The sequence below is a fragment of the Neovison vison genome, chromosome 2 (assembly GCF_020171115.1).
Source record: "Neovison vison isolate M4711 chromosome 2, ASM_NN_V1, whole genome shotgun sequence".
Classification (NCBI taxonomy): Eukaryota; Metazoa; Chordata; class Mammalia; order Carnivora; family Mustelidae; genus Neogale; species Neogale vison.
This window is the reverse complement of record NC_058092.1, coordinates 36674623-36744195: the sequence shown is the minus strand read 5'-3', so window position 1 is coordinate 36744195 and position 69573 is coordinate 36674623. Positions and strand designations below refer to the sequence as shown.

General features: G+C 54.0%; 2 protein-coding genes across 2 annotated transcripts; both read right to left on the bottom strand.

Annotated features, from left to right (window-relative positions):
• Positions 1-25489: 25489 nt before the first annotated feature.
• LOC122899927 (vitamin D3 hydroxylase-associated protein-like) lies at positions 25490-45126 on the bottom strand. Its single transcript, XM_044238146.1, has 15 exons — positions 44850-45126; positions 37684-37797; positions 37330-37479; positions 36866-36999; positions 36113-36319; positions 34864-34904; positions 34323-34447; positions 33017-33142; positions 31984-32081; positions 31565-31664; positions 31184-31227; positions 30506-30545; positions 29960-30068; positions 28130-28275; positions 25490-25838 (listed from the first exon to the last, which is right to left on the bottom strand). Exons 1-15 carry the CDS (start codon positions 45015-45017, stop codon positions 25710-25712), a joined length of 1731 nt encoding a protein of 576 aa, XP_044094081.1. The 5' UTR covers positions 45018-45126; the 3' UTR covers positions 25490-25709.
• A 5721-nt stretch (positions 45127-50847) lies between these two features.
• On the bottom strand, positions 50848-68517 carry LOC122899926 (fatty-acid amide hydrolase 1). Its single transcript, XM_044238145.1, has 15 exons — positions 68323-68517; positions 61290-61403; positions 59306-59440; positions 58969-59102; positions 58686-58892; positions 58398-58438; positions 58038-58162; positions 56802-56927; positions 56159-56256; positions 54089-54188; positions 53757-53797; positions 52942-52981; positions 52315-52423; positions 51654-51799; positions 50848-51264 (listed from the first exon to the last, which is right to left on the bottom strand). The coding sequence occupies exons 1-15, from the start codon at positions 68515-68517 to the stop codon at positions 51136-51138; spliced, it is 1740 nt and encodes a 579-aa protein (XP_044094080.1). The 3' UTR covers positions 50848-51135.
• Between the last annotated feature and the right edge of the window lie 1056 nt (positions 68518-69573).

Here is a 69573-nt window from a genome sequence, read left to right as displayed (position 1 = left end):
CAGATGAGCCTAGTTGAGTCTGGAAGGGATGGATCTTACTGTCCATGGTACTGAGACAGTCTTGCTCTTCAGACAGCGGCAGGTTCCTTCTTGTCCTTTACAGGTAAGAAACAGTCTTCAATTTTTCCAAGGCCTTCACAACTTGCCACACCCATCACTATCTGCAAAGCACATTACCATTTGCAGAGCCTGTCCCTATTCACCAGGCCCATTATTGTTTGCAGACCCTAGCACTGTTGGCAGAGCCTGAAATTGTATGCCAAACTCATCAGCGTTTGCAGAGCGCATTACCACCCCTAATTTATGAGCCTATCACTGCTACAGATCATCGTAATTTTCAAAGTATCTTACTATTTTCAGAGACTTCACAAAGACCATCCTTTTAGGAAAAAAAAAAAAGATTTTATTTAGGAACGTCTAGGTTGCTCAGTGGGTTAAACCTCTGCCTTCGGCTCAGGTCATGATCTCGGGGTCCTGGGATCAAGCCCTACATTTGGTTATCTGCTCAGCAGGGAGCCTGCTTCCCCTTCTCTCTCTGTCTGCCTCTCTGCCTACTTGTGATCTCCGTCTGTCAAATAAAAAAAATATTTTTTAGAAGATTTTACTTATTTATTTGAATGAGAGAGAGACAGAACAAGCAGGGGTAGTGGGGGAGGGCAGACGGAGAGGAAGAAGCAGATTCCCCACCCAGCAGGGAACCCCATGTGGGGCTTGATCCCAGAACCCTGGGATCAGGACCTGAGCTGAAGGCAGATACTTAACAGATTGAGCCAGCCGGGCGCCCCTACACAAAGACCATCCTAATTTGCAGAGCCAAACTCTCTCCTAGAGACAGAGAAAGACAGAAGGAAAGAAAGGAGATGAACAATGAGAAAATCTGTACTCATTCAACAAGACTCCTACGGGCTGATGCTTCTGCTGGGCTCTGTAAACAAATGGGGAAATGCAATAAAAATGACTTCCAGTTCTTTAAGCCAGGCTCTGTCAAGTGCTCTAGTCATGATCTCATTTTGCCTTCACCACAATCAATCTGGAGACGTAGGCACTGACCTGTTCTTGTGCCCACTTCTGAGGAGAATGTCCTGGACTAGAAGAGATCAAATAACTTACCCATTCCCCTAGAGTTTATTCATAGCAGGTCCAGAATTTGAACATGGGGTTGGTTAGTTTGTTTGTTTTTACTCCAAAAGCCACCTCTCCCCCTTACCCTGTGGTAGAAACAGAGGAAAAGGGAAGCTGGAGGATAACAGAGAGATGGGCTACCTGTCTGAACAGAGACAAAGCCTTGCCCTTGAAACAGGCTAAAGCGGGAGGCAAAGCCTTTGAAAGAGTTCAGAGGGTCTCTGACCTGACTCAGACTAGGTACAAGTGCAAACTCTGAAGGACAAATCCTCCCAGAGGGCACACTGCCATCCAGGACACCCCATCTCCCAGCCTTGGGACCAGCCAGCTTGAACTCTTGAGTGGCAGCAACCTTCGAACCTGACCATACAGACCTCATCGAGCCAAACAGAGGCTTATCCAGCGTGAAAGACAAGCCTGGAGTCAGGGGTGAAGAGCTACAGACTGAGAAACACCAGGATTCAAACACAGGAAATCAGAGAGAAGGTGAGACAAGCAAGAGCCAGAGGGAGTCGCAGATACAGATAGAGATCCAGAGTCAGACAGAGACAGAGACACCAACTCACAGGGCCATGGAGAGATAGAGTCAAACATGGGCAGACACGGAGAGATGGAGATAGAGACCCAGAGAGACCCAGAGCTACAGAGTGGGGGTGACAGGGGTTGGGAGGGCAGAGGTGGAACAGGGCTCAGGGGCAGCAATTGGGAGGAACACCTGTTCAGGCCCAAATCAGGCTCTACGGCAGCTGGCGAAGGTGAGGGAGGTTCTTACTAAAGAGGTAAAAGAGTCCCTCCCAGGGTGCTCTGGATGTAGGCTGTTAAGAATCTGCTGGATACAGGGGCGCCTGGGTGGCTCAGTGGGTTAAAGCCTCTACCTTTAGCTCAGGTCATGATCCCAGGGTCGTGGGATTGAGCCCCGCATCGGGCTTTCTGCTCTGCAGGGAGCCTGCTTCCTCCTCTCTCTCTGCCTATTTGTGATCTCCATCTGTCAAATAAGTAAATAAATAAATAAAATCTTTAAAAAAAAAAAAAAACAAATCTGCTGGATACAACCCCAGTCCTGGGTAAGACTAGTCGCACAGCCCAAGCCCAGGGTTTAGGCTCACCTCTGTCCCCCTTGGGGGTGACTCAAGATATGGCCTCCTTCTGGGCCTGGAATTTGGTAGACAAATGCTTTCCCTGAGCTTGACCCCGGGGTAGTGCTTGGGGACTTAAGGGCTTTGGCTCTGTCCTTCATCACCAACAATGCCAATCAGCCCCAAACAAGCAGACAGTCTTCATAAAACTGCACGCTTGCTAGGCAATCCCAGCAGGCCAGGTCTCATGCCCCACCCCTTCTCTCCAGTCAGCCACCCCAGCAGCCCCCATAGGGAGATTCTCCCATTCCCACTGCCAGGTCTTGCCCCCCAGGCTAGACAATTGGATGACTTTCTTGAAAAGGCCCCTGCTGGTTTCCAGCTGTGTCAAAGGCACAAAGTAAACAGGAGCCGCTTGGGGGCCTAGCACACAGTAGGTGAGATCAGTTATGGAGGTGCTGTGGGCAGAGACCACTTTCCCTTTGCCAATCCCGCCCCCCATCCATGAGCAAACTGGAGAAGAGCAGGCTAGACTCTGCCTTTTCACCTGGTCAGAGAAAGGGAAGGGGGGAGGCACCAAGGCCTCAGGCGGCCCTGGAGCCTCATTCCAATCTGTACTCCACTCACTCCTGCCCCAAGCCTCAGATGGGCCATGGGCTTCTCTCTCCAGGAAGGTAATGGCTTCTGGCCTGAAACAACTGAGCCGCTGAGCCACTAAAGACTGGCTTCTCCTCTCCCCATCCACTCCTCAGACGTGGACTTGGGCTGGAAGGGGGTAGTTCAGGCTCCCTTCCCCTCAGGGCAGGCTGCTCAGACTGGCTCCCATCCCCTCTGTGTTTTCCTAGGTAATAAGCCTGAGTGGGGGAGGGAGGAATTGCAGTGGGGCCCAATGTCTCCCTTCTCCCCAGCCTCCCTCCTGTTTGCAGGGATGGAAGGGAACCGAGATACCATTGGCTTTTGTATCCCTTCTGCATTTGGCTCTTCCGAACGAATAATAATAATAATAGTAACACAGTGCTCACAGCTTGGGCACCTACAATCTGTCAGCCCCTCTGCTACAGGCTTTACATTTACATGGATCTCATGAGGAAGGGATTGTTTTATCCCCATTTTAAAGCTGAGCCCCTAAGGCCGACAAAGGTTAAGTACCTTACCCAAGGATACACAGCCACGAAGGGATGCAGCAGAATTTGGACCAGAACAGGCTGGCTAAGGACCCCTGAGATGCCACCTGAAGGTCTCCTGGGTGTTTGGAGGCGGGGAAGCTTTTTTCTATCCACCCCCCCCACCACCGCTAGTCCTATAGGCCTCCACCTGTGCACTGCTGTGGTGGGATTCTGCCCAGGAGGCTCCTCCCCACGGCCTTGTCGCTGATTATTTCTGACCAAGCCCTCCCTGCAGCCAAGGAGTCAGATCTGCCCCATTGGTGGCCAGAGGAATCCTTCTTGAGCATGAAATTGAGCCTGATGGCTGCACGAGGGGCCGGGCACCTCAATGGGGGTGAGGGGCCAGGCCTATTGGCAGGTGCTGTCCAGTGGGTCAGAGATGCCCTGGAGAATTTCTTCTTGAGGTTCTGACTCCCCCAGCTTCTCCTCCAGTGGATTCAGGACCAGAAGAGCTGGATCAGGAAAGGCCAGTGAGGGACTCGGGCCCAGACTGGGTTAGGGCTTGGCTGTGGTTACACAGGGAGGGGAATATACCCCCTACCATCTCCAGCAGTCTGAAATGCCAGAGCACATCTCCACCCTACCAAAAACCCTCTCTATCCCAACGGAGCAGGATCCAGGGGTCAGGCCAGGCTACCTCTAGGGGGATCCCAGATTCTGAGGATAACTTTCTCCTACCACACACACAAATGCTCCTCCCAATGACAATGGTGTGTGCGCTGGTCATGCAGTCACACGTCTGCGTACAGCACACAGTGAGGGACAGCAGCCCATGCTCTGTTCGCTGAAGACTCATTAACCTTGACCCCCACTGGCTGAGTCAACCCCAGGGTCACTCTATCACTGCCTAGGGTGTGGGGTGCAGTGCCCTCTGCGCAACCGTGATTGCCCTCTGCCACCCAGCCAGCAGCTGTGGGAACTGAGAAGATGACTCCGTTTAGTGTTCACTATCTATGTGTGCAAAGGATTGGCCTCTCTTAGAGGCTTGGTGTATGTGTGCGCGTGTGTGTTGAAGTATGTGCTCATGGTCATTTCATGTGTGCAGGACAAGTACCTGTCTGTGGACAGTGTGTGTCCACAGTTATTATATATGGCTGTGGTATTTGTTTGAAGGGTGTGAGGCTAGGGATGCACACAGCAGCGACCACAAACACACTCTGTCCAAAAGCACACACATGTTACCACGGACATACACAAGGACTGTGGACAGACACTGAGCATGAAAGTATGTAATCTTCTGTGGACACACGCTGATCACATACACTGAACATTTTCCAGATGAAAATAGACTGAGGCTTTCCTGAAATCCTGCCTTCATGGGTTGCTAGCTGGCTTCTGTGCCCTTTTCCCAGATGGGGAAGGGGAAGCTACCAACCTCTCTCCAACCACCTCCCTCCCTGACTGCACCTCAAAGAAGAAATAGGCCCAGAGGGCAAGGAAAGTCTTGGACTCCCAAGCCTGCAGAAAGAATCCCAGCACCTCCACCCCTCCCCAGCCAGAGTTATCCAGGGGAATCAGCCTGTTGCCCAGCTCATACTTCATTTGCTCCCTCCTCCCTGCCCTGAGAAGGCTCCGTTGCCAAAGCCCAAGAGTGAGCGAAGACTCCAGACATATGGGCTATCTGGCAGGCTCACACTCAAACACACATACATTCACAGACACCAGCACGCACTTCTCTTTAGGGTCTTTCGGAGGGAAAGAGTGGCGGAGGCCTGGAGAGAGCGCAAGTTGGGGGGGCTGTGCCCCTGGCCACATTTCTGAATGGGCTGTAGTGTAGCTGAAGTCAGGGTCCTGTGGCATGGAATTTCTATCCATTTATCCATTCTGCCATCTAGGATGGCAGGAGGCAGAGCATCTGGAGGATTGTGCGTCTGTGAGTGGTAGGGGGTCTGCCTGTGTCTGCGAGCGTGACAGGACCAGGAGCCAGGGTTGCACGCCTGTGTGAGCAGTGGTAGGCCTGGCTTCTAAGATGCGGAGCCTGGGTGCGTATGTGAGCACGCCTCCAGGTGTTCTCAACTGTTTTTGCCTCTTGGGAGGATAATGGTGGGGGTCTTGTGTGCTTAGGGTCTTGTGTGCTTGTGTGCTTGTGTGTAGGCCACGGTGTGTCACTCTTTGCGTGTGCGCGCGCGCGCGTGCGCGTGCCTAGAAAAGTATGGCTGTGGCTGTGGCCGCGTCTCCGTGGGCGCACGCCCCACCTCGGCTCCCCTCCCGGGCCTATCCGACCCGCCTCCTTGCACCCGGCTGGGAGCCGTGCGGCCGCCCGCCCGGGGGAGTCCCGCCCCCTCCGCCCGAGTAAACTTTTCCCAAATCCCCGAGCCGCTTAGGGCGAAGCCGCCCCCGCGGCCTAATCCGCGCCCCCCGCGGATCTGCATAATCGGGTTAGCGGCCGCGCTCCCTCCCGCTCCCGCCGCCGCCGCCGCCGCGCGCGATTCTCTCGCTGTCACTTAGGGAGGCTCAGCGCGATTTGCGGCCTAATCCCCCGGGATCGCTCGGCCGCCGCTCCCCGAGGGGCCGCCAGATTGTTCCCTTCATAATTGATTGACTCTATTTGCCGGATTGGGACTTCAAAGCGCCGGCGGCGCGGGGGCGCCTGGGAAGGAGCGGGGCCCGCGGCGGGTCGGCTGGCTGGGCCGGGAGAGGCCCCTGTCCCGGCGGGCGCCTGCCACCCCGCAGCCCTGTCCTCGGGCCCGGGAGGCCGGAGCACGAAATTCGCCCGCGATGGCGGTGGCGACGGCGACACGGACGGCGCGGGTGGCGTCGTCACAGCCGCTGCTGGCGAGGTCTGGGCTGGGCACGGTGCCCAGCGCTTCTGGGGCCCGCGCTTTAAGTCCCCCTGCCAAGCTGGGAGCCTGCAGGGTATTAATATCCCCATTTCACAGGTGAGGAAGCGGCTTCAGAGACGGCCCGCCCTTCCTTCTCGGCACACCTTCCGTGGGCAGCACTGTTTTCGGTTCCGGGATCCAGCTGGGGCCAGACTGACCCTGTCTGTGCCTCCAAAGGGAACTTTATTCTGGTGAAGGAAGCAGGTGGCCACACAGGAAACAAGAAATACAGGAAGGGAAAACCACGCCAAGGGCTGTGCAAGTGCCTAGGGAGGAAAATTCGACTGAGAGCTCAGGGAAAGCTGCTGCTTCTTAGTTTCCCCTGAAACCAAGCGGTGAGGAGCAGGAGGACTGGCCTGGAGCAGAGGAGAAGGCCCTGGGGGCAAGGCACGCCCTTAGCAGATAGTAAAGCCAAGGGGAACACTCAGGGCTGCCGGCCTCCAGATCGGAGAGGCTGAATCCCTTTTCCACCTGCCCAGCCTCTACTAAGCACCATCTTCTCCACAGGCTGAGCCCCTCACAGAAATGTCTGGCCCGCCAGGCCCAGGCACCTGTCCAGCTCCACACAGCCCACTGAGGGCTCCTCCTGTAAGTGAGGAGGATTGGCCTGTAAGTGCAGGAGCCCGTGGGCTTCCATATCCCATTGATCAAAGACCGCCTTGGTGGGCAACCCTACACCCAGAGCCTTTTGGAGCCTGCTGCTTCCTCCACTCCTAGGGAGACAGGGGCAGGGCAGGGGGTGGAGCTGGAGGGGCCCAGTACCCTGCCCAGCCATAGCCCAGCTCCCAGGAATCCCCAGCCCAGACTCGGGAATCCTCAGAAACGCTTAATTAATTCTTGATTACCCACTGTCTCTGCAGCTGCCATTAGCCACCTTCCCAGCCTGGGCCCAGTCAGGCCATGTAATTAAATTAGCGTAGGGAGAACTCTTCCAGGCAGGAGCAAGATACTCCTCCTCTGAGCCTCCTAGAAGTTGGGAGGGGGGGGGAGCTGCGTTGAGGAGGAAGACTCAGAAACACCAAGGGGACCATACAGGGTCACACAGTGGGGCTATAACTGGGGCTCCAATGGAACTCCTCAAAATTAGTTCTACCCCCCATCCCACCTCTCTTGAGACCTCTACTCTCAGCACATATTTTAAACCTTAAGTGTCTTTAAAATGACAAGAGATTTGCTGCTGTCCTTAATTAAATTTATGCCAATTCATGGAGCTTTTGGAGAGATGGATTTGGGACAGGGGAGGGGAGAGCCTGATTTCCATGGAGTAGGAAGCAGGAGACTGGGGGTTTGAAGCACGAAGGCATCTCCCACTTTCAGGTCAAAGGGGTGGGGCTGGAGGAGGTGGGAGCAGCAGGGTGGTAGCAGGGGAAGGAGGAGACGGGACATTAGAAAACTGAGGCTCTGGCCGCAGCAGGTCCTATAGGGGAAGGTGAGGCATCTTTCTTTTTTTTTCCTTCTTTTTTTTCCCCGCCCTGAGGGTGGAAATGGAAGCCGTAAACCAAGGCGGAAGGCTGGGGAATTGGGGCCTCTACGTAGTGAGGAGGACCTAGTCTTCTCTATGGCCACATCCCAGGAGCCAGGATTCCCTCCCTGCATCCTTCCCTCCCTCAATCCTGGGAGATGCTGGCTGACAGCCCTCCCTCCTCCCAAACCCAGCTCCTTGTCACTTCAGAAAATCAGAAATAAGCCTTAGTGATTAGAGGGAGACGCGCGAGTGAGATGGGGCTTAGAGGCCCAGGCTCAGGGAGGTGTTAAGAGGCGAGTGGGACTCAGAGTATTAGGGGGGGCAGAGCTAATAGCTTCTCTGGATGCCCCTCCCCCCAGGACTGTAGTACTCAGGGGAGGAGGGGGAAGGAGAGAGGGAAGGCGAGGGATGAGGAGATATGGGGAAGAGACTGGAAAGATGTGGAAGAAGAGAAGGAGACAGGGAAAGAGAAGAGCTGAAGGAGGGACAGGGGAAGGCGGCAGTGGAATGGAGAAGGAGGGAGTGAGACACGAAAGTCAAGGTGAAGAGAAAAAGTAGGTGAGGTGTGAAAAGTACAAATTTGATTGAGGAAAAAAAATAAATGTTATAAAGCTAATACCCAGTGTTGATAAGAGTAGGGACATGGACACTTGGGCACGCACCAGCACAACCTTGGAGGGTCTGGAGGTGGAGGGCATTTGGGCAATAATCATCAGAATTTTGAAGATTTTATTTATTTATTTATTTATTTATTTGACAGAGAGAGACACAGTGAGAGAGAGAACACAAGCAGAGGGAGAGGGAGAAGCAGGCTTCCCACCAAGCAGGGTGACCTGAAGGCAGATGCTCAAGGACTGAACCACCCAGGGACCCCAATCATCAGAATTTTAAATATGCATCCCCAGAGGCCAACCGATTGTACATCTGAGCATCTGTGCCACAGCCACCCTGGCCTGTGGGGGGTGGGGTGGCGCACAAGGACAGAGACAGTCACTGCCAGGATGTGGTGCACCGAGCAAGGACCAGCCACACACATCATGGCACAGCCTTCCCACAGAAAACTAGGTCCCTGGGAAGAAGGAGGAGCAAGATCTGAGACTGGGCTTGCATGCTGGTCAGCCAATAGACTAAGTCATTAAACAATAGGAATAGTAGGGTTCCAAATTTTTTTTTTTTAAGTACTTAAAACTATATGGGAGATATGTGTGTGTAAATATATGCAATCGAATATCTGGAAGAAAGGAGAGCCCTAATTACTGTCAGGGGCATATATGGGGTGGGCATGGGGGAGCATTTAGTTTTTCCACTTTGTATTCTTTTGCTTTATGTTTCTATAAGATTTTTATTATTATTATTATTATTATTATTTGAGAGGGTGAGAGAGAGAGCACAAGCCGGAGGAGCAGCAGGCAGAAGGAGAAGCAGGCTCCCCACTGAGCAAGGAGCCCCATGCCAGCCTCAATCATGAACCTGAGCGGAAGGCAGACGCTTAACCGACTGAGCCACCCAAGCAACCCTGCATTATGGTTTTAGAATGAGTTTTTTTTTTTTCCTCGAACCATGTATTAGTATGTACACGTAAGAATAATAATTTTCTAGGAGGGGTGAGGAAGGAAAGGCAGGCAGGAGGAAGGAAGGAGAGAAGATGGTCAGGGCCAGGGGTGGGGGGAGCAGGCTGGCCCCAGGCAGGAATAGTGATGCATGGTGGGGGGAGGGGTGTTTTGCTTCCAGAAAGGTGGGTACCTCCCAACCAGGTAGTGCCCCAAAGTGCCCAAACACATTCCTTACCCCTGTCCCCACCACAGAAAATCTGGCTGAGGCCTGAGTAATTGAAGGCTAATTGGGTTTTAGGCTTGTTAATGCTCCCGAGGATGTTTGCAAGAAGGAGAGCCAGTCGATCCGGATAAATGACTCCCTGTGGGACTTGGGTGTGGGAAGAAACACTGAGGAGAAAGGGAGCAGGAGGCAGAGTTTTTCAGCTCACTCCAGAGAGGGATGGGAGGGGGTACAGTGCCTGGTGAAAGCTGAGGAGCCCTTGGACTTCCTGGGGCAGGGGGAGTGGAGGGAGAAGCTGGTCCAGGGAAGTCAGGCCCTCCCTCATCCGGGCAGGATTCTGACACGCAGCAGTGAGGACTGACCATCCCAGCCAGAACCCTAGGCACTGCAGCAGGGGGGTTCCTGTCTCCAAAGGGAGGGAGAAGGTAAGTCGAGCTACCTGTGATAGACAAGGGGGAAACACTGGAAATTCTGCCCATCCCCAGGAGCGAATTATTTGTCTCACAAGGAGATGGGGGCCCTCTCAGAACTAGATCTTGGGCTGTGCTGAAGGGCATCCCATGACCCAGGCCTTTTATACCTTGTGAAGCTTCCTCTACCTCCAGGCCTACCTCACAGCTCTTTCTCCCATACTCCCCACCACTGCTTCCTGCTCCAGAACCTTCCAGCAAGGAGACAGCTTGCCTGCTGAGCTGGCTGGTCTCTGTGTCTCCCCATTCTCTGACCTGTGGACATCGTTGGCTTCTGACTTTGAGCCTTTTGGAGGCTCCTGACTCTAGCATAAACGTGTGGGTGGCAGGGAAGGACCAGAGGAAGGTGGCCTCTTTAGGTCTCCCTGAAGAGACCAGCTGAGGCCAGAGGAGCCCCCAGGAAGGGCAACCAGGCCCAGGCAGCTAAGGAACAGAGAGGGAGACTCTTAGAGAACGTGAAAAGGTTGTGTTTTGCAAAGTTACAGCTTGAGGGGAGCTCCGTGTACTATTTGGGAGCTGGAAATCCCGACTCTGGAGGAACCCACGGTGAGGCCCTCCCCCCACCATAATCCCCACCCTCCATAATCCCCTTCTCTTCTCCAGGGGTCAGAAATACAGGATGCGCTTTTAAAGGATCAGCTGCACATTTGTTTCCTCCTCCTCCTCCTCCTCCTTCTCCTTCGCCTCCTCCTCCCCAGGCCTGACTCGGGGACTCAGGCCCCTGTGACAAGGCAGGGAAACATTTAATGAGTTTGTACCCCCAAGAGTGCAATGACTGACAGTCGCCCCGGGGGTCACCACTCTTCTTGTCCTGGAAGAGGATGGAGCAGCTGCTGGGCTCTGCGTGTGCATGTGAGTACACGCCTGTGCTCACTGGGCATGCGCACCTGGGGCTCGGGCAGAGGGACTGGCCAGGACCACCCTTCCTGGGAACAGAAGCCTCTTTGAGGGTCTGGGGAAAAGGAAAGGACTTGGGGGACTTCTTGGGGTCCTTTCCAGGGTGCCTCTAGCCACAAACCTCCACCCTTGCCCTGGTCTCCTCAGGTTACCCTCCACACACTCCACTTAGCCAGGCTGGTGGGAGGGAAGCCTGAGGCTGCCCACAGTGGGGTTTGAAGGAATTGGGGGGCATGGTCGATGGGAAGGCCGGAGTCTGCATGGATAATGAGGCCAGGGACTGGCTTGTCAATAGCATTTAAGTACTTTTCTCCCATTTTCAGGCCAGACTGAATTATTTATTCGTTTCTGGTCAATCGCTGGTAATGTCATTAACATTTGTCCATCAGAGGTGGGGAACAGAGTGGGAGCGTTCCCCTGCCACTAACCCCCGCATCCCAAACTGACTCTCAGAGGTCAATCTGTCCAGTTCCAGTTCCCTGCCCCTGCTCTCAAGTTACCCTAGGACCAGAATTTCTCAGAGGCCGTGCATCCAGGATGGTCTCTATCTGCACATGTCACAGTGTCAAGCCTCATGGAGCTAGGGAGCTAGGGAGCCAGGTCGTGGGCATCCTTCCTATTCTTCTCACGTGTACTTGGGTCATTAACTTAGAAAGTCAGTCTTCTCACATTCAGGCATGACATGACCCCAGCTGGCTGGCCCCTTGGAAGGCAAGCCAGGCCTGGCAAAGGAAGCTGCGGAGGGACAGTGTGGCGGAAGGCCCCGAGAACAGGCCGTCTGGGTAGGGTCCTGCCTCTTCTCTTGGTCTACAGCCTTCTCCGCTTCCTCCAACTCAGCACCTCACATGTTGTTCTTCCTTCCTTCCCCCTCAGACCAGGCTCCCAAGTCCAGGTTCTATTTCTCCCCTCAGACTCACAGGCCCACAGGAAGTGACCTGCCTTCTCCCTCAGATTAAACGCTCAGGCCAAGGTTCCTTCTCTTTCCTCAGTCAGTTCTCCAGACAGGGGAGCCTGCCTCCTCTTTCAGGTCAAGCCCCCAGGCTGGTCTCCAAGGTAAAACCTGCCTCCCCGCTCAGTCCACAGGACTGCCTACACAGTGAAACCAGAGGCCTCTTCCCCCTACCAGGATTCATCCTCAGGGAAGGGACTGCCAGTCCGGCCTGGCTGAGCTGTGGGCCTCTAAATCAGAAACTCCTAAATTCAAGCCCTTCAGTGACCAACTGAATCTTCCATGCTCAACTTAGGACTTAAGAAAGCCAGCAAAGGGAAAGGGCAGAACCTGGGGTGAGGCAACTGAGGACCAGTCCCCACAGAGGAAGCTGACCCCGAGCCACGAGTGGCCAGTCCTTGGTAGCGGCTGGAGGAGGCAGGGGCAGGGGTCTCAGCGGGATGGCTCGGTCTGTGGAGATGCAGGTAGTTTTAAAAGTCGGGAAGGTGGCTACAGAAGGCACTTTGGATGGGCATGGCAGAGACAGGGCAGAGATGGTGCGGGGGAACAGCAGTGGACCCAAAGTTTGGAAGACAGTGGTGGTGAGGGGGTCTTCATGCTCCTCCTGCCCAGGCTGGGCCAGGGCTTGAGAGCCGGCCAGGTCCAGGCGGCCAGAGTGGAAGGAAGGCCCCTCCTCAGCACCGTAGGCTCCTCAGTCACTAAGCAGGATTAGCCTCCTCTTCCTCAGGAGGAGGGGCTCGGCTCCTGCCTCAGCTACCAGCTCTGGCCCTAATCCCCCTCGCTTTCTAATCCACCCACGACTTTCTTAGGCATTAGCGCTGGGTTCTCAGCTCCCTAAGCGCCACCCTGAAGATGGGAGCCGGGCTCTGAAGGGAATTAGGCCAGCCTCAGAGGATGGTGTTGCAGACAACTGGAGGGAGGCCGAGAACAGCCCCCCACCCCAGCCTCTCCCCCTCTGCAGCCCACCCCCTACCCCCGACCCCACCCCCAATCAGGGTCCAGAGCTTCCCAGGGGTCTCTGCCAGCTCACTGCAGGAGCTAGGCAAGGATGGGGGGTGGAGAAGGTCTGAAGAGAAAGTGAGCCAGAGGTAGAGTCAGACAAGGACATGAGGGTCACTCACAGCCTGGCAAGGGCAAAGAGATAGGAGAGTTCGGGACGCTAAGTGCCACGAGAGAGACCGAAAGGGTAAACCAAGGTCAAATTGTGTAGGGCCTTGGATGCCAGCTGAGGAACGTGAACTTTACCTTAGGGGGAGTAAGGAGCCATGGTGAGAACATGGTGGGATTCAGGGCCACTGGTTTGATGCCTGTGAAGGACTGGTTTGGGTGGGGGGACAGAGACTGAGCGTGAAGAGGCTGTGATGCCAACAACAGGCAATGAGACCCAGTGAGGACACCCAGCCAAGGTCCCCCAGCTTCAGCGCACAGTCCAGCTAGACAGCGCAGTGCTCCACGTGGTGGCAGGGACAGGTGCAGCCCCCGTCTGGCTCGGGGCCTCTGTGCGTATCTGGGGGGCAGTGACCTGGGGCTGCCGCAGAGGCTGGGTGGAGCAACAGCCCATGGGATGTTGGACGCCTCCTTGCAGGGCCTCTTACTAACCACTATTCCAATCACTGGAAACAGGTTGCTGTGGCTGGGCTACAGCACAGGCCCGGAGTGGCCTGCTGGGCAGGCCCTTCACCCGCCCCAGGACATCTCCCTTTAGGGCTAAGTTATCTGCAGATATTTTTGGGGCGGTGATGAGTATTCATTAAATCAACTACATCCTAAAATTCTCCTCATCCTACCCCTCAGGCTAGGCAGCTGTTGTTTGCCCATTTTTTGACAAGCGAGAAAAATGAGGCTCCAAGAAAGTCACTTTTCCTAGACCCGCACAGCTCGCGACAGTGCTGAAACCAGGAAAGCAGAGAGGGCAGGATGACCACGCACTGTCCCAGAAGGCAAAGCAGGGCAGTGGTTGCAGGTGTAACTAGTGATGTCTGATGTGTTGGGGTCACATCCACATCCCGAGTGCTAACTGGGCAGCCTTCTGGAGTTTCTCCTCGGTCAGTGGATTAATATTGCCAACTCCCAGGATGCCTACAGTGAAGGCGGGAGAGGGGGAGGCCAGGGGGCGGTGGATAAGAATACACACGTGCGCGGTTCCAGTGGGAACCCAGGCTGGGGTTGGGGGGCACATGGCTGCCGCCGTTGCTGCCCAAGGCCACAGACAGAGAGGCAGATGCTGATTGCCAGGTCTGTTGGCTTCTTGGATGCACCTTCCCAGAGGTAGGAGCAAGCAGCTGGTGTCCCCAGCTCATCGAGGGGGGGTGAGGCCACAGGCCACGCAAGTTGGGGTGTTGAGCAGGTGGGGGGATATTAAAAGGCTGGGAGGGTCATCAGGGCAGGTTGGGTAGGCCCTCCCAGCAGGCCCCTCTCATTGGGCCCTGCTAATGAGCTTCCACTGGATTATCCGCTCCCACCTCCGCTCCGTTTACTCTGTCAAATCGAGTTTGCATTTTAAATGGGAATTTGACAAGACGGGCAATTTGTCTGCTGACGAGGTTAATGGGTGTTAGCCCAGCAGACTGAGGAGGGAGAACCTGTGCCCCAGCACGGCCTGGCCTCGGCCCAGATCAATGACCTTGGCTGCCGCTCCTCCCTCCATTGTAGCCCCTCTGGGCCTCCTGGTGGCCAGAGGCTGTCCCTAGCTGTCTGGCTCACCACCTCCAGGCAGTCTTCCCAAAAGCACCGTGCCCTGGGCCACACTTCACTGCTCAGGCTGGTGACATCCCCCTCCTCCTAGAGGGAGACAGGGCTCTGAGACGCTGGGCCACCTCACCCACTCTGAGACTAAGAACCACCCCTCTCAGACTCAGGTGCCTAGGGCAGGGCCAGGTTTCCCCTCACAGCTGGGCTCCAGGGGGCTGGGCGGTGTCGCCTCCTTCCTGCTCCCACTCTCACCACCCAGGAGATGGAGCCAGGAGAGCTGGAATGGCCACATCCCGAGTCTCAGTGCTGGGATACGGACTGGTCAGCAAGGAAAGCTTTCAAAACCATCGCCTCCAAGCTTGGGACCCCATCTAGACCGAGCCCCAGTGCAGGGGGCTCACAGAGGCACTGAGGAACCCTGCTGAGACTTCCTGGTGGGGCCCAAGTTGACCTCCCAGACATGGGACCCTTCCTTGAGCCACGACCTTCAAGGGTGAGCCAGAGCCCTGGTCCCTGGGACCCCAGCCCCAGCCAAGAACAGCACCAGGCCAGGCAGGGTGGGCTGGGGCTGGGGAAGAAGATGCCCCCGCTTCCCCTCCTCCTGAGGGCCCAGCGCCCTTCCCCACCCCAGCTAATGTGCCACAATTACCTCCTAAGTGCCCAGACAAATGTGGCTGCTGGGGAAAGTGACACGGGCTCCAGGTGATGGATTCGTGCCATCGGGGAGCCGGGCGGAGTGGGCCCCGAGCGGGGGGGCAACACTAATATTGTATCAGCGTCGGTGCTGGCGCCACGAGCCGGTGATGAATATGTGTCACTTTACACGGCGCACACTCGGGGGCCTGGCTGCGCAGGCATGGAAAATAGAGTGTCTGGGATTAATGATATTGAAAATGATAGAGAGCAGATTGGAAATGGCTTCGCCCGCCCGACCCGCGGAGATGGAAACGTACCTCACAGCTATCCGCCTGGCCGGCCCCCACCTGCCCTCCCCGCCCTGCACCAAGGCCCACGCGCCGTAAGGACCCCACATCTTGTTCCCACCGGCAGCTCCTTGGGATGGCACATGGCGGGGGGTTGGGGGGGTGGGAGACACACCTGTGAGCAGACACAGGACATCGAGGAAATCAGAGCTTCTGACTGACCTTTGACCTGGATCCCTGGCAGAGCCTGACCCCAGTCACCCAGTGAAGCTTGACCTTGGCCACAGACCAAGTCCTGACCCCACTTCCAGCTGAGTCCTGCCTTTGGCCACAGACTGAGTCTGCTGGAGCCTGAGCCTCTCACCAGACCACAAGAGCTGGGGCAGTGGGGCCGGGGAGGCAAGGAATGAGGTGGGAATGCACGGGTCACTCAGCCTAGTGCCTCCCGGGCTACAGAGCAGCTCACAGCCCCGTCTGTTACCGAACGGTGTGGACTCCCAAGTCGTAAGCAAGGGAACAGGTGTCTTCCCTACTGATGTCATTTTAGTGCTTAATTATGTTAGTAATTACCCACGAATGCATACCACAGATATGGGTGTTTACAGTACCTCTGTTTACAAATACAGCTACAGGGTTGTGTCTAGTGTGTGCGGGAACGTGCGTGCCTTGATGTGTTCAGACATCTGGGGGAGATTCTGTGAGTATGGCTTGTCTTAGGCCACTCTGTACAGGGGTTTGAGGAGGACTGTGGCGTGTGTGTGTGTGTGTGTCTGTGTGTGTGTGTGTCTGTGAAGGTGTGTGTACGGTGACCCACAGATGGAGAGGTTCTGGTGTGTGGGCTCTAGTAGAGGGAGGCCCCTCAGGCCTGACCCTGTTTACAGGTGAAATTCCCACCATCAGGGCAAGATGCCTCTCCCTGTTGGAATGGAATCTAGTACACTGGGATTTCAGATCTGCCAGGCAGACAGCAAACCTAAGACCACCAGCCTGGCCTCAGCATCCATCCCGACATCCATCCTGACCCAAACCAAGGCGAGGAGGAGGCATCTACAGCAACATCATCCATTCGTTCACTCACTGGGCTCATCCTGTGATACTTACTGTCTTTGATGAAAAGGACAAACATGGTTGTGACTTCATGCCAGGTCCAGCCACCAGAGGAAATAGACACGAAATGAGTGAACAGACAAGTAAACAAATAGTGACATGATGTAAAAAGTGCCACAAAATAAATAATCAGAAGGCCACGATAGAGTTAATGGGCTGATCCACCATCAGATGGGGTGCTCAGGGTTGGCTCCCCCGAGCTGAGGGGTGAGCACGACAGTGAGTGTGCAGTCTGGACCCTGGCAGGAGGGCAGGAGGGCAGGAGGGCGAGGTCAGGGGAGCAGCGGGAGGGGACAGCCCCAGGACAGACTGAGCCTCTGAAACCAGGCTGAGGGAGGAGTCTAGGTTTTTCTGCCAGTGGGGTGTAGAGCCATCAGAGGGTTGGTCCAAGAGAGTGACATGGTCATGCCTGCATTTTTAAAAGAAATTAGAGGGATACCTCTGTGGCTCAGTTGGTTTAGGGTCTGCCTTCAGCTCAGGTCATGATTCCTCTCCTGCTCCTCTCTCTCTCAAATAAATAAATAATATTAAAAAAAAGAAAAAAAGAAAAGAAATTAGAGGTGTTAAGAGTCCAAGCAGGAAAACCTCCGGGGTGGGGGGTGTTCTGGTAGCAGCCCTGGGCCTGGGGTTCGCATCCCTCCACCACCAGCAGCTGCCACACAAACCATCATTACAAGAAGGAACAGCAGGAGCACCAACTAGTGCTTCACAGAGTCCCTCCTGGCAACGTCTGGGTCCCTTGTGTTCCCTGTCCACAGTCTCCCCAGTCCTGCCACACCAGCCCTACCTGGACCCTTTCTCTGCCTCACTCTCCAACCTGTGGGGTCTCCTGGACATGCCTGCTCCCCCAGACTGCCTGAGTCTGCCTAGGTTTATTCTCACCCCAAGAACCAGTCCTGAGATAGCTAAGAGCTCTTATGAAGCCACGAGTGGAAGAGGGGGCTTCACACCGGTGGCAAGAAGCCAGGTCCTAGAGACAGCCTCCCTCTCCCCCCAACCCGCACCCAGATTCTTGAGGGAGAGGCCCAGCTTACCCTGAGTTGTGGGAACTCTTAACACCGCCCCCCCTCCTGCTAATTGTCCTTTAAGGTCTAGTGCACTGTAAGGCAGGGGGCTCACCTCCCTGTCTGTCTGTCCCCTTGGCCGTGTGCCACTGAAGAAGGAATCCCAGATGTCTAGTTCACCACCAGCACAATGCTGGCACTCTGAGAGGCTTGTGGGGAGTGTGCGGAGGGGAAGGACTTGCAGTAAGTCCCACCAGGTGGTGGGCAGAGCTGGGTGACCCGACTCCACCCCCAGACTCAGCAACGGCCCCTCCTGTCCTGGCACCCTGGGCTCCTGGCACCCCGGGCTCCTGGCAGGCAGGCACCTCGTTGGCAGGGGCTTTTGTATTTGGAGGAAGTGGGAAGAGGGGGCTGCTACCCTCTTCCTCTCGGCTTCCATCTTCGGTGTTCCACTTGCTGCCTTCTCTCTCGGTCTCTCTCAATCTCTCTTCATGTCTCTTCCTGCTCCTTCCTCTCCCTCCTTCCCTGCCTCTCTCTCCCTGAGTCATTTGCGGAGCGGAGATGGCCTAGCCCATCTGGGAGCGAGCGCACGGCCCGGTGACGGAGGCGCAGGTAATAGCCGAGTGGAGGAGAGAGACGGGGAAATTTATGACATTGAAAATGACTGAGAGAGAGAGAGTGTGTGTGTGTGCGCGTGTGGCAGAAGGAGCAGGAGAGGGTGGAGAGGGAGAGGGAGGGAGCTCTGGCGCTGGCTGGCTCTCTCACACACTCACTCCCAGCCCTACCCGCCCCCACCCCCTCCTGCCAACCTTGTGGAGAGGAGAGGATGTGGGAGATTGGGCTGCCCACCCAGAGAAAGAAAGACCCACAGACAGACAGACAGTTGGTAGGATACAGAGGGCATATGGGAGGAGGGGAAGAAGAGCAGGTAGACAGATGAAGGCTGAGAACCACTGGGCGGGAGGTGAACCGAGTCTGGCTGTGGGGCCTGCTTGTCCCCGCGCCCCCTTCAGGAGCTTTGGTCTGAGGGGAGGGAAGGGGCGGGGCCTCCCTTTGGCATGTGGTCACAGGGAGTCTGGAATCTGAGCCAGAGATTGTCTAAGAGATGATGCTCAGAAATGGCCAGAATATGCTTCTGGTTACATGGCACATGTCCTGCCTCCCAGTAGGGCTATATCCCGGAAGGTGCTGGTGTGTGCAGAGCCAAGAACTAGGTAGACTAGATCGTGTAACCACGCCCAACAACTCTGCCCTCTGCACCCTGGCGAATGGCCAGAATGACCTCCCCACATTCTCTTGCAGTCAGAAGAGAATCTGTTTCCTTGGGGTGCTAAGCCCATAGTCCCCCCTGCTCTGGCCACCCCTAGACCACCCAGGATGTTACTGAAGACAAGAGTAATTAGATGTCCTTGAGAGAACTAAGCCTCCACCCTGACTTGTGGCCTTCCCAGACCCAGCAGGCCATACTCCACCCACCCCTCTTCAGCCCCATTCTGCTACCCCTTGGCCCTAATGCTACTGAGTCCCCTCCTAGTCACCATGTCTTAACCCAGCATTCTTTTTTTTTTTAAAAGATTTTATTTATTTATTTGACAGAGAGAGATTACAAGTAGGCAGAGAGAAAAAGAAAAAAAAACAAGTAGGCAGAGAGACAGGCAGAGAGAGAGAGGAGGAAGCAGGCTCCCCGCCGAGCAGAGAGCCCGATGCGGGACTCGATCCCAGGACCCTGAGATCATGACCCGAGCGGAAAGCAGCGACTCAACCCACTGAGCCACCCAGGCGCCCTTAACCCAGCGTTCTGTTCTCAGCTCACATTCCTTCCTCCTCTGGGTCTAAGTTTCCCCATCTATAAAATGGGGTTACTAACACCTACCTGTGCCAGTTCTCCTTGGGTCAGTTCTCAGGGTAGACTCTGGTCCACCTGAGTCTTGAGATTCTTCTCCATTGGAGAATGTGGGTCATCTTAACTCCTCAGGAGCTCTCAGCAGTTCTGGCTGACTTTGTGGGTGAAGGTGGAAGAAACAGGACTCTCCGGCACACACACACATTACACACACACACACACACACACACACACACACAGAGCCATCTCCCAGGGAAGTTGATATATCAGGTTCTCAAAGGGCAGAACCCTCCATGTCCAGACAGGAGACTGAAGACTAGAGAAGATGGAGCGTTGCCCCAGTCATAAGCTTCCAGAAGATCTGAGGCAGGCCCTGGGCTACTAGCCCAGACCATGGGTCCTGCCAAATGTGGACAGAACAGGCAGCTTAGGCCTCTGAGACACCTTGTCCCCACTCCCAGCAGCTTGATTATGAACAGGTGCCCAAGGTCACTTTCCAGTCCACAGCTCTGCCCCCTTCTCCCTGCCTGCCTTCCACTGAGGCCCCATCCCTCCCCTCTCTTCTCCTTCTTCCCCTGCTCTGTAGCCCTCCCTGAAAAATTTCTTGGATTAGCCCTCCTAGCCCAGGCATCTGAAGAGGTGGCAGATAGAGTGGAGGAATTGAAACCACAAGCTTTAGGGCCAAAAAGGCCCACATCACAGCTCTGCCCCTTGGCTAGGTGACCTTGGGCTCTTCGTTTAATGTTTCTGAGCCTTATTTCTTCCTCTGGCAAATGGAACTGTAAAGGTCTGGCTCCAGGACTCCATAGCCATCCAAGTGAGAATCGCATGAAATCATGGATGTAAAGTGCCACACATAGAGGAGGGGCTCAGCCAAGACCAAGGCTCTGGCAGCTGGCCCTGGTGCCACATCTATTTCCTAGCTATCTGCTGCACTTGCAGGGTTGCGGGTGTGAGTTCAGGGTAGGGAGAGGAAGAAGAGGTGGCAGCCGCTTCAAAAGATTCTTGCTGGGGCACCTGAGTGGCTCAATGGGTTGAGCCTCTGCCTTCGACTCAGGTCATGATCTCGGGGGCCTGGGATCCAGCCCCACATTGGACTCTCTGCTCAATGGGGAGCCTGTTTTCCCCTCTCTCTCTGCCTGCCTCTCTGCCTACTTGTGACCTCTCTGTCAAATAAATAAATAAAATATTAAAAAAAAAAAAAAAGACTCTTGCTCACTGAGAAGAGACAGATCCAGACCTACGGTGGGAGAGGCAGGTGAGCCCCGAGAGGCACTTCCCTATTCCGAGAACCAGGGGAAGCCACATTTCAAAAGGCTTGTCCAGTCCGTTCCAAGGCCCAGATCCTCATCCTAGAGGCAGCTCCAGGCAGCAGCAGCCACTGTCTGGGGAGCAGTGGGGGAGGTGAAGAGTTCACTGGGCCCGTGGGCTGCGCTGGCCTCGGGCCTCCCACCCAGCCCCCTTGCCCTGGCCTAGCCCACTGTGGCCACATAAAAGGTGACGGATAGTTAATGGGGGAGATAACGGGATTCATGAGGGAAATTTATCGGTCACTCTGGTGGTATAAATATGTTTATAGCAGACCAAGGGGAAATGAAGAAGCCCCAATAAATCATTGTGAAGCCACCAGCCACTAATAGGCGAGCAGTCACGGGAACCCCGGCATTGGCGCCTGTAGACACCCCCCGCTAACTGCCCGCTAATGGCACGGCAGGGCTGCAGCCTTGTCAGGCCAGACACCCAGCCCATGCCATGCAGAGCACAGGAAGCCACGGGCTGCCTCTGCTGGACCTGAGTTCCTCTGCCCACCATGCCACCATCCCTTCAGTAGACCTGGGCTCATTCAGACTGGAAGGGCTGAGAGAACAGGGTAGGGGACACACTGGGCCTAGTCTGGGAGGTCCTACAGCATACTGGTTAAGAAAGCTCCTGAGTCAGACCTGGCTTCGACCCTTGAGGCTCTCGCTTCCCAATCCCGGCCTCTCTTCCTATTTCCCTTCCTGCAAAGTGAAAGTGGTTGGGAAGAAGATAGGGAGAATCCCCGGAGCACAGCCCTTGGAACCGTGTAAGCCTCAATAAATAGTAGCCGCTCTGATTCTTTACTTTCCCTTCTGAGAAAGTGCTGTGTACCTGTGAGAATGTTCTTAGAAAGTGGGTAGCACTGTCCCCATGTTCTAGATTAAGGAACTTGAAGCTCAGAAGTCAAGGGGCTTGTCCCAGGTCACACAGCTAGAAGAGAAAGGCTTTATTTGATACCCCCAGCTCAGACTCTTCCCTCTGGCCCAGTTTAGACCCTGCTCCTTCTTCAGAGTTCCTGGGGGTTCCCTATCCCCACCCCTTCCAGGGGAGGCCTATGATTCCAGGGACCTGGAAGTAGAGCCCTGGGAACTCTGGCAGCAACCTGCTGGTGCTGGGGAGCTAGGCCTCAGTTCCCCGCATCCCACCCACCACTAGTCTTTGTGCCCCCCTCCCCCTGCATAGCAAGGTCTGGACTCACCCCAGCACTGGGGTAGCTGGGAGTTTTCCACGTGATCTGTAGAGAGTGCTTTACACTCAGTCTTGCCCTCCAAACTCTGAGCCTTGATCACAGCCTCGGTTCGACCCATGGTCCCCAGCTCCCCTCACTCCCGCATTCACTCATTCAGCAAATAACTTAGGTAGCTCCCTGTAGCTCCCTGCAGAGGGCCCAGTGGGCAAGGCCCTGCCCTTGCCACACTCAGGGTCAGGTGGGGAAGAAAGACCTGGATCATGGAATAATAATAGCACGGGGTGTGCGTGGGGCTGAGGCAGGCACAGGGGTCAAAGTGAACAGGAGTCCAGCAGGGTCAAGAAGACTTCCAGGTCACACCAAGACTGGTTTCTCCACCGTCTCCCCATGCTGCGGCTCTGCAGACACCCCCAAGTCGGACTCTATCCTCACTCACGTCGCGCCCGCGCCCGTTCCTCACCTGTCCCCCCTCTTCTCCTGAACGCGCTGGCCGGCTCACCTCCACTTGGACAATGCCACAGCCTGCTCCCCAGTTTCCTGCCAAAATTATGCTCCCCACCTTTCCCCGGGGGTGGCAGCCAGCAGTGCAGTCTCCCCAGCCCTGGAGGGCTACGGTCCCCACACAGACTGGGGGAGTGGAAACGGCCTTTGAGGTGCTGCCGTGACCCCCCCCACCCCACCCCGCAACCTCCCCTCACCTCTGACTCTCAGTAGAAGAGGGAGCCAAGCTACCTTTGCCTTGTCTGAGTCTCTGCGTGTTTCTTCAGACCTCTGCCTCTCCTTCCCCTCCCAGTTCCTATCTCTCCCTGTCTCTGCGGGTCTCTGGCCCTCGCCTTCTCCCAGTCTCTCTCCCCGTGGCTCTCTCCCTGCCGGTTTCTGGCTCCATCTCTCCCGTCTATCCCTCCCGAGGCCGGGCGGGGGAAATCGCTCCGTAAATAGGCGGATGGCCCCGGGCGCTCCGGGCGCAGACACTCGTTTTTAGAGCCGGTAATTGACTCCTTTCAGTTGATAATTCATGGCTTGCATATGCGCTTTAATGCGGGCGCCCGGGGAGGCGCGGCGGGCGGGGCGGCCCGAGCGCGGGGCCGGCGGCGAAGCGGCCGGGGAAAGAGCCGGACTCTGTTGGCCGGGGTACGCGAGAGGAGGGGGCACCTCTGCGGGGGTCTGTGCGCCCCGGCCACCCGACACAGCTCCGGGTGACGGAATTGGAGTGCGATGGGTTAGGTGGAGAGGCCAGTGGTCCCTGGGCCGGTGGGACGGCGCGAGACTGGCTGGCAGAGCCTTCCAAATGAAGAGGGGAGCGGGGAGACGCACGGATCTCCCCTTTCCCTGTGCAACCACTGGGGAAACTGGGGCCTGGAAAGAGGATAGCTCTTACCTGCATGCCACAGCACAGAAACAAGACCAGAACTCAAGGCACCCCCTTCCCCTTCCCAAAGGGTCCTAGCAGGGGGCTCAGGGCCAGCCTTTGTAGACACCCCCTCCTCTTTCCCAGCTAGATTCCTCCCCTGGAATGAACGCCACCCTACTGCTCTAAGGCTCCCCCAGGAGGAGCTGGCTTTTCCTGGTGAACTCTGGACATCCTGCGACTGACTCCTAGGCTGGGGAGGGGACCTTGAGTCCTCTCCCACCTGGCTGTCGCCGTCCGTAGATCGGTCTCATCCTGTGGCTGTGCCTGATGTAATCACTTCCATCTCACAGAAGAAGCAGGCTCAAAGTAGCTGGGAGACTTTCCCACCGCCCCAGAGGAGGCTGAGCCAGAAGCTGGACCCGGCACGTGCGCCTTCTACAGTGGAAGTAGCAGACGCGGGAAGGGGAGAAGGAGGCGAGGCCCTGACCCCAGACATCCCATCTGCACCCACTCACGGCCTCAGCCACTAAGATGAAGGGCGCCGAGGAAGCCAATGACCTGCCCACAGTCGCACAGACCAGGGGCTGATTTCAGCTGAAGATGGTGCTGGCAGGCTACAGGCCAGAACTGGAGCTGGAGCTGGGGAGGAAGGCAGTTGTTGACCCCAATTTCAGCTCAGGAGAAACAAGAGAAAGCCCAGCCTGGAGGGAAATCGGGCCTGAGGCTGGGCTTCCCATTAACTGGGCCTGCTTGGGCTGGTATCTGCCACTCTTTCCCTAGGCTCATTTCAGACAAGAATAGAAGTCTGCCCCCTATCTCTTATAATCTACTAATGTTTAAACGGCCAGCTTATTCCTATGCCCCCCAATCTCGGTCTCCCCGCCTCTAGTTTTCCCATCTGTGTTTAGACTGGGAAAGACCTGGAGACAGTGCATCTGAAAGCTGAAGGCAAGGTCCCTGCAGGGATGTGTAAAGCTCAATGCTGCCCCCTGGTGCCCAAACTGTTTGCAGCCTGTTGGAGTGAGGGAGGCTGCAGAACGCTCTTGAGGTAGAAAAATACCTCCACATCCTACACCCCTTCCCCCCTCCCCACCCCCAACCATTTTCTCCCAGCCTCTTAGACCTCCCTCTTATGGGGGAGAGAGGACAGAGCAGAAGCTCTGCTAGCCCTGTGTGAGGAGAAACCATGAAGCTCTTTCTCCAGCAAGGATCTCAGACTCAGTGGTAGAGCCTACAAGAGGCAGAGGCCCCAGTGAGGTCAGCAATGACCCTGTCTCATGTGCACCTGGACATCCCAGATGGTTCCTTCTGTGGTAGGTGGAGTCGGGGCTTCCCTCCTGGTGCAATTCCTTCTTAGCTAAACCTCTCTGGTCTTTTTCTGCTTGAAATTCCATCATTTGTGTTCAGAGGAGGTACTCAACAAATGTAGGATGGATGGCCATACAAATGGCTGGAAGGAAGGGTGACATCTATTCCTCTGCATTGAGGTTTTATTTCCAGAAAGTCTCTGCTATCGAGCACAGAGAGGAAGGAGTCCATTAGTTTGCCGAGCTGCCTGGAAATAGTACTGTAAAGAGGAGTGAGAGACAGAAAGGGTAAGTTTTAATGGGGAAGGACCTCGAGAGAGTTCCTGAAGGGAAAGTCATGGGAGAGTTGGAGGGATCAAAGAAGGCTTCCTGAAGGAAGTGGCATTTGATGCAGGGCCCCAAGGACGAAGAAGCAGTGAAGGCATTTGGGTGGAGGGAACAGTGTGGCAGAGGTATGGAGGCAGAAGTGCAAAGTGGGCTGGTGGTGGCAGCAAGGCTCCGGGTTGAGGGAACAGAGGGAGGTTACACTGTGGCGGAGCCCTGGCAGAGGAGGTCGGGGAGGACCTTGGGAGCTGCTGAGTGTCAAGCCAAGAAAGGCACTTTGCAGGCTAAGCACTGGATTATGAGCTTGGGTCTGCATCCCAACCCAGGATCTGTTCTCACTGGGTTTCACTCCCTTGGACTTGGTCTTTGGAATTTTCTTTAGGGGTCAGTGGGAGCCATGGCAAGTTCTTGATCAGGGAAGTGCTTAGAAGTCACAGGTCACAGAACAGTCCAGTTGACAGGTACCATGGACCTCATCTAATCTAACCCTTTCAATCTGTAGATGAGAAAGTCCAGAAAGGTGAAGTAACTTGCCCAGCGTCACACAGCAAGCCGGGGCAGAGCCAGGACTTGGACCCAGGTCACCAGCCTCTCTGTTTGGGGCTCTTTCCCCTCTGCTGCAATCTGGGATATCTTCTGGGGGGACTGAGCTGGAGGCAGAAGTCCACCAGGACTCTAGCCCCACCTAGAGCAGAGATCACAAAGCCGACCAGTCAGAAATATTTATTGAGCCCTTCACCCTGTGCCCCATCTTGGGCCAATCTGAGGAGTCCATGTATTGAATACCCACACAGAAGGACAACAAAGCAAAGAAATCTGGTGGGCTTCTGGGAGGAGGAAATACGCAGCAGATAGAGTATTCATGAGACGGGGCATGGAGAGCAGACTTGGATGAGGATGTAGGAAGGCCTCCGGGAGGAGTAGCCCATCACTCGGGTTCCCTGTGGTTCTTGGCCAAGGTCTCCACCTCCTTCATGAACCGGAGACACAGCTCCTCTTCCCATGGCAAAGCAACACACTGCACAGCCACAGGAAGTCCTATGGATCCTTGTACTGCCTGCCCAGAGAGAAGGTAGATGGACTTAAGAACCTGCTTTCCGGGCGCCTGGGTGGCTCAGTGGGTTAAAGCCTCTGCCTGCAGCTCAGGTCGTGATCTCAGGGTCCTGGGATCGAGTCCCGCATCGGGCTCTCTGCTCTGCAGAGCAGAAAGCCTGTTTCCTCCTCCCCTCTCTCTCTCTGCCTGCTTGTGATCTCTGTCTGTCAAATGGATAAATAAAATCTTAAAAAAAAAAAAAAAAAAGAACCTGCTTTCCACTCTCAGACCCCGTACCCCGCCTTCTTCACCACTCATAGGCATTATTAGTTCAAACATCTCATCCCCAATCTATATTAAGAGAGAGATGTCCTGGATCTCAGAGTCCCAGCCTTCCTCAGCTCTCAGTGAAACCTGAAAAAACTATTCTGACTTTGTCTATCTCTAATTCTCCAGGGTTAAGATGTAAAATTTGCTCCTTGTGCGGACAGCTGACTACAATTATGAAATAAAAAACCGAGTATCCACCCAATGTTCTCAGCAAAGGAATAAAGAATATGCAAATCCGGGACACCTGGGTGGCTCAGTTGGTTAAGCGGCTGCCTTTGGCTCGGGTCATGATCCCAGCGTCCTGGGATCGAGTCCCGCATCGGGCTCCTTGCTTGGCGGGGAGCCTGCTTCTCCCTCTGCCTCTGTCTGCCACTCTGTCTGCCTGTGCTTGCTCTCGCTTCTCTCTCTATGACAAATAAATAAATAAAATCTTTAAAAAAAAAAAAAAGAATATGCAAATCCCTGATCCCAAGCCTGGTCATACTTCTGCTGTGAGAGAGGTACCCTGACCCCAAACACAGACTCAGGAACATGGGGACTGAACCTGAGTCCCGGCTATGAAATCCAAACATACTTAGAGGCATTCAGGAACGTTTCCATTGTTTTATGATGATAAGATACAAGCCCTTATTGTCTTCGTCACTGGAGCCAAGTCAACCAGCTTGGAGTCCTGGCTCCCTCCATGTGACCTGCCTATGAGGCGTGGCAGCATGGTTGGTCAAGTCTCTTAACCTGTGTGCGCCTCCATTTCCAACTTCATAAAACCTCACAGGACAGTTATGGGATTTAATGATTTAATATATATACAGCACTTTTAAACAGCTCCTGGAACAGAGTAAGAGCTCAAGACACATTAAATAGTATCATTATTATTATTTTCTCAGAATTCAGGTCAGCAGTTCCACTGGGTGACTCTAGCACTAAAATCAATTTCCAAAAAAGTAAGTTACTTAATGTCTGACTCAGACACACACATACTTTTCAGAGTCAGTCTCTCTCTCTTTCTCCCCTTCTCCCTGTCACCCAGGACAAGGTTGTTATTTTAGATCATGCATTAAATATGCACATGAAAATATTTCCTTTTGTGAGCCGCTTCTGAATTAGTAATAAGAAGTATACACTTCCTATTTCCAAAGCCTTATACTGATTGCTTCACTGTTTTTCTTTTTTTTTCTTTTTCTTTTTTTTTTTTTTAAAGATTTTATTTATTTATTTGACAGAGAAAGATCACAAGTAGGCAGAGAGAGAGAGAGAGAGAAGCAGGCTCCCTGCCGAGGGGAGAGCCCGATGTGGGACTCTATCCCAGGACTCTGAGATCATGACCTGAGCCGAATACAGCAGCTTAACCCACTGAGCCACCCAGGTGCCCCTCTTTTTTTTTTTTTTTTTTAAGATTTTATTTATTTGTCTGAGAGAGAGAATGCACAGGAGCTGGTGTGTGGGCAGCAGGCAGAGAGAGAAGCAGCTCCCTGCCAAGCAAGGAGCCGATGTGGGACTCAATCCCAGGACTCAGATCATGACCTGAGCTGAAGGCAGCCGCTTAACCTAGACTGAGCCACCCAGGTGCCCCATGCTTCAGTTTTTCAGTTGAGCCTTTAGGACAACCCTGCGGGGTAGATATTTTAATTCCCATTTTCCTGGCAAAGAAGTTGACGCTCAGAGAGGAACAGGGCCCAGTCCAGTTCCCTAGTAAGCTCCTAACCAGGGGCACTGGCTCCACTCTTCCTGCCTCTGGGATCAACTTTCCCTAACGGAAGTGTCTAGAAGACCAGTGGTTTTGTATTCTCCCGAGGCAAGGACGGAGGCTGACTTGGAGCTCAGAGGGTGTGTCCTCAGAGATGGGGCGAAACCACGGTACAAGCAATAAAGGACAAACACTGGGAATGACTGACCCGACCCCACACCCACTCTCCCTGACCGGGATGGAGGCAAGACTCAATCCTGGCTTGCGCCCCTGGGGGAGAGACCTGGAGAGAGAAACCGACCTCCCGGAAACATTTGTCAGAAGTATCTTTGTAGTATCCCTTGTAGAAGGCCAGTTCCTCCTCATCCTGCAGCGTCACAGTGGTGACCGGCACCACGCCAGCGGGGAAGTTCAGGACGTTGTACGGGCTCGAGTAGGAGGAGACATCTGTAGGCAGAGCCAGGCAAGCACAGATCAGCGGACAAAAGACAGGTAGGGAAGAGAGTTGGGTGAGCGCCCCCTCTGAGGTCATTCTCGGAACTGCAGCCCTCTGGACTCGCAATAGCGCCGCGTTTGGGGCCGGGAATCCACCTGACGGCGGCGGCCTCCTGCTCTCCCCAGAGTGGAGGGAAAGAGAGAATGGTCGCTACTGAAGCCTTCCTCAGTGCCAGGCACTGTGTGGCCTCTCTCCACAGCGGATCCTTGAGTCCTCTCCAGCCCTGTGAGGCAGAATTGACTCTTCGTGTGAACAATAAGGAAACCGAGGTGGTGGACCGTTCACTGGTTTTTCACAGACTACACAGCTGATGACCACTGAAGTGTGCAGGGAGGGTGACCTTGAGTTAAAAGGCATCTCCTCTACAGCAGCCACCTGTTTGTAGGGAGTGAGTGATGGAGGGAATGAGAAGAAGGAGTGAGCCGGAGGGAGTGAGAATTTTGTAGGGAGTGAGAAGATGGTCGGTGATGTCAGCAGATGCCACAGGCGCAGGACCAGGTGTGGGATGTGCCTTTGGGCAGTCGCTGTGAGGAGACGCAGGGAAGCGGAGTCCAGGCTTGAGGCGGGTTTTCATTCTGCCTTGATAACACCTCTGAGAACTGCACCTGCGCTGGGCAAGGGCGTCATCTCAGGGGGCCTAGGCCAAAGCCACCTTGTGAAGGAGGGCAGCAGGAAGCCAGTTAAGAGTGACTGTGTATGCCAAGTGAAAGAAGCCAGACACAAAAGCCTCCTTCCTTCTGATTCCATTTGTATGAAATCCTAGAAAAGGCAAGACTATAGTGACAGAAAGAAGATCAGCGGTTTCAGTTTGCAAGGGTGGTGTGAACTGCAAAGGGCCATCAGGGAAATTTGCCGTATGATTAAAAATAGTCTGTATTTTTACTACGGTGGTAGTTACACAGCCGGATGCATTTGTTAAAATTTATCAAATTACACTCTGAAAATTGGTGGGTTTCATTGCATGTGAATTATATTTCAGTAGAGTTCATTTTTTTCTTTCTTTTTTTTTCCCCCTTTTTTCAGTAAGCTCTGTACCCAACATGGGGTTTGAACTCATGACCCTGAGATCCAGAGGCACATGCTCTATTGACTGAGCCAGTCAGGGGACCCTTAGTAAAATTCATTTAAAAAGTGAATGGAAATTGTGAGTGTCTGCTAATAGGTACAGGGCTTCTCTTCTATAAAATGGAAATGTTCTGGAATTAGATAATGGTAGTGGTTTCATGGCATTCTAAATATACTCCAAACCACTGAATTGGACACCTTAAAATTGTGAAATTATGTTATCTGAATTTTACCTCAATTTAAGAAATTTTTTATTTATTTCATTTTTCAAAAGATTTTATATATTTATTTAACAGAGAGAGCGCGCAAGCAGGAGGGGAAGCAGGCAGAGGGAGAGGGAGAAGCAGATGCCCCAATGAGCAGGGAGCCCCATGTGGGGCCCAAACCCAGGCCCCTGGGATCATAAGCTGAGCAAAAGGCAGATGCTTAATGACTGAGCCACACAGGCACCCCAAGAAAATTTTTTTAAGTAGTGAATGGTGACAGAGTCCAAGGCCACAGAAGCTGTGGCAGGACTCTGGAGTCCTGGACTCCGGGTCTCAACCCCACCAGGACCCAGGTTCCTCTCACCTAATGTCATGTTAGAATAGCCTGTAAAGAAGGCAGGGGCCAGAACTGGCGTCAGCAGTACATCTAGATCCAGGGACCTCCACTTGGCTATGAACTCTTGCTTATATTCCTGCAGGAACAGTGGTGGAGGGACGGGTAAGACCAGCAGAGGTCACTGTTTGCAGAACAAGGTCAAGCACTACCAGGCCAGTGGCATTAAACCTCAGAAAGAATTCCCAGGCTGTGAGATGCAGATTGAGACACCTGGAGGGAGAGGTGGGGGGGAAGGGTCAGGGCCTTCCCAGGGGCTGAGGTGAAGGGATGGGAAGGGGAGTCTTAGGCTGCAATTATCTGGGAACAATGTATCATCCTAGCCCCAAAGAGATGGACTAAATTAACCTCCAGGTCACCAAGCCTCCCCAGCCAGGTATAGCTGGGCCTCCCCTGCAGGCCAGGCCAGAGCTCTGCCCCCACCCCCATCCCCCAGTCTGGCCACTCCTGTCACCACCCAGGTCTCTGCTGCCCCTGTTCCAGCGGTCCCTTGAGGTCGCTTCAGGCACATATCACCTCCACAGCTGTGTGATGCTCCCACAGTTTCTTGGGAGTCCTGGGGGAATAAATAAGAGAAGTCCAAAGATCAGAATGGGAGGACCCCCTTTTATACAAACAGGGACATTACCATGGAGAGCTAGAGCCTAACCTCCATGCGGGCTGCAAATCAGCTGATGGGCCAGGAATGCCCCTGTATCTTGTTCACTGCCCAGAACACCTTGTCTGCCCAGTGCTCCCAAGAGTCCACACCCTCTGGTCAATGCCCCACCAGCACCACCACCAGCCACAGGGACTCACAGGCTCCCCGCAAAGCCACAGTTTCTTCCCCTAAACTGTGAGATCCCCACTCAGCCCTCAGGCCACTCCAGCCCCAATTCCAACCCTAATCCCAACCCAAACCCAAACCCAATCTCAGCTCAGGCCCAGACTTTACCCCAGCCTAAACTAATTCGAGCCTGAACTCAGAGATTAACTCCAAATCAAACCCAGTCCCCAAATAGCCCCAATCTCAACCCCACTCAAAAGCCTAAATTTAACCAGTGTCAGACATGACCCTAAAAACCTAATTAGATTCCAAAGCCTAAATAGCCCCTGCCCCCAGTGGATGCCAACTCTAGCCACATGGCCTTTGCTTAATTCCCCCCACCCCATGGAAGATGCTTGTGAACGTCCCCTGAGGACACTAGCACTCACCCCACACCATGAAACTCTTTAATCTTCTGGCTAGCTCGGGGCTCCTAGAGAGGCGGGGAAGAGAGACCCATTCAGAAACCACAGGGCAACACCTGCCTGCCCAGAATCGGGGTCCGGGAAAAGCAACTCTATTCAGCACACTGACATGGAAGCTTCTACTCCTTTCCAGCCTTTAGCGCCCCCACCCTCTCTCTAAAACCCCTTCTTTTTTCTGAGATGCACCCCTCTCTCTCTGAAAGCACCCCTCTCCTTTGGACCCCATCAGCCCTTTCAGTTCTTCTTCTCTGAGCCCCCACCACTCGCTGGGCCCCATTCTGAGTCCTTCTTCTCTCTGGGCTTCTCCCCTCCTGAATGCCTCCCCCACCTCAGGTCCACACTCACTATGTACTTCAGGATACGGGCCAAGAAACCTTTGAGTGGGCCTGGCAGACGGAGTAGGTTGACAGTTGTCTTTACACAAGGGTCCACAATGTCCCCCTCACTGAGGAACCATAGACACGTATCTAGTCAGTTACAGTCTTTCAGCCATCGACCGGCCCTCCTACCTACCCAGCTCCCACTCCAGAGGGAAGCCATGGAAGGAGGTGAGACCAAAGAAATGCATCTGTTCCCACCAGCACCACCCCTGGAACATGTGCATCCTGGAGATGGAGCCCAGGTTGCTGACTTGTTGTTTAAGGTCACACAATTAACCAGAGGCATCCCACCAGTGCAGGCCCACGTAGCCCCTTCCTAGGCTCAGGGCACCACCATCCCCGTCCCCAGCCCCACGTCTGACGTCTGAGTCCCGACAAACATACAGCTTCTCCAGAAGGGTGGCCCCTCCATCGCCAAACAGACCTCCCATGAACAGGTGTTGGACAGCATACTCTATACGGGGGATGGAGAAGGGGATGATCTGGGGAGACAGAGGCTGAGTCAGGGCCTGGAGTGCTACTCACCCCACCAGGGATTCTCAGCATCCCTCAGGACTTTCTAAAAAATTATTTATTTATTTATTTATTTATTTATGTGACAGAGAGAGAGAGAGAGAGAGAGATCACAAGTAGGCATAGCGGCAGGCAGAGGGAGAGGGAGAAACAGGCTCCACGAAGGGAGCCTGATGTGGGGCTTGATCCCAGGACCTTGGGATCATGACCTGAGCCGAAGGCAGACACTCAACTGACTGACCCAGCCAGGTGCCCCTACATCCTTCAGGATTTAAAGAGAGGACACGATATCACCTCTCCTCTCCACCCTTCTGAGCCCCTCTGCTGCCATGCCACTCCTTCACCCCCTACGGAGAGACCATGGCATTCAAGAGGCCCTCCTTTCCTGCCTGCTTCACTGCGATCCTGTCTCAGACCACATGCTTCACTGAATCTTCACAGCCACCTCATGTGGTAGAAAACTGAGGCTCAGGGGGGGTTAAGAGATTGGCCCAAGATTGCATAGATCCATGTGTCGTCAACCAGCAATTTTCAAAAGGGAGGCATGACCAGGACAAGCCACTGGTTGTGAGAGGCAGGGGCTGGGGTGGGGTGGGGGGTGCGGAAGGTGATTTTTGAGGACTGAGATCCCCTCACAGCCATCTGTTGGAGGCAACAGAAACCCAAGCTATAGGAATTATAGGAATGAGTCCCTGCATCCCCACCCCTGAAGAGGGAAGCTGCAAAATCTTGATGCCTTCCTCACATTGGGGGAGAGGGCCCACTCTGCTCCCACTGCAGCCCATCAGCTTTCCCCAGGAAGCATAGACGAAAAACGGTGATGTTAGCAGCTCAGACTCAGATATAACTTCCTTTCTCTCCAAGAATGGCCCAGCCCAGCATGCTCACCAGTCTGGCTGCCTACCTGATGTCCTGCATCCTGGAGCAGCCTGGAGGTGAGCCTCATGGCCCTGGCCATGCTAGGAGTTGGCTGAGTGAAGCCATCGGATTCACAGTAACCAATTCGAAGGAGCTGGTTACTGGAGTACACCTGTGGGCAAGAGGTGCTGGGTGGGGCTCTCAGAGGAGAGTGGGTCTCTTCAAGAGTCAGACCGGGACCTTGGGCCACAGCTGTGGCCTACACCTTGGGCCCGGGGGAATCTACAGAAACTCCCCAAGACCCCCTTGGAGCCTCTCTATATACTTTCCATGCTCTAGGTCCTCTGGAGAAACCCCTGGAAGGACTAATGGATAGGCAAATGATTGGGTAGATGACATGGATAGGTAGATAGATAATAGATTCATGAATGAGTAGGTGACCATATGTATGACATGATGAATGGGTGGGTGGGCAGAGGGTTGAATGGATAGATGGGTGGAAGAATGGATGGTTGGAATTGAGTTGGGGTGGGGGAGACAGGTAAGGAAGTAAGTAGATGAATAGACACAAAGACCTTTAAGCTAAAAAACAGCCAGGAGAGGATGGAGATGGAGAAATTAGTAGAGGCAAATAATGGATGACAGAAAATGATCACGGGTTGATTGTATTCGGACATGTGTAGAGGATCAGATGAGTAGACATCAACTGAATGGTAGACAGAGACTTTCCCTATGGAGAGGGTTCTAGAGCAGATAGGGCTGGATTCAAAGCCCAACTCTGCCAGTTATCAGCTCTGTGATCATAAGCAAGTCACTTCATTTCCCCTCAGTTTCCTTCCTTGTAAATAAGAAGCACAATGCTCATTCTATAGAGCGAGTATTAGGATGAACTACAAAGAGCCTGAACATAGTAGATTCCAATAATTGTCATTGAATAAATTAATGCATAAATGAAGCCTGCCAAAGCTGGCAGGGCCTGGAGCAATCTTCCGGTCCAACCTCTTTACCACACCATTGGGGAGCCTGGGGCCTAGGAAGAGATGGGACTTGGCCAAGGTTACCTAGAGGACCGGAAGCCCAGCTTAACCAGATACCAGACATGCTGAGTGTCATGTCTGTGTCATGTCTGGAGCCCCTCTCTGGGGGGCAGTGTTAGCTACAGTGCCAAGCAGCTGAGAGGCCAAAGCAGCTGGTATCCAGCAGGGATGGGAGGTGAATATGACTGATCATGTGGGCTTCTTGGTCACTGTACCTTAGGCTGGGGGAGGTGGTCTTCACAGAAGATAGTCAGATGGTAGGTCAATGAGGAAGGAAAGGAGGGGAGAGGTGGGAGCCCTCCAGACCCAGCTCACCTCCTCCCTGAAGGGCATAAAAGGCACGGTGGGGTCCAGCCGGTGCATGTCTTCACTTAGCAGTGCTCGCAAACACAGCGCCAGGCTCTCCACATCCCGGGCCATGGGTCCAGCCACTGTAGTCACTGAACAGAAACGAGGCAGATTTCTCTCATCCTTTCTGCTCCCGGGGATCCCCACTGCCTGGCCTCAGAGGGTGGGGCCCGGGGCCATGATCAGGTCACAGGGTTCTGGGGCCGGGGACAGGGAGAGTCAGCACACTGTGAAAGCAGCTCAGGTGCCTGACAGGAGAATCTCAGCTGGGGCAGAGCATCAAAAGACAAGTAGGAGAGATTAAAGCTGGGTTGTAAGCACTTCTCACGGGAGGGGGTCGGAGGGGTGGGGGGGTGGCGGTTGGGAAACATGCTGTTCCTTCAGATTGCTTTGTCACCAATGGGGCAAGTCTGTGTGAGATAGGGCTGAGTGAAATGTCCTTGGGAGAGAGGAGGCTTACGGGGTTGTCTCTGGTTGGGTGTGGCCACAGGCACAGCGGGTTGCTTACCAGATTTCTCGCCCTTGATAGCACTGGCAACTCCGGAGTAGCTGCAAAACCCCACCCCCACCCAGAGCCCAGCTCAGCGCTTGAAGGAACGGGCCAGCCAAGCACTCCCCCAGGCCCCAGCACCAGCAAGAGGAGTTGCTTCAACCTTGCTGTGACCCCTAGTACCCACAGCATCAAGTCTAGCCTCTATGATGGCCTTCAAGGCTCTGCAGTATCAACTCCTTCCACAGTGTCCCCTTCTAGCCCTTCCACACACACATATTGCTCCGGGCAAAGAACGCTGCTCGCGGGTTACAGCCTTCTAGACTCTACACCATCTCTGCAAACCCATCCTTCAAAGCCACCTTCAGATTCTGCCTCTTCCAGGAAGCCTTCCCTTCCCTTGCCCTGCCCCTGAAAAGTCTAGGCTTTTAAGAAATCTCTGTTGAAGAAAAGGTCAGCTTCATCCTGTGAATTTCCACAAGCTTTGACCCTCTCCTAGAGCCCCATCACTTTCTGACTCAGCCATTTGCATGTCTAATAGCACAACAGGGGCAGGGACCGGGTCTGAGACTGTTCTGTGTCCCCAGCACACGGGCTACCACAGTGCAGGTATTTGGGGAGGGGGACCTGAAAGATGGGTGGATGAAGGATCAGAGGCGGATACGGATGGACAGATAGATGGCTAGATGAACAGATGGATGGGGAGATAAATGGATGAGTGAATGAACTAACGAACGGAAGGAGGAATGTATATGAATTTGCCAAGGGTTGGGATGTTTGTCCTTTTTTTAATCGCTATATCCCCAGTTCCTAGTACGGTACTAGTCACAGAATAAACAATAAATATCTGTTAGATAAATTAAATGGTAGATAAATAGTGAAATTAACTGATGGCTAGAGACTAGGATGATGAGTGCATAAGTGGATGAATGGACAAAGGATGGATAGATGGAAAAATGGATAGACCAATGAGCGACTAAGGGAACAGGTAAGTCGATGGATAGATGTAAAGATGAATGAATTCATGAACAAATAAATTAATGAGCATGTGGAAGGCCTTTTCTCCTGCCACCTATACCAGACATGGTGTGCTGATCTGGGACTGAAGCAGGAGCTATTTGAAGCCCACCTACATTTAGCCGCTTCCCCGAGTACTGAGGTGAGTGGATAAGAGTTGATGTACCAGGCAGGCCCCTCTACTCCCCCAGGCCTCTGTTCCCCTAGGCTGGGCTGAGTCTCCCCCTCCCCCTGCACCAGCACCAAGTACCTGAGGCGGTATCCCGTGGTCCTCAAGCCACAGACACCACAAAAGCTGGCTGGTACGCGGATGCTGCCCGCACTGTCGGTCCCCATGCCCAGGATGGAACCCCGTTGTGCCAGCATGACTCCCTCACCCCCTGAGGAGCCCCCAGGTGTCTTCTTCAAGTTCAGAGGGTGCAGGGTCTGTCCGTAGATGGGGTTGCTGCAATAAAAGCTGACGGAAGCAGAAGAAAAGGAGCTGGGAGGTGAAAGTCTCCCTGAAGAGACTGACCCCCTCAGGAGTCAACCCCAGGCCCACTTTGGATCCCCAGCTCCTCCCCAGGGCTGAGCCCTCCCAGTCTCCCTTACAGCTGAGGTGAGGGCCCACTGCTGCAGGGAAGACCAAGAGGGGACACCAACCACAGCTCCTAACTTAAGGACAGGAGCCCCCAGCCCTGCTGTCAGAATTGGCAACAGGTTCCTCACAAAAGTAGGTACACTAAATGCCAAGGGAGAGGAGAGAAAAGCTGGGATAAACACAGAGATGAAACTCTTCAGAACCTCAGAGCCTGAGGGCCTGTAGAGACTATGAAGTCCACCCACACATTACAAGATGAGGAGGCCAAGGCTCAGAGGGCAGAAAAGACATGCCCAAGAACCTCGATCCTCACAGCATGCGTGACTGGTCCACACATCACCCCTCCACCCTGAGCCAGGACTTTAAGTCACTGTCAGTCCTGGGCCCGCCCCAAACCCAGCCCCGCCTACCCACTTCAGAGACCTGAACAGCGTCTGTGGGATGTTGGTCTTAACAAAGGGAATAGCTCCCTGAGCCTTGAGCACTTCCACAATGACCCCATCCTTGGCTGCTGGCTTCTCCAGGAACTGGGCCAGGCCGCACGTAGAGTCATGGCCCTACAAGGAAGTGACATTAAGGCCAGGCCCTAGGGATCAGAGTGCAACTTCCCAGGGAACAGGTTCTCCTCACTCTGCTCCCATTCCATGCATCGTCATGGCCTCTGAGATGTGTGGACACTGCGCCCTTAGGAGGATTCATGAGCAGTGGGAGAACGTGGTGGGCCAGAGCCAGATGCCTGGGTTCAGATCCCAGCTGGCCACTTTCTAATTGTGGACCTTCGATTACGGAACTCGCCCAATGTACCACACTCAGATGCTCATGGGCTTAGTGACGTAGGGTCACACGCACATACATGGACACGTGTGAACATACGCCTCACAGCCCACCTTGCAGTCATAGGTGTCCTTCAGGCTGATGGGGACCCCATAGAGGAGGCCCCTCTCAGTCTTCTGGAGCTTCTTCAATGCCTGCAGTTGCTCCTCACACTCGCCCAGGAAATCCGTGAGGCAGTTTACCTCCTTATGTACCTTCAGTGCCTGAGTGACATTGAGGGAGACCAGACATGGGGCACTCAGTCACCCACCATCCTGACCCAGAGCAGAATAGAAATGGCGGGTGACTGTGGCATGCGCTCCCTCCCACGTCAGCCATAGTGCCACAATGTTATACCCGTCCCCCACCTCCTGTGAGGAGGACAACGGGTGAGAACCCCCACCCCCCCCTCCGGAGCCAACCGCCACCTCCTCTAAGTAGCTACAGAGGACGCTCTCCAGACTGAGCTCGTCATTCTGCAGCTTCTGGGCCAGCCTCTCCAGGGGCAGCTCCAGGATGGCTTTGGGGTCCAGGGAGGGCTCCTGTGGAGAGGAAGGGCAGAGGTCAATGACTGATTCACTCCAGTCCACTCGCACATGCTCAACATCACATCCCCACACAGTTGCTCACCCATCCATGTGCCCAGCCCGTGCCCTGGTCTCGCCCTTAGCATGAAGAACATTTCCTGAGCAGGCTCCAGATTGGCATGAGAGTCCCACGGGGCAGATGTTCCCTCTGTGTCTGCCTCCCCTGTGCCCAGCCCGAGGCCTGGCACAGAGGAAGGCCTGCTCCCTCGTGTTGCTACCCAGAAGGGGTACAACGGCAGTGGGAGTGACTCTAGCTGCACGTTTTGGGACCCAAGGGTTTTGGAAGTGGGCTTCATCTCTGTATGGTTTGCCTTCGGGGGGGGCACCCTGACATCCCACCTTTCCTTCCTATCCAGCCTTCTCACTCCTGGTGATCTGACCTGGGGAAGGGATGATCCAGCCTGAGGGGCAGGAGAGCCGGGCCCCAGCTTTGACCACACCCTCTGCTGGTCAGCAGGTTCCCTTCCCTCCCGTGGCCAGCGTCCCTCCAAAGAACAAAGGACTAGAAGCCAATCAGGAGTTACCCAGCTGCTCTGAGCCCACTTGTTCAGGGTATGAGGCGAGGCCTGACACCAGCCCCTCAGGACTCTTGTCAGAGGCAAGCGGTGGCATGACAAGGGCCTAGCACACAGCAAGCACTCAGGAAGGTGAAGTTGTCTTCCTTTGTCCTGCCGCGCCCCAGCTGAGACTCTGATGCCTGTAAGCCGGAGTGGGGGGCTGGGTGGGAAGACAGCATGATGGTCCTTCCTTGGTCTGGAGGGTGAGGTGCCAGACAAGGTGAAATTTCCCTGGGAGGTTTGGGACTCCCAGTCTTCTTGGTTGTTAAATCTCCTGGACTCTTCTTAAATCCCCATCTTGCAGTCCTCGGTAGCATCTGACTCTCAGACACTTTCCTGCTGGAAACTCTCTATGTCCTCAACTCTCCTGGCTTCCTTCTCTCCCGGGCGGCTCCTTCTCAACCTCTCCTCTCTTTCGTTCTAGAAATAAATGTTGCTGCTCCTCAGAACTTGGACTCCTCTCTGCCTACTGCCCGCACTCCCTGGGTGACCTCAGCCACCAGACGTGTCCCAAGGATACCCAGATTTCCCTGTGTCTACAGCCCAGGCCTATTTCCTGCCATGCCTCAGACCCATTTACTGACCCACATATCCACAGATACCCCAGGACTGACTGTTTGTCAAACCTGTTCTTCTTCATGAAATTCCCAATCGAGGATACTCACATCACCACAGCAATAATCCTCAGAATCATCCTGGATTACTTCCTCACATCTGAGCTCCAAAGTCATGATAGCTTATCTCAATCATATAGAACATGTGTTCTAACCCTTACTGAGTTGCAGGCTATATTCCAAGCATTTTACGTATATGAGCTCATGTCACTCCTTACAACAACCTGAGGAGGTAGGGCGTATTCCTTTCTCTTTTTTTACGGTAGGAAAAGACACTGTGGCCCAGAAAGCTCTTTGCCCAAAGACACTTGGCTCATTAAGTGGCAGAGCCTGGATCTACATGAGGTAGTCTGGCCCCAGTGACCATTCTCTTACCCACATGTGTCACTGTTAGGTGGTTCTGCCTCCTTCATATCTCCCATCTCTGACTCTCCAGACTCCTTCTTGCCTAGAACCTTCTCTTGTCTTTCAGTGTTCTCAGCAGCCTCCACACTGGCCTCCCTGCCTCTGGTATCTACCGCTCCAGCCCAACCTCTTCACTACAGCCTAGGTGATCCTATTCAGATAAAACCCATAGGTCCCAAGTGCCCTCAGAATAAAGTTGCAAAACCATTGTCCTCAGAGTAGTTTTCAGGGCTTTCGACGTAATCATGTAAAGTGCATTTGCATAGAGATACACCAAGATGCACGTTTACTAAGTACTTCCTGTGGGGCCGGGAGCTTTGTTAAGCAATCTGCCTGCACATTAAATCCTCATTGAAAACCTTTGGATAGGAGCTTTTATTATCATTTTCTCCACTTCACCAATAAGGGCAACTGGGACGCAGAGAGGCTAACTCTCTAGCCCAAAGTCATAAAAATGGAGAGACTTAAACCTAAGTTGTCTCTCCCCTCACCACTACCCTCAAATGGCTCTTGGGGAGGGAGGCCTTTTCCGATGAAGCACTTCCTGGGTGCCCAGCACTGCTCTAGGCCCTTTCCCTGCTGGGTGCTGGGAGGCCCATTTCACCAGCCTTCTCTCTCTCTGCCCCATTCCCATATTCTGCTGTTCTAGCCATACTGCCCAGTCCCTTGACCTGCTGTGCCATTTTGCCACCTTAGTGCCCAAGCAAGGAACTCCCCTCCTGTACGCCACAAGGACTTTCAGAAGGGCCCAGACATGGATCCTTCTAGAATATGGTTGGCATTTGGCTAGAAGGCACCACAATGGTTGTGTTGTGGCTAAAATGAAATCCTTCTGAGTCACTTACCAAAAAGCCACTCCCACAAGCGCCCCACCACCCCCAGCGGCCCTAGCCCCTGCCATGGGACTCTGCCCTCTCTTCACAGTCCAGCAGGTAAAAGATTAATGCTCTGCCCAGCAGGGACACTCTAGGCATAACCCCTGATTCGCTCAAGGACTGTGAAGAGCCATTCTGTGCTCATCCCTCACCCTGCTCACCCCAGCCCTAAGGAGCCCCACCAGGGACCATCCCAGCACATGCTGACCCACAGGTGCCCACCAAGCCTGCATGTCAGTCCCTGATTCCTACATGTCTACCTGGAGACATGTGCCTACCCTGTAGGCAAGTGCCCACTGTTCAGCTGGACCCCTGAGGCTACCACTCCGCTGCAGTTGTCTTCACATGGCTGCTTATTAAAATGGAAGCCTCTCAGGGAGCTGGGGAGTGCTGGGGAGAACGGGCAGAGGGAGCTACTGGGGGCCACTGGAGGTGGCTGCTGGGACCACTCCTCTGCCAACACGGCCGGCACTCCAGGGACTTGGCGGGATAGATGGGGCTTCCGAGGGCCTGCCAATACATTCACCCACCCAGCTGAGTGTCCCTTGCACCTAATAGAACAAATTCATCGAAACTCACTAAACAGCTGCTCAGCAAGAACAACATTCGTTCTGTTATTACTGAAGTCAGACCTCTGGCATAGATAGTACTTGCTGTGTACACCACCGTAAACATTAGGAACTCACGTGAGTACTATAGTTCTAATCATCACACCCCATTGTAGAGATAAGGACGTTAAGGCATGGAGGAGTTTGTTGTTTTTTTTTTAAGTAGAGGAGTCAGGGGTCCCTGAGTGGCACAGTCGGTTGGACGACTGACCTTGGTTTCGGCTCATGCGGTGATCTCAAGGTCATGAGATCCAGTGTCAGGCTCTGTGCTCAGCACGGAGTCTCCTTGTGACCCTCTCTCCCTCTTCCCTCTCCCTCTGCCTCTTGCCCCCTGTGTGCACTCTCTCTCTCTTTCTCTCAAATAAATAAATCCTTAAAATAAGTAAAATAGTATGTACAGATCGGAGTCAGGATTCAAACACAGTCCCGCCTTCTCTCAACTACCACACTCCTATTTGTCCTGTTACACAACTTCTCAGGAGGCTCGTAAGACTGAGAGAGCTGTAATTTTTTTAAAAAAAGATTTATTCATTTATGGGGCGCCTGAGTGGCTCAGATGTTAAACGTCTGCCTTCCGCTCAGGTCATGATCCCAGGGTCCTGGAATGGAGTTCCACATCAGGCTCCCTGCTCGGCAGGAGGTCTGTTTCTCCCTCTCCCACTCACCCCTGCTTGTGTTCCCTCTCTCACTGTGTCTCTCTCTGTCAAATAAATAAATAAAATCTTTAAAAATATATTTATTTATTTGAGACAGAGAGAGAGCAAGGGGAAGGGGCAGAGGGAGAAACCTTCTCGGGCAGACTCTGGGTTGAGCGCAGAGCCTGACACGGGGCTCAATCTCACAAACCCTGAGGTTTCATGACCTGAACCAAAACCAAGAGTTGGAGACTTAATCAACCGAGTCACCCAGATGCCCCGAGATTGCTGTAATTTATTTTGACATTCTAAAGATTTTATTTATTGGACAGAGATAGAGAGAGAGCAAGGGCGGCGGCAGACAGAGGCAGAGGGAGAAACAGAGAAGAGGCAGACTCCCCCTGGAGCAGGGAGCCCGATGATGTGGGACTCAATCCCATGATCCCTGAGATCATGACCTGAGCTGAAGGCTCAACCGACTGAGCCACCCAGGCTCCCCTTATGACGACATTCTAAAAACAATGTTTATGACTTAGTTGACAATAGAGATGTTTGATTATATAGAATCTTGGCGTTAGAATGGCTGGAGGACTGTGAGTACAATTGCTACATGTTTGGCAGAAGTCAAGAAAGGACTCAATTCCAAGAAGTGCCCTCCCCCTCTTGCTATGTCCCACAGCTCTATGGCCCCATCTGGCCTTTTCCACACTCACGGGTGCTGCCTCCTATGATGGTTTAAAAGTCAAAGAAAATATATCTTAGAGTTTTAGTTAATTGATGTATTACCAGTATTTCCAAAGCAATTGTGAAATATGTTTAATATTGTCGAAACTTCCAACGGTCGGGAGGCTAATGTCCCCCTGAGGTGACCAGAGCTTCCTAGTCAGCAGCCTGCTGCCATGAGTGGCTTGTCCATTTACCCCAGTGGACTATGTGTATTATTTTCTACATGCTCTACAGAAACACTGCCTTATCTCAGGCTTTTCTCTCTACGGTATTGCCTTTCCTCTTCCTTCCTCCTTTTGGAAAACTCCTGCACATCCTGTAAGGCTCAGCTCCACCACCACCTCTCCGTGAAGACTTCCCCACCCCACCCTCTGCAGATGGCCCAAAGCCCTTCCTCCTGGGTCCCGTAGCTCCACAAGCATTTGGCCCTCACCACACTCAGCTGAGCTGCCTCCCGTTGCAGTTTGCATAGCTCTGTTCCCACCACGATACGATACACTCAGACTAGAAGCATCTTTAAGGCAGGTCAAAGTCAGGTGTCAGATTCATTTTGATTATGAATCTGTCCCCAGGGTCCAGCAAAAGGCAAGACTCAGAGGAAACCTCCGTCAGATTTTGCTAAGCTGAACTGAACTGGATTTGTTTGAATCCTGCCAGGGTTTGGCCTATGTCTCAGCCTCCTACCTCCCTGGGAGGTAAAGCCGGACACCTGAGGCCTTGAGGGTATCCTTGGCAGCGGGAAGGTGCCCATGAGGACCTGTGTAGCTTTGTTGGGGAAAGAGTAAGGTACTGAAAGCCAAGAGGTCTGTAGCCTTGGGGGGGAAGCTGGAGACACCAGGGGTGACCTCCCCCCAAAACCCTTCCACTCCTCCAGCCAACCAGACCCACACACCCCCACCAGGTACTCAGCCCAAGAGCTGTACATACTAGACGCCCACACATACACTAAGCACGCCCAGACCAACACAGAAGCAGATGTCCTCACACATCAGACACCCGACCACACAGGTACGTGCTCAACCAAACATTCAGATGTACATATTCCCATCAGTAACACAATACATACATACCCACCCAGGCACATGTACCACAAGCCTATAACCAAACACAGGCAGCACGCACCCAGGCACACCACTCAACCAGCACACCATCAAAGCCAGCAGGAGACACTCACAAGCAGGTTCTAGTGTGTGCGGCAAGGGAACCCAAATCCGCCACAGTGCACGCACACGTACATGCATGTTCACATGCACACGTGCATATGAACACACACACACACGGGAATCTTCTCCACCACACTGATTCACCACAGCAACCCCATTAGCCCCGATTTCTTGCTCACCAACCAGGGAGGGGCAGCTGCTCTCGTGGGGCAGATTGATTTATCCAACTAATTAGCCCCAATTAATATTAATACACATTCTCAGGAACTGCAGCAGCTCGGGTAGAGAAGCTGCCCCTTGGGGCCATCAATCACCATCCAGGGGACGGCAGAGGACACTCAGGAACTCCAGAGCATGGGGATAGCTCCTCAGGCACTGTCCCCAACCCCCACACCCAGGGCTCCCAGGGAGTCCACCACCATCAGCCACAGTTGGGGACCCTAAGATGCCATGAGCTCACCCCTCATAGGGTAGTTGGGGAGCCCAGGAAGGGGCTGTCACGTCTTCCAGACCTCACAGCAGACCCCAAGCACAAGGAAAGGTGGGCTGCCTTTCCTTCCCACCTTGCTCTCTGCTACTCTAAACAGGTTCTGCGGCGACACCCACGGGCTCAGTCCCTCCAGTCCCAGCCCAGCCACCGTGATTGTTCCAGTGCCTTGAAATATCCCTACCTAAGCTGTCAAAAGTCCCTTTTAAGACACAGAGCTTCCTGGAAGGACCGTATCTCCAGTGACCGCCCTGTGCTTTGCATCTATGAGCTGTTCTCCAACATTTGCAGAACCCGGGGACAGGGGGATGGGACGGAGAATGTGTAGCCCAGGGTTCCTGTGTCAGTGGGGTGTGGAGGTACTCAGGGGCTGGAAAGAGACCTGAAGGAAAACCATCTGCCTCCAACTGCTTCCATCAGTTTATCTTATTTCAACAAAAAGCTCACCCACTACATTACTGACTCACGTACGGGTGCTGGGAGGACAAAGAAAACGCACGGCCCCCAAACCCAATGGGTTCCAAGTACACGGTTGGAGGAAGAACTGACAGCACCAAAAAGAGCCAGCATGGGGAGAGCTAGGGGTGGGGGACTGCCCCCCTCCTGCCCCAGGCTCCTTGTCTTCTTTTTTTTTTTTTTTTTAAAGATTTTATTTATTTATTTGACAGAGAGAGATCACAAGTAGGCAAAGAGGCAGGCAGAGAGAGAGAGGAGGAAGCAGGCTCCCTGCTGAGCAGAGAGCCCGATGTGGGACTCGATCCCAGGCCCCTGAGATCATGACCTGAGCCGAAGGCAGCGGCTTAACCCACTGAGCCACCCAGGCGCCCCGGCTCCTTGTCTTCTGAAGGGGACGGGACAATAGTCCTGAGGTGGGATCCTCCCCAGCCCTCCTCTTGAGATGAAGGCTGGGGAGCCTCCGGGATAGGTGTCCACTCACTTGCTGCCGGAGACGCTGGGCCAGAGCCTCCATCTGCTGCAGGGCCACTTCCCTACGCTTCTGCGCCCTGGAGATCTTGTTCCGTGCGGAAGCACGCAGCCAGCAGAGCCGGGCGGCCCCCAGCAGGGCCAATAGGAGGAGCACCATCAGCCAAGCTATGCCAGGCATTATGGAACCTGTGCGGGTAGAGCCCCCTGCTTCCTTGAGAGCCCTGCTGGCTCATCCACCGGCAGCTATATGCTCCAGCACCCTCCCACTGTGGGCCCATCAAGGGGCAAAAGCCACACATGACCCTGCACGCAGCAGAATCCAAGCTCCTCCCACCTAGTGCTTAGCCCTAGGTGGACTTCCTGGAGCCAAAAGCCATTGGACCTCAGGCCACACAGAGGAAGAAGCTCAGGCAGAGACAAGCCTGGAGAGGAGCCCAAGCTTGCAGCTGGGGAGGTGACCAGGCTCTGATCAGACCTCCCCACACCCTTCTCCCTGATCCCGCCCTCAAACACCCCACTAGCACCCCTGATCTGACCCACAGCAGTTCTTAATGGAGCTGTCCCTGGGGTTTCCCGTTCCTTCCAGAGTAATTGCCTACCCCCTGAACACAGTTCACAGGCTGTATTGAGGTGGACTGAATAGGTTCCACTCTGGAGGGCATCTGGTGTCAAGGCAGAGAAGCAAGCAGAGACCCCTGGGAGGCTCTGAAGGCATCAGCCTCTGGGGAGATGATGCCAGGAAGTGAGAATCGAGGTGGGCAGGCAGAGTCCTAACCCCGGCCTCTGTTACCCTCGCTAGGCTCTCATTCCTGACTGTAACACAAGGCCACATCCATGATCCTGGGAGTCCAGACTCCCCAGTCGACTGGTTCTCCCTTCCAGACTCATTTCCCATCGTCTCCTTGTTCCAGGAGCTCCTGGTAGGTGGGGGGTTGTGGGGGGAGCAGTGGAGAGAAATATAGGGCTGTGGAGGTAAGGAGGCACCAGTGGTTTCCCAGAGGAGGAGCAGAAATAATGGGAAGTTATGGGGCTGCAGAGCAGAAGGGACTCGTTTGGGAACCCTCTGGTTCTTGCTGGATCTTCTGGCCCAGCCAGGAGGGGAGAGAGGAGTGTGGCTGCTCGGGCGAGTGATGGCCCCACCCTTAAGACTGTGAAGTTAGAAGCAGAATTGGTGGGAAGGAGGTGTTTGTGGTTGGTAATATGGAGTCCGAGCTCTGGAGGGTTGCCCAGGGCCAGCTGGCATTTGGCCTATTAGTCACGACCTAACCCCAGGTGATGAACAGGTCTCAGGGACTAGCCCCTGACATTGGCAAACTCCCCAGGTCCTTCTTCCTCCTTTCCGACTATTTCCCTCCCCCGTACCAAGGCCTCCCTCGCTGAACCCTGGCTCTGCCTGATGGCTCAGCTCTCCTAGGCCATCCGGCACCCACACCCTTGACAGCACCTTAATCGTGATCCCTCCTCAAGTTGCACCCCTCCATTAGCACATCACCCCATTTTATTTATTCATCGCACTTATTAGCTGAAATCACCTTTTTTACTTATTCCTTACCTCCCTCTCTAGAAATTAAGTTCGATAAGCAAGGACCTTGTCAGCCCTTTTCAAAAATGCCTGGCACAGAGCAGGTGCTTGGTAGTACTCCTTAAATGGAGGAACGATGGTCAGGCTGAGTTCTTCATTCCTACCTTTTCTTCTGTGTGTTTCTGCTGCCTCCTTCCTAACATGCTTAAGTCTCTCTCATTTAAAAAAAAAAAAAAAAAAGAGGGAACACCTGGGCAGCTCAATTAGTTAAGTATCCAAGGCTTGATTTCAGCTCAGCTCATGATCTCAGGGTGGTGATCTCAGGATTGTGAGATTAAATCCCATGTCTGGCTCTGCACTGGGCCTGGAGTCAGACTGGGATTCTCTCTCTCCCTCTGCTCCCCCAATTCCCCCACTCAATCTCTCAAAAAAATAAAAACAAAACCACAAACCTCCACTAGGTACCTACTGAGTACCAGGCATTGTGGTGGGTGATGGACACACAAGAGCAAACCACACACATCCCGACCCCAAATGGCCTCCACTGCCGAAGGCACCCAGGGTTAGCACTCCCAAACCAGGGGGTGGGAAACTTGGGGAGGCAGCAGCCCAGGCAGGCTGGCAGGCTCAGGACGTGGTATTGCGAGAGTCTGTTAGAGGTGTGGCAGGTCAGATTGCTCCAGTGGGTGGCCTGGAATGACACACCTCAGGGTCTTTCCTTGGCCCTGATCCTATCAATACATTTATTGGTGAGTTAGATGAAGTTAAAGGGGTCTAGTGCCCAGACTTGTGGATGCACGAGCTGAGAGGCAGAGCAGAAGGAGTGGCCCACAGAGCCAGGATCCCAAAGGTTCTCAATAGGCTGAAGCCCTGGGATGATCCCAGAAGATGTGACTCAACAGGGACAAAGAGAAGCTATTTTCACAGTGTCCTCAATTCCAATGATCAAAACCACAAGGAGAGGAAGGGAGGGTAGACAGGGACATTACAGAACCTCCTAGAGATACACACTAGCAGAGGAGCACCATGAATGGAACTTGCTTCTGTGAAATGGAACAGTGTTTGTGGTCCCGAGCCCAGAACCTGGTTAACCTGGGATGTCGAGGGTGTGTTCTTGGGATGTGCAAAAAAGGACAGCAGATACTAAGTGTGGCTTCATGGCTTCAAATCTCTGTGCAAGTCTTTGGCCTCGAACAAATTAGCAACTGTTTCTGAACTTGTTTCCCCACCTATAAAATGGAAGTAATAAGGCCCATTTTTTTCCCCATGGGATAATGGGCTAGCAACTCCAGAGGCTAACAGATGTTGGACTTTATTATGAAGACATGGCCCCAGGTCTGGAGTATGGACAGAAACACAAAGAAGCCCTTTTCACACAGCCTGCCAGAGGGCAGACTACCTTCTCCTTGGATAAGTGGGAGGTCTGTAGGTGCAGATGTGAGGAAGAGCAAGTACAGTGAGCAAAAGCAAACTGTGTGGGGGTGGGAGCTGTGCACACTGTCCCAAGCACCCCCCAAGGGCCACACTGGGATGTGGGCACTCGGGAAGTGGCGGAGACCAGAGTGCTCATCCGCCTGGTTGGGAAAGGCATGGCCTCGGGGTCAGAACTAGGAGTCTGACAGAACACAAATGATGCTAAAAGTTTCAGGCATGATCAGAATGGCTTTTAGAAAGGTCACCCAACTCCGATCGAAAGGACAGTTGGAGAAGAGCGGTCTGGAGTGGAGTGTTCCAAGTAGTGGGGCACCAGTGTGACACAAAGTCTCTGTAGCAGGGACCACCAGCTGGAGAAGATCCAGAAACAGAAAGGTGCTCATGTGGCTGGAGTACAAGGAATGAGAGGAAGAGACACGCTAGAGGAGGCAGGTTCTCCTCATGGCAAGGGCCATGACCCACAGAGCCTTGCAAGATACAGGAGGAGACTGGACTTTATTCTGGGTGGCATGGGACCATTAGGTCTTGAGACAAGTGACTCTATCTGATTTACACTTTCAAAGCATCCCTCTGGCAACTGCACAGGAAATGGGCTAGGGAACAGGTGTGGAGGGAGGCAGGGAAGCCCAGTTAGGTTACTGTGTTGTCCAGGGGACAGTCACGTGGCGTGGACTAGAATGCTAGCATAGCAATGGAAATAGGACGCAGCGGCTGCTTCTGGCCACAGCGACCACCTCCCCCACCCCTTGGCAGCCTTTGTCCCTTTGTATAACCTTTCCCCAAGCCCTGATCTCCCAGGGAGCAGATGCCTTGTGTTAATGGCTAACCATCCCCATAAGTCCCCGAGCCTCTCAAGGTTGGGAGTCAGTCTTGGTAGAGCTCCAGCACCCACTGAGCCCAGGGTTGGGTGAGGCTACACTGGGGCTCAAAGGGTGAAGCAGTGAAGCAGTGAAGGGAAGAGCACAGGAACCTTCCCAACTCCGATCGAAAGTTGGGAGCCTTGTGTCTAAGAGCACAAGGATACTGGAGCACCTGGGTGGTTCAGTCAGTTAAGCGGCTGACCCTTGATTTCAGCTCAGGTCATGATATCAAGGTCTTGAGATCCAGCCCTCTGCACCACCCTCCACCCCGCCCCTGCCGTTGTGCTCCCTGCCTGGTGGGGAGCCTGCCTGAGGATTCTCTCTCTCTCCCTCTGCCCAACACCCCCCCCCACTCATGCATGTGTACTCTCTACAATAAGTAATCTTTTTAAGATTTTATTTTTTATGGGGTGGGAGGAAGCATGAGTGGGAGGGAAGGGACAGAGGGAGAGGGAGAAGCAGACTCCTTGCTGAGCAAGGAGCCAGACTCTGGGATCATGACCTGAGCCAAAGGCAGATGTTTAACTGACTGAGCCACCCAGCTGCTCCCATCACCAATAAATAAATCTTTTTAAATTTAAAAAAAAAAAACACAAGGATATTAAAGAGAGAAATGGGGCAGGAGTAAGAGGCTTGGTGGAGGGGAGGTGGGTACAGATGATTCTAGGGAATGATATGAGGCAAAATGACACAGTAGTTACAAGGAATCTGGGCAGGGTCCAACAACCTGGCCATCCCGATCTAGGTGCCCGTGTAAGTTAGGCCCTCTGATCAGCCCTTGCGTCTACCCTGAAACTGGTCCTACTGAGGCAGGGACACCACTGTCAGACAGTGCAGTGGCCACTGGGCACATAACCTGGTAGGAAAGTCAGGAAGGAGAAGGAAGCCTTGGGAAAGCAAGGTGCCCTGGAAAGAATCTGAAAAGAGCCAGATAGAACCAGGTACGTGTCTGACCCGAGGGCTCAGGCTCAGAAACATCTTCTGCAGTAAACAGGGGAGATAGGGCTGGGGCCAGGCGAGAGTAAGTTCTGGCTTAAGGGGGCCAAGAAGTTCCCAGATTAGTCACAGACTAGCCACCCTCCCACCCACCAGTCAATGCAGTCGTGTAGGAGGGAGGTTGACAGATAGGGCAGAGACCACTCACTTCCATCCCAACTGTCAATTCCCAAACCACTTCTTTCCCTACCCCTGGGCCATGGCCTAGCTCAGGCTCCATGCCCCCTTCCCCAGACTAGGATCATGGACATGGAGCAGCCTCCTCGTCCCTCTCCAGGCTCTGGTTGCCCAATCTACTCTCTTCACTGCAGCTGTGGGATCCTTTAAAAACTCCCTGTTGCCCTTGAGACACGATTCAAGTTCCTGAACTGACTCCCAAAGTCCACCTTGGTTTGGCCTCCACCTACATCTCTGCTGCTCCTCCTTTGCCCATTCAACACTTCCGTCTACTGAACTCTTCATGAGCTCTGGGTATATGGCTCCTTCACCCTGGGATGTCCTTACTCCCATCTCAGCTTCTGGGAACCTTCCACACTCAACACAGGTCCTTCAGGAAGCCTAGCTAGATCCAGTCCTTAGCCAGCCCTGTGAGCACTCTGTACCAGATCACCTTGTCTCATGCTCTCTTCCCAAGGCCTATGGGCCTTCTCTGGGCCCCCCCCAACAGCGCCACCTCCTGGCCAGAACTCCAGACTCCCTGCTGCCCGGGGCCCAGCCGGGTCACTAAGAACAAAGACATAACATCAGGGTCCCTGCAGTCAAGGAGAGCCAGTGTCCTAAGAAAAGCAAACCTGCCCACAGAGGCCCACTACACAGGATAGACTGGGAAGAAACAGCCCACCTATTTCAGGACCCAGAGGAACGGGGGAAGGCCTTCTGGAGAAAGAGGGATCTGAGCAGGGCCTCAAAGGATTTAATGGCAGAGGAGCAGAAAGGAGAGGGAAGGAGCAGAGGGAAGGAACAAAGAGAGAAGAGGGAAGGAGCAAAGCAGAGGGAAGGAGCAAAGAGAGAAGAGAAGGGCAATGCCCAGCAAAGTAGGGTTTAGTCTAAGTGGGGGGGGAGTGGGGGAGGGGGAGGTGCTGGGGCCACAAGAAGCCAGTGTCTCTCCTGTGGGGGGCTGGGAACCAGGAGACTGACAAGGCCCAAGGCCCGAGTATGGCTCAACCCCCAGTGCTCTAACAATGACAGCCACAAAGTACAGAGACTAGAAACATTTCTTGATTGTTAGTGGGCTTCTGCCCAAGTCATACCCACTGCCTGCCACAAGGAGGGGTGTCAGCGCAGAGGGAGGGGACCAGAATGGGGAGCAAGGTCCAGACTCAGGGGGTCTGTGCTTCTTGTAGGGGGTTGGGGGAGGAGGACAGGGAAGCCTCTGCCCCAAGCCAAACTTCTCCTCCCAGGGCAGCAGCTGTGCCCAGACAAGGCTGGGCGCAGACCAAGAGGGTCTCAGGTCCTCCGGAGCCAGACGGACGGGCAGGCCGAAGTCAGGATGGCTGCTTTTCAGGGGTCATCAGTCGCTCCACCTCCCGCATGAACCGCAGACACAACTCTTCCTGCCAGGGCAGAGCCACGCACTGCACGGCCACGGGCATCCCCACGCTTTTCTTCATGGCCTGCAGGGGACACAGGTACCGGGATGGAAGGCGATGGAGACAGGACCCCACCAGGGACCAGGGAGCACCCCCGCTGGAGAGGAGGGGCAGCACAGCAGAGTCAGGCCGCAGTCTTTCCGGGAACCGCCAGGGGGCGCCTGGCTGGCTCGCTCAGTAGAGCCTGCAACTCCTGATCTTGGAGTTGTGAGGTTGAGCCCCACATTGGGTGTAGAGCTTACTTAATGGGAAGGGGAGGGGAGGGGAGGAGGGAGGAGGGGAGAGGAGGAAAGGAGAGAGGCAAGGACTTCGCGTGCTTATGCTGCATCCCTCCCAGCAGCCAGAGTTGGGGTATGGGTGGGAGTCCAGGGGAAGGGGGTGCACAGGGGCTAGGCCAGGCCCCGTGGCCTCACCTTCTGTACCACATTGTCCCAGATATCCCCAAAGTAGCCCCTGTAATGTTCCATCTGGGCCTCGTCGTCTTCGGTCACCGAGGTGACAGGCACCACCCCCGCAGGGAAGTCCAGGCAGTTGTAGAGCAGAGTGTAGCTGACTGCGCCTGAAAGGGACCACAGGGAGCTGGAGCCCTGCCCCCACCAAGTGAGACAGGCTATCTCCCAGAGCCCAGACTTGAGTGAATGACAAAGCCCAGGGATCCAGATTCAGGGCAGGCTGGAGATCCTGCTGAGCCCTGTCCTGTGCCTTTGCCCAGGAAGTTTCCCCCACCTGGACCCTTGTTCCTATTTTTCCTGGCTTTTCTAAATCCCATCTGGACTTTAGTATATGTGCTGCCGAAGCGAGCACCCCATCTGGACTTTAAACCGCACCTCCCCAAACCACAGGCTCTGGATCTCAAGATCTCCAACTTCAGTGTGCAGAGCTCCCAGATGACTCCCATCTCTCCAGCCAGTTGGACTGTGAGCTCCTCAACGGCAGGGACCTCCTGGAGGGGTGCAACCCTCCCCAAGGCTCCGCTCGTACTTCCCAGCAGCCTGTTGGGCACTGGGCTGAATTCACAGAAGAGGAAAGGCGGGTGGGAGTGTCTGAGGTGTGTGCTGGGGCCGCTGACCTCACCTGTGGCCTTGCCTGGGGCGTTCAGGTCCAGAGCAGGGCCCAGCATGGGAGTGAGCAGCACATCCAGGTCCAGCGCTCTCCACTGGGCAATCACAGAGTTGCGGAACACCTGGGAGGAGGCCAGCACACCAGCGGAGGCCCTCAGACCCAGCCCATTGCATGGACTCTTCAATGGAGGGACAGTGATGGGGCTGGCTGGGGGCCCAGCACCTGCCCCTTCTCTGGATTAAGCCACACTGGGATGAAGGTCCTCAGGGCACCTAGCACAGCTGCTTCCAGGAGGCCTCCACTGCTCTACCTCCCATGTGAACTGTAGACATCATTTTTCCTGCCAGGGCAGGGCCACTAGTTCTGGACAGTACTGGGGGTGGAGGGGGGAAGGGGGCAGTGAAGGGGGCATCCAGGACAGATGCTGCAGACTGAGCTAGCACCCAAGGATGAGCACCCAGGCGAGTGAGGACCAGAGAGCAGGGCCAGAACAGACCAGTCCAGAGAGTGGAAAGGGAAATGACAGACCACTCCAGGGGTCCAGAGGGAACCATGGCTAAGAGATCCCACTGGCAGGTGCCCTTTCCAATCCCACCCCATACCCTGCCTGACTCTAGTCAGTAGGGGGTCTGGCCTCACCTCGATCTCATGCTGCAGTTCCCAGAGCTTGCCAGCCGACCTGGGCAGAAGAAAGGAGGTCACTGGCCCTCAAGATCACAGCCATGGGGAGTAGCAACATCAGACCCCTACTCTTAACACCTCCCAGATCTCACTCCTCCATGGACCGTTCTCAACTAGGGGAGCTCTGAGAGGAAGGTAGCACAGGAAAGAAGTTCAAATCCCTAAGTTCACATCCTGTGGAGAAAAACAGGCCCCACGAGGGATGTAGACTGTGTCACCTGGTGACTTTACAGCAGAGCCAGGCCAGATCAGGCCCAATTCCCAATGACCCTTAGGATACCAGAGACCAGAGCTGTCAACGGTCCTGAATGTCTGGCAGTGAGAGAAGGGACAAGTCCGCAGGATGTCAGGGCCTAAAAATGAGCCATTTATAGCCTGCTTTTCCCACCCGAGCCACTAAGGGGACAGCAGGACCCAGTGCAGCTCAGCTCCCGTCCGACCTCTAAGAGCAGGTCTCTCACAGTTTCCTCAGTAGCCCCCTCTACCTTGGGCCTCCCCGATGCTTCCTTTCCTTACTACCCTCGTCTAGCCAGGTCTTCTCCTCTCCACCTGGTCTCTTTCTGTGATCTCCTTCAGGCCCCTCCTCTCTAGCTGGACCTAGAATCTGCGAAGACAAACATCAAGGTCCCATCTGAAAGCTACAGAGGTTGCCACCCTGGCTGGGCCAGTTCCAGCCTCAGCACCCACTTCCCTTGACTCTTCCCATCAGAAACCACTTAACCCCAAGTCAGGAGAAGAGGGGGGCAGGAACTAGGCACAGGAAATGTCCTTACCGGGGCTTCATGCTGTTAAGAAAAGCTGCCATCCTTGGGAGCTGCCGAAGGACAAAGCAGTGTCAGTGACTCAGTTCTGGGCTGAGAGTGGACAACAATCTTCTTCAGACCAAGCCACCTGTGTCTCTTCCCTCTGTCCCTTCCCCCAGGTCCCAGGTCAGCCCCTCTTTCAGCATGTGACTGGCTGAAGATTGCAGGGCATGGGGAGAGGAGAAGAGTCTGGGTGGGGGGTGGAGAGAAGAGGAGGCCATGCTTGCCGCTAAGGCGAGAGGGGAAGAGCCCCAGAGGCTCCCACCCAGCGCCCCCCCAGCCCTCTGCTCCTGTGCCCTCACCAGAGGCTTCAGCAGGAAAGCCAGCAGTCCTTTCAACCATCTTGGTATCTTCAGAATGGGGATCAGGTCCCCCAGGCAGGGGTCCACGAAATCACCTTTGCTGGGAGACAAAGGGTCCAGTCCAGCACTCCCTCCGGTCCTCCCTCCTGCCCTGCCCCTACCCACAGCACCCCCAGCTCAATGTCATCTACTCTATGAAACCCCCTCCTCCGCGAGACTCGTAACCGCTGGTCTCCAACCCCTTCATCTGTCTTCTTTCCTTTTTTTTTTCTTTTTTTTAAGATTTTCTTTTTTTTCTTTAAGTAATCTCTGCACCCAACATGGGATTCAAATTCACAACCCCGAGATCAAGAGTCCCATGTTGTATGGACTGAGCTAGCCAGGCACCCCTATCTGCCTCCTTTTATTTATTTTTTATTTATGTATTTTTAAAAATTAACATATAATGTATTATCTGTTTCAGGGGTATTTTTTATTTTTTAAAAAGATTGTATTTGTTTATTTGAGACAGAGAGCGCCCCGGGGCGGGGGGGGGGGCAGAGGCAGAGGGAGAAGCAGGCTCCCCATTGAGCAGGAAGCCTGACATGGGACTTGATCCCAGGACCCCAGGATCCTGACCTGAGCCGAAGGCAGACGCTTAACTGACTAAGCCACCCAGGTGCCCCCTACCTGCCTCCATTTAGACATATGACTTGTTTCTGCTTATCATTTGGGACACCCGGACTCCACTCCATATCCCTGGAGCTTCCTGAGGCAGGACTCTGCATCTCCCTCCCTGGCTCACTCAGCTCAAAGTGATAAGGACTCCACAAGGGCAACATTTCCCCGGCCAGGGCCTGACACTGAGGGCATCCCCTACTGATGCAGATGCGGGCCTAGAGAGACGAGTGATGCCACCATGACTCTTATTTCTGAGGCTGTCTCTAGCTCTAGAGCTTGAGGAAAGGTCTCAGGAGGCCGATCCTAGGGCTTTATCCCCAGAGCCAGAGTGAGGGGCAGCCCCTCGTGCTGAGGCCTGGACCCTACTCAGCCACAAGCAGAGGTCTTGTCAGCCCAGGCACATCAGCAGGAGGTAGCATCACAGGTCTTTCTTGCACCCCTGTCAACCCTTAAGGACTGGAAGCTTCTAAATGGAACCAGCTTCTCTAATGAGCTCTGGGATGCCTGGCTGGCTCAGTTGGTTAAGTGTCTGCCTTTGGCTCAGGTCATGATCCCAGGGTTCTGGGATTGAGTCCCGTATGGGGAGTCCTGTATGGGGCTCTTCTCCCTCACCTTCTGCCTCTCCTCCTGCTTGTGATCGATCTCTCTCTCTCTCTGTGTCAAACAAATAAACAAAATATTTTTTTTTTTTTTAAGAGCTATAGGGGTGCCTGGGTGGCTCAGTGGGTTAAAGCCTCTGTCTTCAGCTCAGGTCATGATCTCAGGGTCCTGGAATCGAGCTCCGAATCAGGCTCTCTGCTCAGCGGGGAGCCTGCTTCCTCCTCTCTCTTTCTGCCTGCCTCTCTGCCTACTTGTGATCTCACTCTCTGTCAAATAAATAAATAAAATCTTTTTTAAAAAGGGCTATAAAAAAAATAAACATGAGCTCTGCAAAGTTCCTTAAAGTAGGTCTGATCCAACCCATCCACTCCACAGAAGAGAAAAGTACTCAAAAGACAGGCTTGGCTCAAGTCAGAGGAGCCTGAAGTCACAGCATGATGTGTAGACCTCTCTCTTCTTGCTTCACCCTTTGCTTATCTCTCAATCTTTCCCCAGTAGACAAGCAACTCCCATGCCCACCCCCTTCTTCCAGTGAGTTTTCATCACTCGGGCTCTGCTCAGTTCAGCCTCCCCTCGAGCTGGTACCTTTCTAAAGTCTCCCTGGCCAGGGATCTCCAGGCTCTACCTGCACAGTTAGAGGGGCAGTGAGGTCCCTGCCCAGAACGCTCGGACCTTCTTTGTGTTCAGTGGAGGCCTGGCCCCCATCTTCCACCAGAGCAGCCCATCCTGGGAGTAACAGGACCCAGCTGATCTCCCTGGTCTACCCATGTCCTGACCCCACCCCAGAGCCCAAAGGCCAACATCACTCACAAGTTCTGCAGGAAGCTGTGGCCGCCATCACTGAATAGCCCACCAGTTGACAGGGTCTCCAGAGCATGGGGTATGTTGCTTGGCAGGAAGGGAACCAGCTGCAAGATTGAGGGGTATAAGGGCCCCTGAGAAATGCTTGACTCCCATGCCCCACCCCCCATGCTGCCCAGGCAGCCCTGAGGATGGGTTGGACCAGCCCTGCTGCCGTGGGAGCCCTCCCTGGAGCCACAAAGGCAGGTGTCCTGACCCACGTAAACTCCCTAAAAATTCACATCGTGAGAGGAGTCAAGCTACCCATAAACTTGTCTCAGGTGAACAGACGAAAACCCACAAGCACACTGTCCTCAGATGGCAGGAACCCCTGGGCAGTGTGCACCACTGCTTGTGGTGGACAGGAGCTTCCCAGTGCGATGCTCCCTCATCCCCGGCACAGAGCTGAGCTCCCCAGCCATCACGTAACCTCACACTTGTGATCAGCCCTCTATCTGCAGGTCCTGCAGGGACATCATTCCCATCCCAACCACAAAACCATCTCCTGGGTGATGGGTGAAAGGACACTAGGGACAGGTGACAGTCACGGGTACCAGGAACATTTCCCTGAAGGAGGGGCCATACCAGGACTTCCGGGTCCCCACAGCCATACCGTGTGGCCAGCAGCCTCAAGGCTCTGCTTCGTCTCCAGCACGGCCCGCTTCATGGCCGGGGTGGGCATGGTATATTTGTCGGTCTCATAATACCCCACACGCAGTGGCCGAGAGCTTGTGTAGACCTGGACCAAAACCTCGGAATCAGAATCGAGTCAAGAGGGTGGCCCAGTATAGGGCTCCCAGAGATCAGAGATGCTACTCAGCCCCAAACACAGCTGCAAGGTTGCAGCCCGGATCCCCAGAAAACTGGGTGCCAAAGAGGCTGCCCCTTTCTGCATCTGACCCTTTCACAAAACCCTTTCGCAACGACTCTGCATTCTCACTGGCCATATGATGAAACTGAGGCTTCAGGTCTAGATAAGGAGATAGGCAACCAGGCTGGAGTCGGGCTGGGGCTCGCCCAAGTCCACCCAGCGCAGACTGACAATACTAGATCCAGGACCCAGGTAACCTGTCTCCCGAGTCGAGGAGTCTCCTGCCTGTTTCAGGATTGCAAGTCTTGGCTCCCATGACAATTCTTTCCAGACCACATCACAAGGACCTCATTTCCTCCTTCCCTTCCTCTCAGGAAGGAGTTTTTTTGTTTGTTTGTTTGGTTTTGGTTTTTTTTTTTAAGATCATTTATTTACTTGACACAGAGACAGAGAGAGAGATCACAAGTAGGCAGAGGCAGGCAGAGAGAGAAGGGGAAGCAGGCTCCCCGCAGAGCAGAGAGACTGATGCATGGCTCGATCCCAGGACCCTGAGACCATGACCTGAGCTGAAGGCAGAGGCTTAACCCTCTGAGCCACCCAGGAGCCCCAGGAAGGGGTTCTTAAACCACTGAGTGGTTAGAATAACCTCTGCCAGGGAGGGGAGCTCACCCCACCCAGCCCAGATTTTCTGCATGCCAAGAAACACCCTAGTTCTCCTACAAATGGTTCTTGGGCTGAGAAGTGACTCCTATCTCTCAGGGTCATCAGGTGAGGCTGAGGCCAGATGGAGGGCATCTTTCCTCCAAGGAGCCTCCCAGCCCAGCCTCAGAAGTCCTAGGGTTGCCACAGGTGGGCAAGGGCTCCATCTGGCGGCTCTCGGTGGAGCAGCAGCTGAGCCCAACTTCAGACCCTTGGAGGGTGCTTTTCAAGAGACAGAGCCTCCAAGACCTGCCCACAGTGCCTGGGGCTGCTCTCTGGGCTCCGGAGCACCAGCAATAGCCAAACTCAACCCCACACCCAACCCCACCCCCTGCTCACCTCCTCCCTGAAGGGCAGCGGGGGCACTGTGGGGTCCAGACGGAACATGTCTTCACACAGCAGCGCTCGAAGGCACAGTGCTAGGCTTTCCACATCTCGGGCCATGGGGCCGACTGAGATCTGCACTGTGAGGGCAGGGAGGGGAAGGAAGAAAGATCACCCTGCCCTAATGGGCTCTGGGGCTGGGTCCAAGCAAGGGCTGGGCCATGGCCCAGAAGTGTGAGCAGAGACAAGGAGGTAGGAACTCGGACCTAGACTACTAGCCTGGGAGCCAAACACTGCCCCCAGGAGAGGCAGGAGCAGAGGTGGATCAGGCAGACCCCCCCTCCTCCAGGGCACTGAGGGAACCCCAGACCTCACCTGCTACCTGTCCATAGACACAGCCCTTCAGGCCACTTTTGCTGGATAAGAAACACAAGATGTCGGAAACAGGAAATGGTCACCCTCTGCCCAACCCCAAACCCACACAGCAGCTTAGAACTCTCACCACTTTGGAAACTAGGAACCAAGGCCAATGGCACTGACATTCCTTCCCAGCAAAACCCCAGCAAGGGACTCCCTGCCTGGGGCCTAAGGAGTTTGGAAACTAGACTAAGACCACACAGCAAGAGACCCAGAAGCTCCTTCCACCCACCACCCACACCATACCTGATACGGTTTGCCGTGGGCTTGAGGCCACAGATGCCACAGAAGGAGGAGGGAAAGCGGATGCTGCCTCCAATGTCAGTGCCTAAGCCCAGCGGGGAGCCTCCAGCCCCAATAAGGGCCCCTTCACCCCCGGAGGAGCCTCCTGGGCTTTTGGAGGGCTTCCACGGATTCAAGGTCTGGCCAAAGAGGGGGTTACTGCAGTCATAGCTGGGGGAAGCAGGAAGGGGTCAGCCCGGGGTGCACTGGGGCCAGAGTCCCTGGCCCCGCCCATGCACGAGCCCACCTGAACATGGACTGAGGGACGTTGGTGTGCACGAAGGGCACGGCGCCTTGTAGCTTCAGGACCTGCACCACCACACTGTCACACTCTGCGGGCACGCTCTCGTTCAGACTCAAGCCCAGCGTGGAGTCATGGCCCTGGAGGGAGGGACCAGCACCAGAGGGCTGTGGCTGACACCTCAGGGGCCCTTCAGCGGCCCAGGACCCACTGCCACCGCCATCCTGCAGGCCAAGGCTAAGCCTTGGAGGGCCCCAGGTAAGCCAGGAGGCAGAGCCAGCTGACAGAGACAGGCGTGCAAGAATGGGGTGGGGGTCAGAGCCAGACAGGAGGTGGGGCACACCTTGCAGCTGAAGCACTCCTTGAGGCTCACAGGAACGCCATAGAGCAGGCCCCGCCGTGGGGCCTGGGACAGCTGAGTCTCACAGTCTGCCAGGTAGGTAGTCACACAGTTGGTTCCTTTGTTTACTTCCCAGGCCTGGAGGAGGGAGAAATGGACACAGGGCAGAATGACTCTGGCCTTTGTTTTTAGCTGTGGTCAAATATACATTATATAAAATTGGCCTCTTTAAGTCTACACAGGGAAAGGGTGACCAGCAACAAAGCCCAGAGCCAGGAGCATGGAGAATAATTGAGAGCCCAGCACCCACCTCATCCGGGACATCTAGCCCCAGCGTCACCCTGGCAGCATCTCGCCTCAACCCCCAAGATGGAGAGAGCACCTCCAGGGCCAGGGCACAACCCAGGCACCCAAAGGAGCAACAAGCACTGGCCTCAGACACTCCCCAGAGCGGATGAGCTGGGAGGGAGATGACCTTTGACCTCTAAGCCACATCTCGGTCAGTGAAGCAGACAGGGGCAGGTCCCCACCTCAGGTCACACTGGGAGTCAGCACAGAGCACGGATGGACCCAGCTGCCAGCCTCCCAGAGGCCAGCAGTTTCTCTCCTGTCCTAGGCCTGGCCCACACCCCCGGAAACTCTTGAATCTGATAATCAAGTCACACGGAGCAACTGGCTGATACCTATCAGTTAAAGTTAAAGGAGTGGGAGCTTGCCTAAAAGGAAATGATACTGCTGTCCCTGTGAGACATCTGAGGAAAATGGGTGTGGGCTGCACTGCCACACCTCAGCCCGTGAGATCTGTGGGTGAAAAGGTAGGGCAGCCGCTTTTCAGGGACACTGAAAGAGGAGACACTTTGGTCTGCTGAGCCTGCCTGTGTCCCCTCGGGGCATCCAGGGCGGGCGGGGGGCGGGGGGGGGGTCCAGGTTCCTCCCTCCATTGTCAGCCTCCCTCCCCCTCGCTCAGTAGCTGTCACTCACCCCCATGGATCGGCTTAGTGGTCATACTCACTGCCACACACTATGCTTCAAGAAACCACAAGCAAAGAACTCGCAAAGCACAGAGAAACCACAAGCAAGGAACTCACAAAGCACAACTCTTTCTTTCCTTCCCTTCGTTTCAAACAGATGCCTGGAACACTTACTACATGAAAAGACAGAGGGCCCAGCACTAAGTATAAAGACAAGTAAGACAAGCTCTGTCCACAAGGGACCCATGTTGACCCAGAAAGAGGCCAAGGCAAGTGCAAAAACACCCAGAGAAATGTGTTAAAAAGTGAGCACTGAAGAGGGAACCCTAATTCGGGTTAGGAGGGGAGGAGGGTCAGATCCCTGGAAGAGGATCTCCTTCTCTGAGCCCCAGAGGTTCAGCTGGCAGTGCTTGTTGCCTCAGGTGGGGCAAAGAAGAGGGAGAAGAGCCTTCCAGGTAAAGGGAGTCCCGCACAAGGCAGGGCTCCGCATGGTGACCTCTGGGTGCCAGGAAACCCCCGACAGTCAAGCTACTGAGGCCCACCCTCCAGAAGGCCTTGGCCAGACAGGATGCTGGAGTCAGCAAGGAGCAGAATAGCAGAGTTTGAAGAACTGGAAACCTGAGAGGGCATCCGGCCAGGAGGTTGGTGCTCCATCATGGAGGAGATGGCTGCTGGGGGCATGGGGACCGGGGTTGGACTGGAGAGAGCTATAGAAAGAGAACAGACCACACTTGGTGACCGATGGGGTGGAGGCGGGAGGGAGAGGGAAGTCTGGGCTGAACGCCAGGCTCTTAAACTAAGACAACATGCTCAGTGTCGCCCCCACAGAAGCACACACACAGAGTCAGCGCCTCTCTCTCTTTCTCCTCTCCTTCTCTCTATTTCTCTCTCCCTCATGCAGCTCCTGGTAGCCCCTGGCACTGTCCCACCCTGGCCCTCAAAGAGACGAACTCCAGGCCATTTTTTCCCCACAGCCTTTGCAGAGAGAGGGAGGATCCCTGGTGTCCAGGCCTTACCTTTCCCACATAGGTGAAGAGTGCAGCCTCAGGGGACAGCTCCCCACTGTGTAACTTCTGCACCAGCTGGGTCAGGGGCAGGGCCAGCAAGGCCTCTGAGTCCAGGTCAGGGTTCTGAAAAGACACCCCAGGTAAGTAACCCCTCTCCACACATGCCCCAAGTGCTAACAGCAGACACATGTGGCCCAGTGCCCCTAAATCCCCACACCTGGCGAAGCAGATGCTCACTGTCATGTGGGAATCTCCAACAGACACGCCCACCTGCTGCTCTGACACCAGACATGTGGCCCAGCCTAGGCAGGTCCTTGCCACCTACAGACAGTACAGATATATCTCTTCCAGAAGGTTATGGGAGAGGCTGCCCTGGGAAAGGCCACGCCCAGGCTGAAATGTTATGTTATGAAAATGTTATAAAATCATTACAAACCCCCACCACTAACAACTGCCTATAGCCCCCATGCTGGTACACTCTGGGTGTTGATTAAATCTTGTTACAATTCCTATTGCACAGGTAAAGAAACCAAAGCCCTGAGAGGCTAAATGCGTCACCTAGGCCCATACAGGTAAACTACGGTTCTCTACCCACTCAGTATAGCCCGTCTACTGGCTATCCACCTGCATCTAGCCACCTGCATCTAACCCCTGGCAGGGGAGGCAAAAAAAAAAAGGAAGAAGAAAAAGAAGACACTGTGCAAAAAAAAAGGGAAGAAGAAAAAGAAGACATTGTGCAAAAAAAAAAAAAAAGGAAGAAGAAAAAGAAGACATTGTGCAAAAAAAAGAAAAAAAAAAAAAGGAAGAAGAAAAAGAAGACACTATCCTGGGTGGTTGGGGCTATAGCTAGAGGTTATCCCTAAAAAGGGATTTTTTTTTTCCTTCTTTCCAGATATGTATTAGGTGTCGCTCTGTACCAAGCACCAAACTAGGCCTGGGGATACAACTGAACAAAAAAGACAAGAAGTTCATGCTTTGGGAAGTGAGCAGGTAATGAAAAAGTAAACAAGAGTCTGAGTCAGTGAGAAATAACTTGAAGAAAATAAAACCCATTGTGGTGCGTGGGGTGGGGGTGCAGGGCACACAGGTACGTGCGGTCAGAGAAGAACTCTCAAAAGGAGGGGGGACAATTTTTCAGACACATGACTGCCAGGCCTGGAAGGCTCCCAGAGTCTCTGAGGTCAGCCCCTGCCTGCAAACCCAGCTCGCTCCCTCCTCAATGGTACAGAGCCAGTTAGCAAAAACAGCTAGAGGAGGATCTCTGAATCACAGCCACCACTTCCCAGCCCCACTCTGGCCTGGGCTCTCCTCTTGCCAAATCCAAGAGATACTTGATTCTGTTCTTCACTCCATGTCTTCATCCACATGAGGGATTCAAACGTATTGAGACCACACACTGGCTCCCTTCGACTTCCTCTGGTTTTCTCCTGCTTCTCTGCTACTTCTGTCATCCCTTTATTCAGTCAGTCAACAGACATGTTCTGAGCACTTACTGTGTGCCAAGGACTAAGTTAAGGGTTATGCATTTGGAGGTAACCAAGACAGACAAGTCCCCGCTTTCAGAGAACCCACACTCAAGAAAAAAAACAAGTTAATAAATGATGGGCAGCTCATGGGAAGTGCAAGAAGGCAAGTACACACTGCTGTGATGGACACAGCAGAGGACTGGCTAGACGGGATGGTCAGGCCTGGCAGGTGACGTTTCTTTCGGCTGTGACCTGAAGGATGAGAAGGAGCCAGATGTGGGAAGAGACAGTTTCCTCTTGTTTCCTCCCTGATGCTGGGAGAAGTGAATCCTCTTGTGGCTTCCAGTCAGGCTCTCCACCTACCCCATGGCCTCTGGACCCTCCATCCAGCCTGACCCAATCGAGCTGTGGTGTTCAGGGGCCATTCCCATTGCCACCCACCCCTGTGTCCTTCTCCCAGAGCTCACTGCTCCCCCGCTTTCCACTGGCTCCTTCTCCGTGTACCCTTGCTCGGGGAAGGGCTGCCATCTCTCTAGGTGGTACATGAGGACAAAGGAGTCATCCCAGACCCCACTTTCTCCCTCCCACCCACAGCCAAATCCAGTCAGTCACTGTGCCCACTAAGTAGCTCTGGAACACGGCCACTTCTCCATCCTCTCTACCAAGACCCTTGCCAGTGACCAGCCTTTTTCTCTTTGCTCACACAGGGGCCACCTAACTGCCTGCCTCGCCCAAGGCTTGCCCCACCCATCACCCTTCCTGCCAGGCCAAAGCGCAAAGCCAATCAATCAGTCCTTGCCCCTACCCTGCAGGTCCCTGTCACAGCACAAGCCCAGGGCTTTGCCAGGAGGTGCTTTCAGGCACTGGTCAGACCCCTCCGCACCCCTCCCTGAGACATCGCCTACTCATGCCCTCCACAAGTCCTTGGCACCTGGGCCTTAACAGCAAGAACACTCTACCCCCAGCCTTCATTTGTTAAACAGATATATTACTTACTTGGGATATATATATATATATTTTATATATATATATATATATATAATATATATTTTATATATATAATATATAAATATAAATATAAAATACAGGTGCCACAAAGAAGAAAAAAAATGAATCTGTGATCTCTCCACACACACTTGACAATCCCTGGTGATATATTTCTTTTTTTTTTAATATTTCATTTATTTATTTGAGTGAGAGATATATTTCTTTTTTTTTTAATATTTCATTTATTTATTTGAGTGAGAGAGAGATAGAAAGCACAAGCAGAGGGAGCATCAGGCAGAGGGAGAAGCAGGCTCCCTGCCGAGGAAGGAGCCTGACAAGGGGCTCAATCCCAGGACCTCGGGATCATGACCTGAGCTGAAGGCAGACATTCAACCGACTGAGCCACCCAGGTGTCCCCGCTGGTGATATAGTTCTTAAAAGGAGACACAAAATGAAAAATGAACACTTTCCCCACCCACCCCGAGGACCACCCTGCCCAGTCCCTCTACTGAAAAAGGAAACCAGAGTTAATGGTTTCTAATGAAAACTTAGAGAAAAAAAATGTTTATGAAAAACCCAGCATGTATGTAATTATTTATATATGTAGGCACAAAGGAGTCATGTTATATGCACAATACTTACTAACTACACCTTGCCTTGCTCACTTGATGACGGAAATAGCAAAATGGCTCCTTTTTTCCTGATTATATAAATGTGCTCACTGTAGAAAAGAATGCCTAACAGTATGGCGAAGAAAGTAAAAGCCAGCGAAGAGCTCCCCCCACACACACTGGCGTAATTACCACCAACAGTCTGGTCACCACCATTTCCCACCTTGCGACAAGACACCAAGAGCCCCTGTGGGCCTCAATTCGAAGCTGTCAGCAAGCTCTCTCCATTCTCAGCACAAATTTTAACTCTGTCCTTTGTTCTTGAATGCAGATGGCTGATGACACCGTTGCTAACGCTCGTTTTTTTTTTTTAAGTCTTCAGCTAGTTATCAGGCAGCTGAGACATTCCCTGTTTCACAAGACACCCAGGAAAGTCTGCGCCTCCAAGAGGCCAGTCCACAAACACGGGGGCAGTGACATTTGAATGGAGAATGCAGAGATGCGTACAAATGAATTCTAACAGAGAACAGCAGACACCTGTAGCGTTCTTCTTCCAGGGACGGATACTAGAGCTATCGCTGAACGGCTGCCCCCCACTAGCTGTTTTTCTCCTTGAGGTCCCTACTGCTCTAATTTCTGGGATCCTCCATGGTCCTCCATGTCTTTTTTCTTTTTCCCTCATGGTTTTTATCATGTCTGTTCTATTTCAAGATATCTTTTCCCTTTGGTTACGGAGGCCACGGATCCTGGTCTCAACGAATAATTCATCTACTGAATCATTTCCCTTTAAAGTTAGGTTCGAGGGCGCCTGGGTGGCTCAGTGGATTGGGCCGCTGCCTTCGGCTCAGGTCATGATCTCAGGGTCCTGGGATCGAGTCCCGCATCGGGCTTTCTGCTCAGCAGGGGGCCTGCTTCCCTTCCCCTCTCTCTGCCTGCCTCTCTGTCTACTTGTGATCTCTCTCTGTCAAATAAATAAAATCTTAAAGTTAGGTTCAAGTGGGGCTTGGAGAAGGCCAGGAGATGGAACTACAGGTCAGATCCAATGGAAAGACGTGGTGCTTGTTAAGACCAGTGGGGTTCTGACAAAATGGGTTATAAGCGATGAGGGCGCCTGGGTGGCTCAGTGGATTAAAGCCTCTGCCTTCGGCTGGGTCATGAACCCAGGGTCCTGGGATCGAGCCCCACATCGGGCTCTCTGCTCAACAGGGAGCCTGCTTTCCTTCCTCTCTCTCTGCCCACCTCTCTGCCTAATTGTGATCTCTCTGTCAAATAAATAAATAAATAAAATATTAGGGCGCCTGGGTGGCTCAGTGGGTTAAGCCGCTGCCTTCGGCTCAGGTCATGATCTCAGGGTCCTGGGATCGAGTCCCGCATCGGGCTCTCTGCTCAGCAGGGAGCCTGCTTCCCTCTCTCTCTCTCTGCCTGCCTTTCCGTCTACTTGTGATTTCTCTCTGTCAAATAAATAAATAAAATCTTTTAAAAAATAAATAAATAAATAAATAAATATTAAAAAAAAAAAAAAGATCCCAGCCCTTTGAGAATTGTTCACACCAGTGAGACTACTGAGACACTGCTATCTCCCCCACAGTCACTGGAAAATCAAAAGGTAAATTTCACTGTTTACCTGCCTGGAAAAGCCAAGCATTGGTGTTCTGAGGCCAGGCTTTCTTGCCCCAGGAAGGGTGCAAAAACAGCATTTTCTATTTCAGAGCCAAATCTTCTACCCTGGAAGGTTTTGTTCTTAAAAATAATGAAGGGCAGGGGTGCCTGGGTGGCTCAGTGGGTTAGAGCCTCTGCCTTCAGCTCAGGTCATGATCTCAGGGTCCTGGGATCGAGCCCCGCATCGGGCTCTCTGCTCAGCGGGGAGCCTGCTTCCCTCTTTCTCTGCCTACCTCTCTGTCTACTTGTGATCTCTCTCTGTGTCAAATAAATAAATAAATAATCATTAAAAAAATAAAATAAAATAAAAAATGAAGGGCAGTTGCTCCAGAGGAAAACTGTAGATGCTGGTGTCTGGAGCTGAAGTGAAGGAAGGCCCATCCTTCGACCGCCTCACTCTCCTGCTAGCAGGTGGGTTTCTTGTGATGAGGAGGCAAGTTCAGCAGGTGGGAACCGTGGGCTGATCCCTGAAGCTGCCCCCACACAGTTCTTGCTAGAACCAGCTGGCAGCATTCTGGCTTTTGTTGCAGAATGGGGGCCTGGGGAGCATTGGAGGGTACCAGGCCGAGTCGGGCAGCACTGCAAGGATCCACGAGTGGGGCACCATAGAGTTCAGCCAGAAGAGGAGGACTAGACAGTGAAGAACTTGGGCTCAGTTAGGGTCAGTGGCCTGTCTGGGCTGAAGCTCTAAGAACTGACTGATGGCTTTTCAGCCAGTTTGATGAATAGAGGCTGGAACCAGATACATATTTATATCAGCAAATAAATAAATACGACATATCCTAGCCCGGGAGCAGTATGGAGTAAATTCATACCAGCTAAAACCTCACTGTGATCAAGGCTGCGTCCTGGGCCTGCCATCCTTTTTTTTCCTTTTTTTTTTTTTTTTTTTTTAAGATTTTATTTGTTTATTTGACACAGAGAGAGAAGCAATACAAGCAAGGGGAGTGGGAGAGGGAGACGCAGGCTTCTTGCTGAGCAGGGAGCCCGATGTTGGGCTCAATCGGGGCTTGATCCCAGGACTCTGAGATCATGACCTGAGCTGAAGGCAGATGCTTAATGACTGAGCCACCCAGGTGACCCTGAGCCTGGCATCCCAAGGCCCGGTCTCCCTACCTATTATTCCCCGCCCCCCACCATTCTCCCAGGCTGGAATGAGGCTAGAGAGTCCCACTGGGCGTCTAGGTTCTAGCTCCAGCTCTGCCCCAACTCTAAAATCACTTGCTGCAGCAGAGCATCTGCTAAGTGCAATTTTCTGTGACTCCATCCTCCTGATTCCTATTGTGTCCCCAGGCACTTGGAATGCTTTCCCACCTGTCAGATTTGAATCCTCTCAAACACAAACCCTCACAAATGATCGTGGCAAGTTTTTCCTCTCTCTGTACATAAGAACATCTCTTGGAACTTATCATTTTGACTTCTGCCTGGGTCCTGTGCCTCAAACACCTTGAGAGAAAGTCCCCTCCTCTAGGCCCCTCCCTGGGGCCTAAACACACACTGAGCTGATCCGGAAGGAGAAAAGCTTGTTGACAGATCATCCAGGGAAGGGCTAGAATTACACCAGCTCAAGGAAAGGGGCCTATCAGGAGTTAGAACAACACCTGGGCGGCAGGAGCTGGGGAAACTGTTCCAGCCTGGTCCCCTTTGCACTTAGGCAAGTCCTTCCCTGGCTGGCTTTCAGGATCATCATGCACAATTAACCACTTCGAACTGTGAGTGCTCCACATTTCCTTGGCCGTCACTCTCTGATTCCCAAGTCTTTTTGTTGTTTTTGTTTTTGTTGTTAAGATTTTATGTATTTGACAGAGGAAACACAAGCAGGGGGGGTGGGGGAGGGAAAAGCAGGTTTCCCCCTGAGCAACGAGCCCCGAGCCCCGATGTGGGGGCCCAAGCGGGGGCTCAATCCCAGGATCCTGGGATCATGACCTGAGCCGAAGACAGCCCCTTAACGACTGAGTCACCCAGGCGTCCCATGATTCTGAAGTCCTAAACCCGAGCATCCTAATGGTTCTCAGGCTTGCATTTTAGTGTCCCAACAATCTTGAGATTCTTTGGCACTGAGCAAAGCTCCTCTTTGACTCAGTGCAGCGATGTCCTTTCATGACCTGCCCTGTCCCTTTCGTTTTCCTGCCTCTCCCCACGGCTGGCTCTACCTGACTCGGAAAGAGTACGGAATGCGTTAGGGCGTGGAGGGGTTCCGAAAGTAAAACCTGCGCTGCCCGCCACCTGCTCCCCCGCCCCGCGCCAGTGCGCCTGAAAATGCGGCTAGGGATACCCTCGCCCTGTGCCTCCCCACACACACCGGACCCGAGAGGTCACCTGGAGGCGGAAGCGCTGAGCCGCCTTATCCATGGTCTCCAGGGCTGCCTGCTGCCTCTGTCGCGCCCGGGCCGCCGCGCGCCGCGCGGGCCGGCGGCTTGACCAGCGCAGGGCCACGGCCGCTGCCACGAAGCAGCAGGCCAGGGCAGCCCCAGAGGCGCCAGACAGCGCGGCCCATAGTTCGTCCAGTACCATGATCTCCTGCGGCCGACCGATGCCAGGAGCTACAGGCGAGGAATCAGCACGCGCGCGTGCCGCCTCAAAACCCGGCCTGGATCTGCCCAGGATCCCGCGCCCGCCTGCGCGGAAGGGGCGGGAGGAGCGCAGCGCTGCCGCCAGCCCGCGGGGAAGCGCGCTGTTGCTTGGCAGCGGGCCGAGGCCGCACGCGCGCAACGGTCAAGGGCAAGCCCGCACCCAGCCGAGAGGGGCGGGAGGGCCAACCGCTTCCCCCAGCCGCCCCATGACCCCAGCTCCCCAAGACGTGACTAGCCGGAGCCCCCGGCGGCAAAGGACTGCCAAGAGGACAGGGAGCAGCGATCGACTGATGGGGTTCGCTGACCTGATTAATCCCTGCAAACAATTCAGAAGCATCTTTCCAGGAGATCTTCCCCGGGTGCCCACCTCTCCCATGCTCGGGGCTCCCAGGGGCACCAGGAGGGAGGAGCCCAGGAAGTCCCGTGGGGAGCCCACCTGCTGCCCCTTTGGTTTTCCCAACCCTGGAACCCCATCTCTCTCTCCCAGGGCTCTTCATGTCCAGACTACCCATCACTTGTTTTGCCCAGCCACCTCCTGCAGACTGGCTTTCCCAGAGTCACCCTTCTCCAGTCATGGGCCCTCCTGGATTATACATCCAGAGAGCAGTGAGAGGACTCCCAACCAGGAGTCTGGGGACCCGGTACTCTTCATTGGGCGGGGTGGGGGGTGGGGTGGGGGGGTGTTACATACACAAACAAAATACTCCCACCCAGGCATGTCTCATAGGACTTTATGTTTATGCGCTTTATCTGGTCCACCCTCCGACCTACGAGGAAGGCGTTTTTATTATCCTTATTTTATAGCTGAGGTAACTGAAGACAGGAGGGGTTCAATGACTTCTGTGGGCCACACACGTGGCTGAGTGGGGACTGAAACTCAGCTCCAGTCTCAAACCATTGCTCTTAACCATCATGCTTTACCACCATTACTGCTCCTGGAAGAGAAACTCTGTGGGGTGCGGGGTGGGAATGTGCTTTGTGGCTGGAAATGCTGTCT

Coding starts and splice junctions, on each gene's coding strand:
- LOC122899927 (XM_044238146.1), bottom strand. CDS start 45,017: ATGCCTGGCATAGCTTGGCTGATGGTGCTCCTCCTATTGGCCCTGCTG. Junction 34,905..36,112: donor ACCACGGGATACCGCCTCAG/GTACTTGGTGCT, acceptor GGGGTTTTGCAG/CTACTCCGGAGTTGCCAGTG. Junction 34,448..34,863: donor TATCAAGGGCGAGAAATCTG/GTAAGCAACCCG, acceptor GTTTCTGTTCAG/TGACTACAGTGGCTGGACCC.
- LOC122899926 (XM_044238145.1), bottom strand. CDS start 68,517: ATGGTACTGGACGAACTATGGGCCGCGCTGTCTGGCGCCTCTGGGGCT. Junction 58,439..58,685: donor CCCACGGCAAACCGTATCAG/GTATGGTGTGGG, acceptor TTTCTTATCCAG/CAAAAGTGGCCTGAAGGGCT. Junction 52,424..52,941: donor AACTGCAGCATGAGATCGAG/GTGAGGCCAGAC, acceptor GCCTCCTCCCAG/GTGTTCCGCAACTCTGTGAT.